This window comes from Triturus cristatus, chromosome 7, assembly GCF_964204655.1.
Source record: "Triturus cristatus chromosome 7, aTriCri1.1, whole genome shotgun sequence".
In the NCBI taxonomy this organism is placed as follows: domain Eukaryota; kingdom Metazoa; phylum Chordata; class Amphibia; order Caudata; family Salamandridae; genus Triturus; species Triturus cristatus.
In genome coordinates, this window is record NC_140590.1 from 1,696,492,337 (window position 1) to 1,696,564,425 (window position 72,089).

Sequence of the window (72,089 nt, forward strand, 5' to 3'; positions counted from 1 at the left end):
CGCTCACTGCGTTCGGAATCCCTTTTCACTGCCGTGGTCCCACGCGTGAGGAAGGCCCGCATTGGGGGACGCTCTTTTAGCCTCAAGGCCTCCCACCTGTGGAACTCGCTTCCACTAGCACTCCGCAGCACTCCCAACTTGCTTCAATTCAGGAAGAATTTGAAGACTTGGCTTTTTAATTATTCTGTTTAGGTGGGCTTCTTTCTTTCTCTTTTGGGTTCTGTTCTTCTTGCTATGTTGTTATACTCTGTAGCTGCCTGTGGAAAGCGCCGGGACACTCTTTTAGAGTAGCCGAGCGCTATAAAAATGCACTGTAACATAACATAACATAACATCTGTTACTGGAGGCAGGGTCCAGTGGCCTGTTACTGGAGTCAGTGTCCAGTGGTCTGTTACTGGAGTCAGGGTCCAGTAGTCTGTTACTGAAGCCAGGGTCCAGTGGTCTGTTACTGGAGTCAGTGTTCAGTGGTCTGTCACTGGAGCCAGTGTCCAGTGGTCTGTTACTGGAGCCAGTGTCCAGTGGTCTGTCACTGGAGCCAGTGTCCAGTGGTCTGTTACTGGAGTCAGTGTCCAGAGGTCTGTTACTGGAGCCAGTGTGCAGTGTTTTGTTACTGGAGTCAGTGTCCAGTGGTCTGTCACTGGAGCCAGTGTCCAGTTGTCTGTTACTGGTGCCAGTGTCCAGTGGTCTGTCACTGGAGCCAGTGCCCAGTGGTCTGTTAATGGAGTCAGTGCCCAGTGGTCTGTTACTGGAGCCAGTGCCCAGTGGTCTGTTAATGGAGTCAGTGCCCAGTGGTCTTTCACTGGAGTCAGGGTCCAGTGGTCTGTTACTGGAGTCAGTGTCCAGTGGTCTGGTATTGGAGTCAGTGTCCAGTGGTCTGTTACTGGAGTCAGTGTCCAGTGGCCTGTTACTGGAGTCAGTGTCCAGTGGTCTGTTACTGGAGTCAGTGTCTAGTGGTCTGTTACTGGAGCGAGTGCCCAGTGGTCTGTTACTGGAGCCAGTGTCCAGTGTTCTTTTAATGGAGTCAGTGTCCACTGGTCTGTCACAGGAGCCAGTGTCCAGTCATCTGTTACTGGTGCCAATGTCCAGTGGTCTGTCACTGGAGCCAGTGCCCAGTGGTCTGTTAATGGAGTCAATATCCAGTGGTCTGTTAATGGAGCCAGTGTCCAGTGGTCTGTTACTGGAGCCAGTGTCCAGTGTTTTGTTACTGGAGTCAGTGCCCAGTGGTCTGTCACTGGAGCCAGGGTCCAGTGGTCTGTTACTGGAGCCAGTGCCCAGTGGTCTGTTAATGGAACCAGTGCCCAGCGGTCTGTTACTGGAGTCAGGGTCCAGTGGTCTGGTATTGGAGTCAGTGCCCATTGATCTTTTACTTGAGTCAGGGTCCAGTGGTCTGTTACTGGAGTCAGTGTCCAGTGGTCTGGTATTGGAGTCAGTGTCCAGTGGTCTGTTACTGGAGTCGGTGTCCAGTGGTCTGTTACTGGAGTCAGTGTCCAGTGGTCTGTTACTGGAGTCAGTGTCTAGTGGTCTGTTACTGGAGCCAGTGCCCAGTGATCTGTTACTGGAGCCAGTGTCCAGTGTTCTTTTAATGGAGTCAGTGTCCACTGGTCTGTCACAGGAGCCAGTGTCCAGTCATCTGTTACTGGTGCCAATGTCCAGTGGTCTGTCACTGGAGCCAGTGCCCAGTGGTCTGTTAATGGAGTCAATATCCAGTGGTCTGTTAATGGAGCCAGTGTCCAGTGGTCTGTTACTGGAGCCAGTGTCCAGTGTTTTGTTACTGGAGTCAGTGCCCAGTGGTCTGTCACTGGAGCCAGGGTCCAGTGGTCTGTTACTGGAGCCAGTGCCCAGTGGTCTGTTAATGGAACCAGTGCCCAGCGGTCTGTTACTGGAGTCAGGGTCCAGTGGTCTGGTATTGGAGTCAGTGCCCATTGATCTTTTACTTGAGTCAGGGTCCAGTGGTCTGTTACTGGAGTCAGTGTCCAGTGGTCTGGTATTGGAGTCAGTGTCCAGTGGTCTGTTACTGGAGTCGGTGTCCAGTGGTCTGTTACTGGAGTCAGTGTCCAGTGGTCTGTTACTGGAGTCAGTGTCTAGTGGTCTGTTACTGGAGCCAGTGCCCAGTGATCTGTTACTGGAGCCAGTGTCCAGTGTTCTTTTAATGGTGTCAGTGTCCACTGGTCTGTCACTGGAGCCAGTGTCCAGTTGTCTGTTACTGGTGCCAGTGTCCAGTGGTCTGTCACTGGAGCCAGTGCCCAGTGGTCTGTTAATGGAGTCAGTGTCCAGTGGTCTGTTAAAGGAGCCAGTGTCCAGTGGTCTGTTACTGGAGTCAGTGCCCAGTGGTCTGTTAATGGAGTCAATGTCCAGTGGTCTGTTAATGGAGCCAGTGTCCAGTGGTCTGTTAATGGAGTCAATGTCCAGTGGTCTGTTAATGGAGCCAGTGTCCAGTGGTCTGTTACTGGAGCCAGTGTCCAGTGTTTTGTTACTGAAGTCAGTGCCCAGTGGTCTGTCACTGGAGCCAGGGTCCAGTGGTCTGTTACTGGAGCCAGTGCCCAGTGGTCTGGTATTGGAGTCAGTGCCCATTGATCTGTTACTTGAGTCAGGGTCCAGTGGTCTGTTACTGGAGTCAGTGTCCAGTGGTCTGGTATTGGAGTCAGTGTCCAGTGGTCTGTTACTGGAGTCGGTGTCCAGTGGTCTGTTACTGGAGTCAGTGTCCAGTGGTCTGTTACTGGAGTCAGTGTCTAGTGGTCTGTTACTGGAGCCAGTGCCCAGTGATCTGTTACTGGAGCCAGTGTCCAGTGTTCTTTTAATGGTGTCAGTGTCCACTGGTCTGTCACTGGAGCCAGTGTCCAGTTGTCTGTTACTGGTGCCAGTGTCCAGTGGTCTGTCACTGGAGCCAGTGCCCAGTGGTCTGTTAATGGAGTCAGTGTCCAGTGGTCTGTTGAAGGAGCCAGTGTCCAGTGGTCTGTTACTGGAGTCAGTGCCCAGTGGTCTGTTAATGGAGTCAGTGCCCAGTGGTCTGTTACTGGGGTCAGGGTCCAGTGGTCTGTTACTGGAGCCAGTGCCCAGTGGTCTTTTAATGGAATCAGTGCCCAGCGGTCTGTTACTGGAGTCAGGGTCCAGCGGTCTGTTACTTGAGTCAGTGGTCTGGTATTGGAGTCAGTGCCCAGTGGTCTGTTACTGGAGTCAGGGTCCAGCGGTCTGTTACTGGAGTCAGTGTCCAGTGGTCTGGTATTGGAGTCAGTGTCCAGTGGTGAATGCAGTGTTCTCTGGCTGCAACCAAATGTAGCTTGTGCTCCCTCAGGGGCTTATTTACAAGTCCCTTGCACCGCCGGTGTGTCACTTTTTATGTAATGTGATAAAAAGTGACATACCGGTGGCACAAGTGGTTTGTAAACAAACCCCTCAGTCTGTCAGAGCAACTAAATGCAACTCCTGTCTTGTGTGTGCTGATAGGCACAAATAGTGCTTTTGGGTGTAAATGGGTGCAGCCAGTGCTCTCTAAGCAGTCAGGGCTTTGTGGGTACTGGCTGACTCCCATTGGTGTGCTTTATACGCCTTTGGGTCTAGTTTCTGCTCAGTGCATGCTGATGTATGAAGCGTATGCTCTCTTCATGTGGCAGATTACACATTTTGCTCTGTGTATGCTGCTAAGCTCATCCAGTGGTCTGTTACTGGAGCAAGTGTCCAGCAGTCTGTTACTGGAGCCAGTGTCCAGCAGTCTGTTACTATAGTCAGTGTCCAGCGGTTTGTTACTGGAGCCAAGGTCCAGTGGTTTGTTACTGGAGTCAGGGTCCAGTGGTTTGTTACTGGAGTCAGGGTCCAGTGGTCTGTTACTGGATCCAGTGTCCAGTAGTCTATTACTGGAGCCAGTGTCCAGTGGTATGTTACTGGAGTCAGTGTCCAGTGGTCTGTTACTGGAGTCAGTATCCAGTGGTCTGTTACTGGAGTCTGTGTCCAGTGGTCTGTTACTGGAGTCAGTGTCCAGTGGTCCGTTACTGGAGTCAGTGTCCAGTGGTCTGTTACTGGAGTCAGGGTCCAGTGGTCTGTGACTGGAGTCAGTCTCCAGTGGTCTGTTACTGGGGCCAGGGTCCAGTGGTCGGTAACTGGAGCCAGTGTCCAGTGGTCTGTTACTGGAGTCAGTGTCCAGTGGTCTGTTACTGGAGCCAGTGTCCAGTGGTCTGTTACTGGAGCCAGTGTCCAGTGGTCGGTTTCTGGAGCCAGTATCCAGTCATCTGTTACTGGAGGCAGGGTCCAGTGGCCTGTTACTGGAGTCAGTGTCCAGTGGTCTGTTACTGGAGTCAGGGTCCAGTGGTCTGTTACTGAAGCCAGTGTCCAGTGGTCTGTTACTGGATCCAGGGTCCAGTTGTCTTTTACTGGAGCCAGGGTCCAGTGGTCTGTTAATGGAGCCAGTGTCCAGTGGTCTGTTAATGGAGTCAATGTCCAGTGGTCTGTTAATGGAGCCAGTGTCCAGTGGTCTGTTACTGGAGCCAGTGTCCAGTGTTTTGTTACTGAAGTCAGTGCCCAGTGGTCTGTCACTGGAGCCAGGGTCCAGTGGTCTGTTACTGGAGCCAGTGCCCAGTGGTCTGTGAATGGAATCAGTGCCCAGCGGTCTGTTACTGGAGTCAGGGTCCAGTGGTCTGGTATTGGAGTCAGTACCCATTGATCTGTTACTTGAGTCAGGGTCCAGTGGTCTGTTACTGGAGTCAGTGTCCAGTGGTCTGGTATTGGAGTCAGTGTCCAGTGGTCTGTTACTGGAGTCGGTGTCCAGTGGTCTGTTACTGGAGTCAGTGTCCAGTGGTCTGTTACTGGAGTCAGTGTCTAGTGGTCTGTTACTGGAGCCAGTGCCCAGTGATCTATTACTGGAGCCAGTGTCCAGTGTTCTTTTAATGGTGTCAGTGTCCACTGGTCTGTCACTGGAGCCAGTGTCCAGTTGTCTGTTACTGGTGCCAGTGTCCAGTGGTCTGTCACTGGAGCCAGTGCCCAGTGGTCTGTTAATGGAGTCAGTGTCCAGTGGTCTGTTGAAGGAGCCAGTGTCCAGTGGTCTGTTACTGGAGTCAGTGCCCAGTGGTCTGTTAATGGAGTCAGTGCCCAGTGGTCTGTTACTGGGGTCAGGGTCCAGTGGTCTGTTACTGGAGCCAGTGCCCAGTGGTCTTTTAATGGAATCAGTGCCCAGCGGTCTGTTACTGGAGTCAGGGTCCAGCGGTCTGTTACTGGAGTCAGTGGTCTGGTATTGGAGTCAGTGCCCAGTGGTCTGTTACTGGAGTCAGTGTCCAGCGGTCTGTTACTGGAGTCAGTGTCCAGTGGTCTGGTATTGGAGTCAGTGTCCAGTGGTCTGTTACTGGAGTCAGCATCCAGTGGTCTGTTACTGGAGTCAGCGCCCAGTGGTCTGTTACTGGAGTCAGGGTCCAGTGGTCTGTTACTGGAGTCAGGGTCCAGTGGTCTGTTACTGGAGCCAGTGTCCAATGGTCTGTTACTGGAGCCAGTGTCCAGTGGTCTGTTATTGGAGAAAGTGTCTAGTGGTTTGTTACTGGAGTCTGTGCCCAGTGGTCAGTTACTGGAGTCAGTGTCCAGTGGTTTGTTACTGGAGTCAGTGCCCAGTGGTCTGGTACTGGAGTCAGTGTCCAGTGGTCTGTTAATGGAGTCAGTGTTTAGCTGGTCCTTGCTTAGCTCCATATGTGTGTTTTAGGTGCTTTTCAATGCTGCTTGTACCAGATGAGTGCTGCTGCGTCCAGCGGGTGTTCTTTAAATGCAGCTGGTGAAATTGTTCGTCTATGGGTGGAGCTGGGTGCAGCATGTGTGTGTCAGCGCTGCCTGTGCTTTGGGTGTTTGCTCTGTGCTGGGAGGGATATATGGATGGTACTGTGTGGGTGTAATCTCTGATCCCAGTTCGCAGTTTATGAACTGTATGCAGCTAATTGAAGTGCATGCTCACTGAGTGAGCATACTTGCCTTTTTTGCTCTATGGGCGCATATGAGTGCAGTGTACGCTTTGTGGGTTCAGCTGTGTGTGGGTGTCTTCAGCACTTTGCATTGTGGCCTGCAGCAGATATGCGACATTGGTGTACAGTTGCAAAATAATACCCCATCTGGGCGCAGCAACCACAGACCACATCCTCCCCCACCCAGCCTCTGCAGTTCAGGCCTGTGGTGTATTCAAATGCACTGTATCACAAAAAACAGACACTGACACAGCACCTTCATATACTGCTACCACAAAGTGTTTTTCTCACACTGATGCACATTACACTTTAGTACAGTGGTTCTTCACCTATTGACTTCTGTGTACCCCCACTAAATCCAAAATAGCAAAACATGGAGAAACAAGTGTATATCAAACAAATACACACATTCTAAAATATTTTATTTCATTCACAAACAAAAAATATGTAAGAAACGAAATATTAATAGGAAGTTTGGAACTTTTCAAAATGTGTTTTTACAAGACAATGCGACATACTATCATATTTCTCCTCATTTCACTTCTGAACTGACTCTTTAAATCACTCAATTAGCTACCTGCATACAGTCCTTGCCATGACTGCTCCAATGTCCCTCCTGGGACGACCTTATACTACACTTATGATGGCTGCCAGTAACCATGGCCACTAGAATTATGCAATTGAGCGTCCGCAAAAGTTTTCGGTGTAAATATAGATTTGCCGCATTTACCACATAAACCATCATCTGCTACATACTCTGCAGATTTTATTAGAACAAATTGTGTTTCTAGCTCAAACAGTTCATACGTTACTAAATATACAGTGACAAGTGTTGCTACGAAGTGGAAGGCCCTTCAAAGGCTAACTGGTCACCTTTCTATTGCCTATTAGTATATTTGGATGTTAAACTGGTACTAATGAGCTGAAACCAATGCCAGACAGTGTTAACAAGTGTAAAATTGACAAATTAATGAAGTAACACTATCACAAAATGTGCTGCATTATGCTGCATAATTTGCCTTTTCGTGCCGCATAATTTACTCAACCCTGCTGCATAATTTGGCCCTCCCATGCACAGAGGTCTAGTGGCCCTGTCAGTAAGCAATCAATGCCATGTGTTACGCTTCTGGATGGACTTGATATAGTATTTCCTGGCTGTCTGTGTCCTGTCTGTGACTATGGAGCACTCTCGGCTCACTACTTGGTGGACCCTATAAAGCTTTTACTCTGCATGCCTAAAAATAGCGCACTCCTGTAGAAATTCCTCTGCTGCTCCTCGATAGTCTCTACATGACATTTATCACTGCTGGATGGGATCTGAAGATCATTTACTATTCCTTACTCCATACATTGCATGCCTGTGGGCATCTCGACTGTCACTAGTCTAGGGATTATATAGAGCTTCGGCCATGACTGCCTCTATAAAGTGCATGCTGCAGGCTGCTCTCATGCTGCTTTTATGACAAAAAATACTCCAGATGACCAGTCAGTGGTCAGAGTTGTTACTATATTATCCGTGTCAAAAAACAGGGAAGAAGAAAAAGAGTGGGGCCTCTCTAGTGGAAGGTTGTGCTAAACACATTCTTGTGTCAGGGAGAGAACGCTTCTTGTTTTAGTTACCCTCATACACCCTAGTGGTGTCATGCTTCATCACCGGGTCACCCCAACCCCTACAAGTCGGGGTGGGCTCGAACACAGTGTTGGGAGCTCTTTGGATAGATGAAGGTAGGGGGGTTAAAGATAAAATACCTTAGGCAGACCCCCCGTTTCCCTTTATTCTTGGGTCTGTCTGGGTCAGTAAAAAATCTAAAAACGGGTCTTGTTGGGGTATTATGGTCCTAAGACCCTAGTGCCGACATGTTTCAGTCCTGTGCGGCCATCGAAATGGCTCATATACAGGCAGGTAATGCTAGGAGCAAATGTGCTGCCCATAGAAGTACCATGGACTTGAAGGTACAGTTGGTCCTCAAATTTGAAATAATTCTCAGTGAGCGCTATTCGTATCAAGGTGATGATCCACGCAACAGGGGCTGTCTATTGCCAGTCTTCTTTCTTGAGCAGTTCTTCTATGAGATACCTTTGGAGTTCAGTAACTGAATCAATTAGCTGAACCCACACTTACGGTTCACTTTGAACAAAGATAGAGAAAAGATCTCCTTCTTAGACATCAATATTATTGCTTCTAATGGCACATTGAGTAGAACTATTACTCCTGAGGCGGAAGCCGGGAGCAGACTTGCTTTTTAATATTTGAGTGTCACTTGTGTTGATTGTGTTTTTTAAACCTACCTTTGCTTGGGCACTCCCTAGGATTAGAATCCCATCCTGACATCCCGCACAGCGGATCTCATCGCTGACTGCGGTCTCTGTCTAGTTCAAAGTTGGACTAACGCCATTGGCGGCGTGCACCGAGGCCTCGCCCCTTCGAGGCCACGGCCCCCCATACACGCTTAAAAGCGCCGAGAACCAGCGCGCGGTCAGAACTATTACTCCTGAGGCGGAAGCCGGGAGCAGACTTGCTTTTTAATATTTGAGTGTCACTTGTGTTGATTGTGTTTTTAAACCTACCTTTGCTTGGGCACTCCCTAGGATTAGAACCCCATCCTGACATCCCGCACAGCGGATCTCATCGCTGACTGCGGTCTCTGTCTATTTCAAAGTTGGACTAACACCATTGGCGGCGTGCACCGAGGCCACGCCCCCCATACACGCTTAAAAGCACCGAGAACCAGCACGCAGTCAGAACTATTACTCCTGAGGCGGAAGCCGGGAGCAGACTTGCTTTTTAATATTTGAGTGTCACTTGTGTTGATTGTGTTTTTTAAACCTACCTTTGCTTGGGCACTCCCTAGGATTAGAATCCCATCCTGACATCCCGCACAGCGGATCTCATCGCTGACTGCGGTCTCTGTCTAGTTCAAAGTTGGACTAACGCCATTGGCGGCGTGCACCGAGGCCTCGCCCCTTCGAGGCCACGGCCCCCCATACACGCTTAAAAGCGCCGAGAACCAGCGCGCGGTCAGAACTATTACTCCTGAGGCGGAAGCCGGGAGCAGACTTGCTTTTTAATATTTGAGTGTCACTTGTGTTGATTGTGTTTTTTAAACCTACCTTTGCTTGGGCACTCCCTAGGATTAGAATCCCATCCTGACATCCCGCACAGCGGATCTCATCGCTGACTGCGGTCTCTGTCTAGTTCAAAGTTGGACTAACGCCATTGGCGGCGTGCACCGAGGCCTCGCCCCTTCGAGGCCACGGCCCCCCATACACGCTTAAAAGCGCCGAGAACCAGCGCGCGGTCAGAACTATTACTCCTGAGGCGGAAGCCGGGAGCAGACTTGCTTTTTAATATTTGAGTGTCACTTGTGTTGATTGTGTTTTTAAACCTACCTTTGCTTGGGCACTCCCTAGGATTAGAACCCCATCCTGACATCCCGCACAGCGGATCTCATCGCTGACTGCGGTCTCTGTCTATTTCAAAGTTGGACTAACACCATTGGCGGCGTGCACCGAGGCCACGCCCCCCATACACGCTTAAAAGCACCGAGAACCAGCACGCAGTCAGAACTATTACTCCTGAGGCGGAAGCCGGGAGCAGACTTGCTTTTTAATATTTGAGTGTCACTTGTGTTGATTGTGTTTTTTAAACCTACTTTTGCTTGGGCACTCCCTAGGATTAGAACCCCATCCTGACATCCCGCACAGCGGATCTCATCGCTGACTGCGGTCTCTGTCTATTTCAAAGTTGGACTAACGCCAATGGCGGCGTGCACCGTGGCCACGCCCCTTCGAGGCCACGCCCCTCATACACGCTTAAAAGCGCCGAGAACCAGCGCGCGGTCAGAACTATTACTCCTGAGGCGGAAGCCGGGAGCAGACTGGCTTTTTAATATTTGAGTGTCACTTGTGTTGATTGTGTTTTTTAAACCTACCTCTGCTTGGACACTCCATAGGATTAGAACCCCATCCTGACATCACGCACAGTGGATCTCATCGCTGACTGCGGTCTCTGTCTATTTCAAAGTTGGACTAACGCCATTGGCGGCGTGCACCGAGGCCACGCCCCTTCGAGGCCATACCCCCCTATTGGTGCCCTCCCTCTACCTACAAATATGTGCCTTTGGCGGAAGCGCAGTGGACGAGCGCATCGGGCGCGCCGTCAGCGCACCGAAGGCGCGCCTAAGGCAAGCCCGTCTGCGCCCGTCCTCGCCAGAACGGGCCAAGGGCCAGCATCCTTGGACCTTTCTAACCATTCAAGTCTGTCATACATCAGGGACTCGCTGCTCCGACTTAATCAGCCTTTACAGCCGTCCTGCACCAACTCTCTTACAGGGGACAATCAGTGTACTCACTGTTCAAACTGTCCTTTTAAGTTCACCCCTGCTCTGAAGAGCCAACTCCCCCCAACAATCATTAAAATGGGTTTGTTAAATTGCCGATCCTTACCCAAGCACACCCAGGAAATATACTTGCTACTAGAAGAAGAGAAACTTGAGATCTTATTTCTCACAGAAACGTGGCTCTAACCAGAATCGGACTTCGACATTGTCCAGGCCCTACCTCAGGGCCTCTCACTACAACATCTAGATCGAGTGAAGGGTAAGGGAGGAGGCATCGCGATCATTTATAACAACCAATTCAAATGTCGTCTGCACGACAGCCCTCTATCAAACTGTGAAAATGTTCATTTTCACATCCAGCTGTCCCCTCGCAACTCCCTTTCAGGAGTTTTCATATACCGCCCACCAGGGCCCTTAGGCCAATTTTGTAGCTCCCTATTAGAATTTTCAACTGCTCTTCTGAGCACTTCGTCCAACATGATTATCCTAGGGGACCTCAACATTCATTTTGATAAGGACGATGACGACACTGCAGCAGAACTGCTGGCAGATTTAGCAACTCTTCAGCTCCAACTCCAGAATAACCATCCGACTCATAGGCATGGACACCTTCTTGACCCTATCATATGTAACATCGCTGATCTTAAAACCAACGCCCCGATCCCTTTGCCTTGGTCTGACCACCTACTTATCCCTTTCAGATGGGAAGTACCTAATATCACCCCCTCCAACAAGCCCTTTGCCGCTTCTATGCGTCCTTGGGCCAAATTAGATATCGTAAAATGGAAACAAGCTTTAGAACACCGTAAACCTATCCACGAATTAGACCCTACAAGAGCAGACATAAAGTTCTCCTCTTGGATCGAAAACTCCCTTAATACCATCCTCCCTAATAAACCGCACCTTACCCTGCGTAAAAAAAACCCGGCCCCATGGTTTACACAGGAGACCCGCCACCTAAAAAAACTCTGTAAAAAAGCTGAAAGGGTGGGGCGGAAAGACTTTGATCCTGAACGCAAGAAAGACCACAGACTGTCGATTCTTGCGTACAAAAAAGCCTTGAAAAATGCACAAACCGTCTTTTTCCAAGAGAAAATTAGTGCGGCATCCTGCTCATCAAGGGAGACTTTCCAAATTGTTAAACAACTCTTAAAAACCCCAGATCCACCAGGATCTACTGACCCCTCAGATAACCAATGTGACAAATTGGCCGCATTTTTTGATAAAAAAATTCAAAATATCTTACAAAAACTTCCCCCCCCTTCTCAATATTGATCATTCTCCGGTAGCTACAGAACAGACCAATTCGCTTAACACGAGATTTGATTCGTTCACCCTCATAACCCCCGACACTCTGGCGCCTATTCTCCAGTCACTCAAACGTGGCTCACCCTCAGACCCAGCCCCAGTAAAAATTCTAAAACTCGCAACTCCGACTATCCTGGAACCACTGACAAATGTAATCAACGCCTCTCTGATGAACGGAACGGTTCCCTCCAGCTGGAAGAAGGCGAAGGTTAGGGCGTTACTAAAAAAAACGAACCTGAACCCTCTCAACCTTTCCAATTTCAGGCCAATTTCCCTCCTTCCATGCACTAGCAAGATAACAGAAAAATTCTTAAACTCGCAGTTATCTAATTATCTTGAGAACAACGAACTTCTCAAATCTTCACAGACAGGCTTCCGCCCGGGCCAGGGCACGGAAACCACGATGTTGACGGTGGTCGAGGAGGCTAGGAAGATCATGGATACAGGTGGATCAGTGGCAGTGATCCTCCTGGACCTCAGCGCGGCCTTTGACACGGTCAACCATCAGATCCTGGCCCAGCGACTTAGCGATCTTGGGATTTCAGGCCTCGCCTTATCCTGGCTGAAATCATTCATACAAGACCGCTCATTCCAGGTCATAGAGGGTAACCATTCATCCAAAGAGACCCCTGTACGTTGTGGAGTGCCCCAGGGCTCTTCTTTGAGCCCTACGCTCTTCAACGTATATATGTCCCGCCTGGAACAAATGGTTACCCCATACGGGATAAAACTCCTAACATACGCAGACGATACGCAGCTGGTGGTTTCCCTCACCCAGCAAAAAAATCCCAACATAGACCTCTACTCCTGTCTGACTGACATTGTCAGCTGGATGGACAGATCCCACTTAAAGCTTAACGGCGATAAGACAGAGATCTTGGTGCTGGGGAATCAAGCCCACTTCCGTACGGACTCCCTCTGGCCCCCATGCATGGGTAAACCTCCTACCACCAATCCCGAGATTAAAAGCCTTGGGCTATGGCTGGACAAAAATCCTTTGATCACTATCAAACAAGCAGACAAGGGGGGAGCAACGGTAATCATGTCAACTACAGATTACCGCACGGAATGTGAACGCCAACTCAGTGACAGGAAATACTACATACCGATCACAGAGGACCCTACTACTCGACTCAGAACAGTGATTAACAGTATGGTCTTTCATGCTGAGACCCATGGCTGGATCACTACTAAGGAGGCGACCGTTTTGGTCACTACTGAACCAAGAACTCCATACTTCTACTGTCTTCCAAAAATACACAAGGGGATCAGTCCGATTCCTGGGAGACCTATTGTCTCCGGGATTGGATCCCTTCTCGAACCCCTCTCTCAGTTTGTTGATCACTTTCTTAAACCGGTGGTCCAGAAGACTCCCTCTTTCCTTAGAGATACTACGGATATTCTCAGACTTCTAGAGGGGTCTCAACACCAGGGGCAAGTGGATTATCTCATTACCCTGGATGTTGAGGCACTTTACACTAACATTCCACAAAGGGCTACCCTTGAGGTGATAGAGGATGTTTTTAGTGGACTGGATTGGGTATCAGCTACACCCCGCCCCTTTATCCTAGAATGTGCATCTCTGGCTTTAACAGAGAATTTTTTCGAATACGAGGGCCAATTATTCCATCAGATACAGGGCACTTCGATGGGGAGCACCTTCGCCCCGAGTGTGGCCTGTATCTATATGGCAGCTTTTGAGGACAGAGCCATTCACCACGAGTCGAATCCCTACAGATCCAACATCCTACTGTGGAAGAGATTCATTGATGGTATTCTGATTCTCTGGAAAGGTGACCTAGTCCACTGTAAGGAGTTTTGTAAATGGGTCAACACCTTAAACCCCTACCTGAGGTTTACCAGTACTATTTCTGACCAACAAATTCCTTTTCTGGACCTCTTGATCCTACTAAACGACCATACGATGAGCAATACACTCCATCGGAAGTCCACCGATAGGAACAGTTTGTTATATTTTGACAGCTACCACCCTGTAGCTCTTAAGCAAAATCTTCCTTTTGGACAGTTCCTCCGGATCAGGAGGAACTGTAGTTCTATACCTGACTTTATAAAGGAATCTACGATCCTGACTACTAATCTCCTGCAATGGGGATATCAGAGCCATGATGTTAAAAAGTCATTTAAACGTGCCCGCAATAACAACAGGGAAGGGCTACTAGAACCAAGGGAACGCATTACTGATGACTGCCTCACATGTGTATCCACTTACACGCCGAATTCGGCCCAACTCAAAAGGATCATTAAGAAACATTGGAACATTCTCCATACCGGGGTACTTTCATTGACTACCCCACGGTTTGCTTTTAAACGTACCACCAATTTGAAGGACAGGCTCATACACACGAGACCAAAACCATCTAACAATATCAGGCAGGCCACTCTATGGAACCTTCCTCCTGTAACGGGCCATTACCCTTGCGGCTCATGTGTAGTATGCCCTCTAACTAAAGTTACGAAAAACATCGAATTTTCTAATGGGTTCACCTGGCAATGCAGAACACACACTAATTGCAACACCCAAAATTGCATCTATCTGATCTCATGCCCTTGCAATCTCTCCTACATAGGGATGACCACGAGACCAGTAAAAACCAGAATCATTGAACACCGGAGCAATTTTCGGTGTAACAAAGTGAACACAAAAATGACAACACATTTCTTTGAAAAGAAACATTCTCCTGACTCTTTACATTGGACAGTTCTCCAATCCTTTAAGAACATTAGCAAAGCTAAATTGTTTTCTGTTGAACAGAGGTGGGTTATGAGATTATCCTCCCACCTTGAAGGGTTGAATGAAGACATCCCTTGGGCAAGTTTGCTGAATACCTAAACCAGATGATTGACTAAACAATGGGTCATACAGCATAAACCATTGATTGGTAATGAAGACCCGGAGCAGGGCACGCATCACTGATTGATCACACAGGTAATGAAGACCCGGAGCAGGGCACGCATCACTGATTAATCACACAGGTAATGAAGACCCGGAGCAGGGCACGCATCACTGATTGATCACACAGGTAGAATCTGGCTTTTCTCCTCTCCTATTCTGTACCTTAATTACCCGCGACTCCATCGTCATTGACTGACTGTGAGCAGTGCTCTTACTACCTCGGCTGACTTTTTACATAACAGGAATCTATATGTTTTTTACATACTTTCTTTATCTGTATTGCCCATGACTTTATCGATATTTTTTTAACCTTGTTGAATAACAACGCTACCTAGATTCCACGAGAATAATCTAATTCCCGAATGCTGAGACTACCTAATCACGTCACCGCGTTACCAGATTACTGTTGCTATGCAGGTGACGCTTGTTTTTTCCCCGTATCCCTGAACCCGTGTAACTAGCTCTATCGATATTTGTGGACCCAGCAGGATTACAACGCTCTTTAGATTACCTAAGAATAGCTGGTTTCTTGAATGTTGGTGTTTTAGTCACGTCACCCTGTTGCCAGGTGACAGTTGCTACGAGACGGGACCAAGAAAACCATTACCCATTGGTTTACACTCGCGTCCCCAAGCGTTGGTAGGACGTGACGTCATATTCTCTATGACTCACTATTACTTCTACGGATATACTCGAGCCTACCATAGCGGAAGTTCACCCCGCACACTACTCCTCCTGGGCGTTTGCAGATTAGCTCACATCGCTGATTGGCTCCCGGCCCTTATGTATTCCCCCCGCCAGTGACCACTGTTGTCCACCGAGCTGGCGCGGACGAAGGGTAGGAGTTGAGGCATTCCACATCGCGGACTGTCGTGAGTAATACCACTATCTTTTGGGTCACCTTGGACTCCGTCTACTTACATACTATCTTTTACTGAGGACAGGGTAATAGCCCGGTTTGTATGACAACCCAGTCTTGATAAACGATTATTTCGATCGATATCTCACTACCTTTAAGATATCCATATGAGACTTAGATTCCCCCTTGGGCGGGATTTGAATATTATTGTGCAGTTAAATAATCTCGGGATAACTGCTATTTCAGGACAACAATGTGTAAGTCAACGATACACACATTAGATCCATGCGAATGCATTCCTTATCCTGCGTTTTGTGTCAACAGGACACTGCACTATTCAGTGTCATTGCTCAGAGCCTCCTCGCTGGAACCTGACGCCTTTCACATCAGGGTGAGTTGTACTTACTGATCAGGTTTCTCTCTATTTTTACATCCATAATGTATTAATATCTAAACATACACCATTTCTGCAGTAGCGCATACCAGACAAAAGTAACTTTTTACTTTAGCCACTAATAAGTTTGTTTGCCACTCTGTGTTATACTATGTACCCTCACATCATAAACACTGCATGACACCTTGTGCAGTAAATAAGGCGATTTGACTTAAGATTGTTCTTAGTAAATATGTTTATGTGACTTGTATGTTTGTCCCCCTGTTTTCTTTTCTTTATACAGGCGTAATTATCATAGATTTTAAAGTAACCACTTATTAGGGTGCTGTATCAGTGGTAAGTATTAGTTGCTACCACTACCAATAAGTGTGTGAACTTTTTGGTCCTGAAGAATTGCGGTCAAATTGACCGATGCAAGAAACATGTTGACCACTATTCACTAGAGCGTAATTCAGACACCTTCACTGGAAGATTACGCACGTTATTGTTTTTAATTAAGAGTGGGACCTCCGACATTAAAATTTGGTATTTAGGATCTCCACTACTTACTTTTAACACACTTAGTCTCACACACACTTCACTGTAGGGCCCTCACCTGCATTCACCAACCGGCAATGAATGGAATAAAGATCTCCACTAAAAGGCGCCATTAAGGTCGCCGATCGGGGATTGCAGCGCCGCCCCGATTCGGAGCAGACCTTAAGATGAAACATGACATCTGGGCCACATGCTGACGATATATGACAGCTAGTCTGCCGGATGTGTGAGGGTCTCTTTCCTGAAGGAGGAATCTCCTCCTGACTCATACATCTCCATAATCATTGACAGCCTTTTTAGGAAAAGCATACCTTTGTATTTTTAGATTGATGCCTGGGCCACGTATGCTGGACCTGTCTTAAATAGCCGCCTGTTCCTCCTCGTTATATATTGTATCTAGCACGGGGTTTTCCTCGTAGGAACTTATTAGGATACCAAGGACATTCAAATTTATGAAGCCTTGGCCCAACTATATTATCAGAGGACTGAGATTTATCCTGCCCTCTGTCTATCTGTTTTATCCTTTCCTTCATCTTAACCATGGACGACTGCCAGGGTTTAAGTTTTGGTGACGACGCCGCAGCAGAAATTTTACGAACACCATCTTTATTGGGGTTAGATACCAGCTCCACCTCTGGAGCCCAATCTGACGAGCTTATGACCCTCACTACCCTGAAACGGGAGTGGTTGAAAATCACATTACATGGGGCCATGATGACGGAGTATCTGAGGGCTAACATCGCCCCCAATGGATTAATTGTGAAGAACTTTCCCCGCCTTTTTCTTGAAGACATGATCTTCAAGAAGGAATGGTCCCTGGTGTCCTGGAAGTGCACCTGGGATTGGTTGATACTCATTATCAACACAGCCAAGAGATTAGCGGATGCACTCCTAATCAGAATCCAGAATATAGAGGGTATTGTTAAAGTCTCCCTAACCACCGTAGTCTTTAAAACCAAATTGTCTGAAATTAACAATGAGATAGCGGAAAACAAAGAATTTTTGATGAAACAAAAAATAACTAAGTTACAAAAAGACATCAAGAAATTCGACAAGGAGAAGGTTTACCCATATCTCAAGGCAGACTACACATCAGTGTTGAACAGTTACTCCTCGGATGAGGAGTGCAATAGCTCTCGACACAACTCAAATACAAGCAGCGATTCTAGCAGCGGAGGATACTCGAATAATAGGAATAGACAAGGGCAACAGAATTACCCCTCATACCCGATGATCCCATATCAGGGACAATATCAACCGACCCCCACCGTTCTGGCATTTTCCCAATTTCCAAACAGGTCCTCCTCCTCCCCCTTTTTTCCAACAGGGCCCCCCTTTTTTAGGCAGAGGCTGGGGCAGAGGAAGAGGGCGGAGAAGAGGAGACGAAAAAAGAGTACACTGGCAGGACCAGCCCTCAACATCAACTGAAACCAGGAGCCAAACAAAGAACAAGAGACGTTAATTGTTAACCTCTCACCTAGCATATTGAACGAGACAGAGAAAAGAGTACTCCAAAAAGGTTTGGGGTTTGTACCAACACCCAGGATCGACTCGTTCAAAGAAATGTGTGAAATACAGGCCTTTTTTCGCAAAATACGTCTGAAGGCCTATTTCCATGAAGAACCAGGGGATTCCATTGAAGACTCTGGGCTACATAAACCTTCCACTTTCACACCACATAGCGGGATGGTCCCTAATGAGGTCTTAACCTTTGAACAGGCAGTCCTCAAGGACTGGAAACAAAAAAAACCCGTTAATGCCTTCCATAACATCACCAATGGGGAAGAATCAGCATTACGGTCACTTAGTGACGATCCTTTGATCACTATCAAACAAGCAGACAAGGGGGGAGCAACGGTAATCATGTCAACTACAGATTACCGCACGGAATGTGAACGCCAACTCAGTGACAGGAAATGCTACATACCGATCACAGAGGACCCTACTACTCGACTCAGAACAGTGATTAACACTATGGTCTTTCATGCTGAGACCCATGGCTGGATCACTACTAAGGAGGCGACCTTTTTGGTCACTACTGAACCAAGAACTCCATACTTCTACTGTCTTCCAAAAATACACAAGGGGATCAGTCCGATTCCTGGGAGACCTATTGTCTCCGGAATTGGATCCCTTCTCGAACCCCTCTCTCAGTTTGTTGATCACTTTCTTAAACCGGTGGTCCAGAAGACTCCCTCTTTCCTTAGAGATACTACGGATATTCTCAGACTTCTAGAGGGGTCTCAACACCAGGGGCAAGTGGATTATCTCATTACCCTGGATGTTGAGGCCCTTTACACTAACATTCCACAAAGGGCTACCCTTGAGGTGATAGAGGATGTTTTTAGTGGACTGGATTGGGTATCAGCTACACCCCGCCCCTTTATCCTAGAATGTGCATCTCTGGCTTTAACAGAGAATTTTTTCGAATACGAGGGCCAATTATTCCATCAGATACAGGGCACTTCGATGGGGAGCACCTTCCCCCCGAGTGTGGCCTGTATCTATATGGCAGCTTTTGAGGACAGAGCCATTCACCACGAGTCGAATCCCTACAGATCCAACATCCTACTGTGGAAGAGATTCATTGATGATATTCTGATTCTCTGGAAAGGTGACCTAGTCCACTGTGAGGAGTTTTGTAAATGGGTCAACACCTTAAACCCCTACCTGAGGTTTACCAGTACTATTTCTGACCAACAAATTCCTTTTCTGGACCTCTTGATTCTACTAAACGACCATACGATGAGCACCACACTCCATCGGAAGTCCACCGATAGGAACAGTTTGTTACATTTTGACAGCTACCACCCTGTAGCTCTTAAGCAAAATCTCCCTTTTGGACAGTTCCTCCGGATCAGGAGGAACTGTAGTTCTATACCTGACTTTATAAAGGAATCTACGATCCTGACTACTAATCTCCTGCAACGGGGATATCAGAGCCATGATCTTAATAAGTCATTTAAACGTGCCCGCAATAACAACAGGGAAGGGCTACTAGAACCAAGGGAACGCATTACTGATGACTGCCTCACATGTGTATCCACTTACACGCCGAATTCGGCCCAACTCAAAAGGATCATTAAGAAACATTGGAACATCCTCCATACCGGGGTACTTTCATTGACTACCCCACGGTTTGCTTTTAAACGTACCACCAATTTGAAGGACAGGCTCATACACACGAGACCAAAACCATCTAACAATATCAGGCAGGCCACTCTATGGAACCTTCCTCCTGTAACGGGCCATTACCCTTGCGGCTCATGTGTAGTATGCCCTCTAACTAAAGTTACGAAAAACATCGAATTTTCTAATGGGTTCACCTGGCAATGCAGAACACACACTAATTGCAACACCCAAAATTGCATCTATCTGATCTCATGCCCTTGCAATCTCTCCTACATAGGGATGACCACGAGACCAGTAAAAACCAGAATCATTGAACACCGGAGCAATTTTCGGTGTAACAAAGTGAACACAAAAATGACAACACATTTCTTTGAAAAGAAACATTCCCCTGACTCTTTACATTGGACAGTTCTCCAATCCTTTAAGAACATTAGCAAAGCTAAATTGTTTTCTGTTGAACAGAGGTGGGTTATGAGATTATCCTCCCACCTTGAAGGGTTGAATGAAGACATCCCTTGGGCAAGTTTGCTGAATACCTAAACCAGATGATTGACTAAACAATGGGTCATACAGCATAAACCATTGATTGGTAATGAAGACCCGGAGCAGGGCACGCATCACTGATTGATCACACAGGTAGAATCTGGCCTTTCTCCTCTCCTATTCTGTACCTTAATTACCCGCGACTCCATCGTCATTGACTGACCGTGAGCAGGGCTCTTACTACCTCGGCTGACTTTTTAAATAACAGGAATCTATATGTTTTTTACATACTATCTTTATCTGTATTGCCCATGACTTTATCGATATTTTTTTAACCTTGTTGAATAACAACGCTACCTAGATTCCACGAGAATAATCTAATTCCCGAATGCTGAGACTGCCTAATCACGTCACCGCGTTACCAGATTACTGTTGCTATGCAGGTGACGCTTGGTTTTTTCCCGTATCCCTGAACCCGTGTAACTAGCTCTATCGATATTTGTGGACCCAGCAGGATTACAACGCTCTTTAGATTACCTAAGAATAGCTGGTTTCTTGAATGTTGGTTTTTTAGTCACGTCACCCTGTTGCCAGGTGACTGTTGCTACGAGACGGGACCAAGAAAACCATTACCCATTGGTTTACACTCGCGTCCCCGAGCGTTGGTAGGACGTGACGTCATATTCTCTATGACTCACTATTACTTCTCCGGATATACTCGAGCCTACCATAGCGGAAGTTCACCCCGCACACTACTCCTCCTGGGCGTTTGCAGATTAGCTCACATCGCTGATTGGCTCCCGGTCCATATGTATTCCCCCCGCCAGTGACCACTGTTGTCCACCGAGCTGGCGCGGACGAAGGGTAGGAGTTGAGGCATTCCACATCGCGGACTGTCGTGAGTAATACCACTATCTTTGGGTCACCTTGGACTCCGTCTACTTACATACTATCTTTTACTGAGGACAGGGTAATAGCCCGGTTTGTATGACAACCCAGTCTTGATAAACGATTATTTCGATCGATATCTCACTACCTTTAAGATATCCATATGAGACTTAGATTCCCCCTTGGGCGGGATTTGAATATTATTGTGCAGTTAAATAATCTCGGGATAACTGCTATTTCAGGACAACAATGTGTAAGTCAACGATACACACATTAGATCCATGCGAATGCATTCCTTATCCTGCGTTTTGTGTCAACAGGACACTGCACTATTCAGTGTCATTGCTCAGAGCCTCCTCGCTGGAACCTGACGCCTTTCACATCAGGGTGAGTTGTATTTACTGATCAGGTTTCTCTCTATTTTTACATCCATAATGTATTAATATCTAAACATACACCATTTCTGCAGTAGCGCATACCAGACAAAAGTAACTTTTTACTTTAGCCACTAATAAGTTTGTTTGCCACTCTGTGTTATACTATGTACCCTCACATCACAAACACTGCATGACACCTTGTTGGTGCAGTAAATAAGGCGATTTGACTTAAGATTGTTCTTAGTAAATATGTTTATGTGACTTGTATGTTTGTCCCCCTGTTTTCTTTTCTTTATACAGGCGTAATTATCATAGATTTTAAAGTAACCACTTATTAGGGTGCTGTATCAGTGGTAAGTATTAGTTGCTACCACTACCAATAAGTGTGTGAACTTTTTGGTCCTGAAGAATTGCGGTCAAATTGACCGATGCAAGAAACATGTTGACCACTATTCACTAGAGCGTAATTCAGACACCTTCACTGGAAGATTACGCACGTTATTGTTTTTAATTAAGAGTGGGACCTCCCTCATTAAAATTTGTTATTTAGGATCTCCACTACTTACTTTTAACACACTTAGGGGCATATGCATCAACAATGCCATTTGCGATTCCTTATTAGCGAAAAATAAGGAATCGCTAATAAGGAATAGCAAAAGGCTATGCATGTAGGAATCGCTATTCAAATAGCGATTCCTTAACTTTCCTTAATTGCTACTAGCAAATTGCGAGTAGCAATTAAGGAATGCCATCCCAATCATTCCTATGGGCCTCCAGGCCCATAGGAATGAAATGGAGATTGCATGAGCAAATAGCGAGTACCAGTAGGTTCTCGCAAATTGCTCATGCAATTTCAAGGGTGCAAGGGTGTCAAAATGACACCCTATTGCACCCCTGAAATTGATATGTGCACATATGTTGCACACACACATGCTCTAAGGGCATGTGTGTGCGCAACATGAAACTTTGAAAAATGCACAAAAGTGCATTTTTCAAACTTTTAGCAAATTACCATGCAGTTCATCTTCATGGTAATTTGCTCCCCCTATTAGCGAATTCACTAATTTTTTAACTTTCATGCATTGCATTTAAGGAATCCCAAATTGAGATTCCTTAAATTAAGGAATCTCAATTTGGGATTCCTTAAATGCTATCGCTATTTAAGGAATCGCTATTTAAGGATTCCTTAAATAGCGATTTTTGCTTTTGGGTTGATGCATTGGGATTGGGTATTTTTAACTCAATACCGGGAGCTATAAGCGAATCGGTATTTTACCGACTGGATTTTGGTTTGATGCATGAGGCTGTTAGTCTCACACACACTTCACTGTAGGGCCCTCACCTGCACTCACCAACCGGCAATGAATGGAATAAAGATCTCCACTAAAAGGCGCCATTAAGGTCGCCGATCGGGGATTGCAGCGCCGCCCCGATTCGGAGCAGACCTTATGATGAAACATGACATCTGGGCCACATGCTGACGATATATGACAGCTAGTCTGCCGGATGTGTGAGGGCCTCTTTCCTGAAGGAGGAATCTCCTCCTGACTCATACATCTCCATAATCATTGACAGCCTTTTTAGGAACAGCATACCTTTGTATTTTTGGACAAAAATCTCACCATGCAAACCCAAGCAAGGAAAACGGCCGGAGTCTGCTTTGGCCTTCTGCGATCCACCCGAAAAATCCTACCGTTACTCCCTTTCCAATCAAGGAAACTTCTGATACAGGGTCTTATTCTATCAAGACTGGACTACGGCAATGCCCTCTACCTTGGTGTACCTCTAAAAGTCACCACCAAACTTCAGGTAGTTCAAAATGCCGCCGCCAGGATTCTGACCAACACTAGGAACCGTTGTTCAGCCAAACCAGCCATGCGAGCACTGCACTGGCTACCCATCATGGAGAGAGTGCAGTTCAAATCACTCTGCCTCACTCACAAAATTCTGAATGGCAAAGCCCCCCCCATACTCAGAGATTTAGTTTCCCCTATAATACTTCCAGACACCTTCGATCATCCAATCTAGCTAATCTCACTAAAATACCTAAGATTTCTCGAGCACGATCAGGAGGTCGGCGCTTCTCTTACATTGCGTCCAAGATGTGGAATTCCCTCCCTCCCGATCTCCGTGCCCAACCTAATGTTTTAACATTTCGTAAATCCTTAAAAACTTGGCTGTTCCCATGAGCTTCTCTCCCTCTCTTTCCAACAGTATCTGTTCAGCGCTGGGACGCTCACGGGCAGCTATGCGCTTTAGAACTCCGATAACATTTAACATTTAACATCCCTTTACACAAGACCAAATGACGTATATGCAATATATATCACGAGGACTCCAGATACCACCACTCATCAGGCTCATCCTGAACTCCTGCGGCAGCACCGGAACTTTAGAACTCGCTGCATTATTAACTCCCGGTGTTCGTATGTCTCATTTAAATCTTTGAATCTGCATAGTCTGTTTTAAACCACTTTAACTCTTCATGAATAATTTCTACACATTGAGACCTCTGTTCTATCACGTCCTTTCTCTTTATTCTTCAAACTTTTTAACCCTCTTAAATCCACCTCATGGGTACCGAATCAAACGTATTTTGGTGTTTTCCCATTTTCGTTAATATTTTAAATGATCGCATGGGCACTGAAACTACCTCTCTCAAACCGAATACTGAGCGTTAACTACATTTCCCATCATTCCTTAGCACGCTCCCCACGCATACGTTACGGCATGGCAGTGTCACTTCCGGTGATCACGGGGGTAGCGTACTTCGTCCCCGGTTCCTACCGCGCCAGTAATATGTTTAAAAACCCGCCTCGTGTCTCGCTAATGCACGAGCCGAGGACCGGAACCGCAACAGGTTGAGATGCCGGGTGAGTACCTTAATTGAAGTAAGTGCATTAGCAGTCCTGTGGCACACTCTGTGTCTGCGTACCTAAGCATACGCTATCTACGATACCCGGGGAATCCACCCCTTGTTTTTCCCACCCACTCCCCTTACTACTGCCATCATCTTTTCTAATACCAATTATAGGACCACCCACATTATCGCTCCGGTCCTATGTGTAACGCGCAGCCCTCCCGCAATTGGTAAGTTATGATTATGATACGAAGAAATGATGGGCGCAAGTGAATGAATGTGTATATATGTGCATGGTTTTTATCAAGTCAATACAATTTTACGAGGCGGTGCATTAACTGCTGCAATCTGAGACTGTTTTTCATTGGTGCGATCTTGTCATTGATAATGAGACTAACACGCAGATAGTGTTGGAATGCGAGTAAAATCGCCACTTCACCAGGTCTGTCACATATAACTAGTATGTCACAGAGCTACATAGGATGAGTGGCACAATGGGGGGACTTCTCCTCCAACGGAGGCATGCACACAAATGCAAGCATGTTATCACCGTACACCTATTGGGTATGACACACTGATTGAACGTTCTTTAATGTGTTTTTTACGGCGTATCTGTCCCCAATTTAATCTTTCAGATGGAGACTGGCAGTACACAGATACACATACATTGAACACACCGCGAGGAGTAGCTACTCTGCCCTCGCTTTACAGAAAGTATAGGGAAGTCCCATCCTGTAATAGCCCATAGGGGTTGGGGTGACCCGGTGATGAAGCATGACACCACTAGGGTGTATGAGGGTAACTAAAACAAGAAGCGTTCTCTCCCTGACACAAGATTGTGTTTAGCACAACCTTCCACTAGAGAGGCCCCACTCTTTTTCTTCTTCCCTGTCCTTTGACACGGATAATATAGTAACAACTCTGACCACTGACCGGTCAACTGGAGTATTTTTTGTGATAAATGTTTTGAAGGGAGGATATACTCCAAGTAAGATTTCCTCTTTAACCCCCCAGATACTGGGATTGTTCCCGGTATCTTTGTGTTAATAATGCTCTCATGCTGCGCCTGGGTGAATTCTATGAAGAACCACAGTATAGTGTAAAATACTTGCGTTCTGTCTCTCATACCTCTTCCCACCATTACATGCGCAGGCGCTAGGGTCCAAGACAGGATAAGAGGTTGGTCACTCATGCATGACACAAAAATGCTTCCCACATAGGCCACAGTGCAATTCAACAGGTTTTTAAACAGACTCCCCCCAGGATATAGCATACTACCTTCCTGTTAATGCACTTCGGAGCCTTGTCATGGGTATAAACAGGTCCACTGGAATTATGCAGCAGGAGAGGCCCGAATTATTTGGCAGGGTTGTGTAAATTATGCAGCTAGAAAGGCCAAATTATGCAGCATAATGCGGCACATTTTGTAATCGTATTACTTCATAATTTCGTCATTTTCAAACTTGTTAACAGTGTCTGGGCATTGGTTGCAGCTCATTGGTACCAGTTTAATACACAAATATAGCACTAAGCTACAGAAAGGTGATCAGTCAAGCTTTGCAAAGGGCCTTTCACTGTGCTGCAACATGTTGCTGCATTTTTAGTAACTTTTGAACCACTAGAGCTAGCAACAGCATTTTTTTTAGTTACATTCTGCAGATTGTGTGGCAGAGGATGGATTATGTGGCAAATGCGGCAAATCTATAATAATGCGAAAATCGCTGCTGCTGAACAATCACATAAATCCAGTGGCCCTGGGTCTAAAGCAGTCTATAAACACAACTACACTTAAAATTGTACTGTACAAAGGATGGATTAGGACCAATCTCAAACCTTGCAGCAAACACACACAAAAAAACGCATTAGAAAAACATTGAGGAATATCTTTGCAAATTGCCAGTGTCGTAGCTAGACCTTTTGCCGCCTGTATCGGTATCTGCTTTTGCTGCCTGTAAGACGGACACAGGTAAGATCGGGGTGGGAGGCCGTTGCCCCACCCTGCTACACCACAGCATATTGCGATCAATATCTTGTGGCCAGTCAATAGTCCATTTGGGGGTGGGATATATGGCTAGGCACTTAAGAAGTTGGCTGCCATTCATTAATGCTCTGTAACAGTCCAGGACTATCTGGAAAGAACAAATTATGACATTTCGCCTGAAGTATAGATGGCTTAAGGTCCCTGACTGCATAGCAGGGAGGCATCCAATCAACAAATGACTCCTGAGAGTTTCATTTTCTAAAATACAGCAACAGCTCCCACTCTGAATTCAAGTAATCAGGGCCTGATTTATATTACGTTCGACTGAATACTCGTTCAAAAATGTGATGGATATCCCATCCGCGTGTATTACAAGTGCCAAAGGATATAATGCAATTGTAATAGGGTGGACTATTAGTCACCTTTGTGATGGAGTATCCGCCAAAATATGAATTAGGCCCCTCAGTGTCAAAACGTTTCTTCTAGCAATATTTATGGCTATGCTGACACTTTTTGACCTTTAAGTCTTTTTCCAAAGAAATGTATTATTTTTGAGTGCCTGCTCCAGTCTGAAATTAATTAATCCAATGTCAAGAGTTTCTTCTGATACTTATGTCTATGCTGCCACCTTTTGACCTTTATTTATTTTCTGAAGTATTTTATTTCCTGGAAGCATTGCCTCTTTAAACATTGTGCATATGGTGCTTTTCTTCTATTCACAGGCATTCTCGTTGAAAATAATTGTTTTCGCCATGCATATTGCTTATTTGTTCTATAAAATTAATTATTTCTTCCTGACGTGTTTATTTAAGCGCTCCTTGTGACTTCTTCATTTTCTGCAATATTGACTTCTGAGAAGCATTTTTCAAAAGATTTAATTTACATTTGTGTATTTTTTTAAAACATGCAAGACAAGACTATATTACTTAATTCAAAGTGGTAGAAGTCCCTTTTCTGTTATATTGTACTTTGCTCCTGCAAGCAATTCCTCTTCAACTGACACTCTCAGAAAGGTGGATTAGATAGGCATGATCTTTACCGAATCGAACAAACCTGGTCAATGTTTTCCACAAATCTAGTTGCTGCTCTCGGTATTTTTCTATCATATGGGCAAAACTAGGAGGCTAACGGTCAGAGACACAAAGCATTTTCATGGCCACAAATAGCCCGATTCACAGAATCTAGCCATTTGCGACCACCCTGAAGCTTTTTAAAATGAAAAAAAGTCAAATTGCGATTCCGTAACTTGTTACCGAATCGCAATTTGTATTTGCTGCCAAATACCAATTAGGTATTTGGAAGGGGCGTCCCTTCCAAATACCGAATCAGAGTGGCATGTATTAATGTTGTGCAACCAAATTCCAGTCGCAAAACAGAAATACTTTACCACCAGTTTAAAACTGGTGGTAACCCATTGACAAAATGGGGAAGGGGTCCCTTGGAGATCCCTTCCCCTTTAAGAATGTTAACATTTTTTAATCAACAGCAGCCAGTGGTCACTGCCTATACTTGAAGAATGTAACTGGAAAGTTTATATATATATATTTTTAATGCATTCAGTATTCCTTTAAGGAAAATGAGCTGCATTAAAAAAAAAAGATTGCTTTATTAAAAAGCAAACACAAGCATGGTGGTCTTCTGACCTCAGCAGGCCACCTTTTCTGTGATGGCTATGATTCCTAATGGGTCGCAAATTGTGAACCTAACTCATTAATAGGCATGCAGGAGGTCTGGATCGCTATCCACTAGGAATCGTTAATGAAACTCAAAAGAGTTTCATACATTAGGAATATTGAGTTCCTAATTGTGATTCTGAGAGAATCGCAATTAGGAAATTGGTACTCCTAATGTTTGTACATCTGGCCCTATATCTTACTGACTCCTCTAAGTCTGTTTGCTTTACTTTTCAGGATAGTACAACTATACAATCTATTTCTGAATTTGATACCATGCATGACCCTTCAACTCCTAAATATGACCCTGCAATCTCATGGATTCCTGGGCCATCCTCACTAAGGGCCAGATGTACAAATATTAGTAATGCCTTCCTAATTGCGATTATCTCCTGAATCGTAATTTGGAAATCAGTATTCCATATGTATGAATTATTTTTATCCCCACATAGCGATTTATAGTAGGTCACAAACTGACCAAACTCATGAATATTAATGAGGAAGGTAGCATTTTGTGACGCATTAGGAAACGCAGCAATCACAGGGATAGTGGCCTTCTGGGGTCAGTGTACAACCACGTCTGTGATTGCTTTTTAATAAAGCATTCTTGTTTTTTTTAAATGCAGCCCATTTTCCCTAAAGGAAAATCGGATGTGTTTAAAAAGAAAAAAGAAAACTTTGAAGTTCATTATCAATATGGAAGGGTAGCCCTCTCCATTTGAAAATGGGCTACCACGACTTTTATCTGGCGATAAAGTATTATTGTTTCTCCACCGGAATTTGGTTGTAAAATAATAATCCATACCATACCGATTCGGCATTTGGAAGGAATGCCCAAAACACCCCTCTTCTAAAAATCAAATTGCAAATGCAAATTGTGACTCAGTAAGAAGTTACTGAATCACATTATGTATTTTGTACATTATAAAAAGCATTTTTGCAGTTGTAAATGGCCCGAATCAGATAAACTGCCTGTTTGTGACAGCAAAAATACATAGTAAATCGGGCCTTAAATCTGGTATTTCCTCAAATGTTAATACAAAACAAGACCTACGAAAGATCCTCCTTCTACCATTAACTCTTCTGCCTTTATTTCCCTTGATCTGTTGCTTGAAAAAATTAGAACCTTAAAACCATATATGTAATAGACTATTAAGAAAGTGCAATCTTTTGATAGTAAATGGCTTCATATGGAGAAGAGAGTAGCTGAAGTAGAACAACATGTAAGTGATCTACAGGATTGTACTCAAAAAGTTAATCTCATGCAACAAGAATGTTATCTTTTTAAAAAACAGACAGACGACCTGGAAAATAGAAACAGAAGAAATAATCTTAGGATTTATGGTTTACCAGAGGGAATAGAGGGAAATGACCCATCACATTCTCCCACACACTCATTCCAAAGGTCTTGGAAATGCCTCGATCCACTTCACTGAATATGAAGAGAGTGCATAGACTAGGTCCATGCCATTGCCTGTCAAACCCAAAGGAGCCATACTTTTATTCTTGGAATACACAGATCTTCTCAATGTCAACTTGTCTGCTAAATGTAAGAAGACAATCTCATGGTTCAGTCACAAACGATTCTTTTCCCAATATGTTGCTAAATTTACTGCTGATTGTCAAAATAAATCTTTGGACATGTGGCCTGCACTTGCTCTCTCACTGCTAGATTTGGCTTATTTCATCTATGCCTTTTTAATGTTACCTACAACAATAAAAACACAACTTAACATGATCCCTCGAAAATGAATCAATTAATTGACGATTGTAAAGAAGAAGCTATGGAAAATTCACAATTCTCATATGCTTAATGTTGAAGTTATAAAACAAAGCAGACTCCAGACAGGTTAGATGCAAGAGTCTTAAATCTGATCATCCACTCTCCACAACCAGGTTCTGAACATTCTATCGTAAGCTCTAGGGGGAAGGTTCTATGGGAGTAGGAGGGGAGGGGGAGGCGGAATGTACAAAGAGGAAATATACCAACTACTCTGAGATTACAACACATCTCCTTATATAGGGGAACACAAGGTCAGGGTGAAAGCGACATTCTAAGAAATGTCCACAATTCTATCATTACTCCATGTCTATCCATTTTCGAGGCGAACAACGTTCTTGCCAGCCTTTTCCACTCATAGGGGAGCATGGTACTTGCTCGCCTCAGGTTGCACTTGAGTGGGTTTCTTGACAACCACCGGGGTACCCACCTTGAACTCGTGGACCTTGACTCCCAGTCTTTTGTCATACAAACTCTTATATGTTTGTTGGTGTCAATAGACTTTCTCCATACTCTGCTCAAGGTCAGGCACTACTCTTCTCCCCCCCTCCAACCACCTGGGGTTCATTTTAGTGCTGGGTTCCCTCCCTCTCAGGGACACAATAGGCGACACTCCAGTGACAAGGTTGGGCGTGGTGTGGTATGCCCAAATACACTCTCTTAGGGAATCTTCGACATTGAATCCACTGGTGATGGCTAATTGAATGTGTTCTTTCACCATACGATTAGCCCTCTCCACTAGCCCATTCGCTTTAGGACAATAGAGTGCAGTTTTCTCATGTTTTATGTTCAAATCGTCCACAAATTCTCTCATTGTGTTCAAAGTGAATTGCACCCCATTGTCTGTTACGAGAGTTGCTGGTATGCCTTCATAGACAAAAATATTTTTTAAGAAAGAGATGAGATTGTTTGTCGTGGTGGACGGTGTATACTTGAAATTTACCCAATGGGAGGTGTAATCAACAAGAATAAACATGAACTTTCCCTGGGGGCCCAAAGCGTCCATTGGACCAATTATGTCCATAGCCGGTTTGGTCCATGGTTCCAGCACAATGACAGGAGAAAGAGGAGCTTTATGAAGAACTTTGCTTTTGTCGCTTTTAACACAGCTAGTGCATTCTTTGACCTTGAGTTTGACCATTGAATCCAATTTAGGAAACCAAAAACAACTTCTGACTTTGTTTTTTGTGAGGCACCTGCCTAAGTGCCCTTCATGGGCTAAGTCGATTATTTGGTTCCTCAAATCCGTGGGTGGAATCATTTTTTCAACTTGATGTATCCTGTCGGACGTGAGAGATAATTCATACCTGACCTCCCAATAGTCTTTGACAGTATCTGGAACTTCAGATCAACTTTTAGGCCATCCATTGATGATGAAGTCTTTAAGAACATCCATGTCTTTGTCTTTCTTCGTACTCTCATCCTGTTCATCTTTTGTAAGTGAGGGGAGATGCATGGACAAAATGGGAACATCTAACGGTTCCTCGCTATGACTGACCACAAGAGGAGCCCTGGATAGGTAGTCCACAACCACATTCTCAGGTCCTGGAAGGTATTCTACCTTAAAGCAGTAACTTTCTAGGCCCAGGACCCATTTGTTTATCCGTGGAGAATTGTTTAGGGTATTTTTAGATGAGAACATGAAGGTTAATGGATTATGGTCAGTGCGTATAGCAAACTTTATGCCCCACAATAAAAATGTAAATGATGAACTGCCCAGAAGCATGCCAACGCTTCCAAGAAATGATTTGAGTTCATCTTTGTTCGATGGGTAAGGAGCCTCCTTGACTGCTTGGATTAAACTGTTCTTGGGCCTAAAACCATCTTTGGAAATCGTGTGCCCCAAATAGTCAACTGACGTGACTTTGATCTTGCATTTGTCCAGTTTCACTGTTAACCCTGCATCAGAGAGTCTTTGGCAAACTGTGTTGAGGGTGACGTCATGCACTGCCTCCGTTGACCCATACATCAATATATCATCTTGGAAGCAGAGGGTATTATTGACACCATCCAGAATGTGTTGCATTACTTTTTGGAAAATGGAAGCCGCTGAGGCAAGGCCGAATGGCATTCTAACAAACATGTAAGACCCGAAAGGTGAGGAGAATGCTGTCAACGGCCTTGACTCAGGGTGTAGTTCTACTTGATGATAGGCCATCGACAGATCGATGACTAAAAAAAAACATGCCTTCCCCATGGTGCTTAGCATTTCGTTTATGTTGGGGAGAGGAAATCTCTCTACCCAGATACTTTCGTTGAGACTACGGAGGTCCACACATAGGCGGATACCTTGACCATTGGCCTTAGAAGCTAAAACCAAGGGCGTTAGCCATTCTGAAGCTTCTATGGGTTGGATGACACCCATCCCACATAATTTATCTAATTCAGCCTTAAGAGTTTCTCTAAGGCGGAGAGGTACTGGACGTGCTCTGTGCACTACAGGTTTTGCGCCTTGCCTAACCTTGATTTTGTGTTGGAAGTCCTTTAATTTACCAAGCTCATCCGTGAACAGTTTGGGAAACGCTTCCTGCAAGAGCCTGTTGTTATTGGGAATGTCAACTAAAATGACTTGGTTCTTGTCGTTAGGGTCTAATATGATTCCCAACTCTTTCTGATGTTGCCATCCCAGAAGATTTGCTCCGCTCTCAACCACATACACCCTACCCACCGTGGTTCTTCCTGTAAACTCTATGTGGCTATTAACCATGCCCACAAGTGGTATGGGGTCTCTGGTGTATCCTTCTGGTGATATATCCGGAGGGTTTAACATGGCCTTGCTAAGACCCAAAGACTTCACGAAGTCCTTAAGGTTTACTAACGTGAACGGGGAACAAGCGTCAGCATACATTTCTAAGGGTTTGTTGTCTAAGAATACTATACACTTCGGGTAATTAGGTTTGGAGCACCCATCACTGTATTTTAATTGGAAAATACATTTTACACTGACTATATTGACAGTGCTACTTACTCCGTCTCTACACACCCTAGCTAAGTGCCCTCTTCTGTTGCATTTTTTACACAAGACACCTTGAGCTGTACAAAAGGGGCTGTTGGCTAAATGGTTGCTGCTACCACATCTAAAACATTTTAATCCATGACCCTCCTTGGTAGACTTATAGGTAGAAACTTCTTTAGTGCCTTCTTTGTTGGATACTTTGAGTACTTCACTGTTAGCTGCTTCAACTTGTACAGATGCTACTATTTCTTCTTTATTTTTCATTTCTTTAACACACTTAGCTGTATGTTCGATCGACTGTGCTATAGAAATTGCATCCTTGAGTGTGGGGTTTTTAGCAAGAAGTTTTTCCTGCACTCTGCTGCTGTTCGTGTTCCTGACGAGTTGGTCTCTTATAAGGGAGTCATTGAGATCCCCAAACTCCCATAATTGTGTGAGTCCTCTTAACCCCTTCCCTGCTCATGACGGAACCGTTCCGTCATGAGCCACGGTTGCCGTGTGCTCATGACGGAACGGTTCCGTCATGACACGCCCGTTGGCGGCCGCTCCGCCTGCGCGGCGCTGTTTCCCCGCCTGTGCGGGGGGACAACGCAAATGGGCGGAGTCATGACGGAACCGTTCCGTCATGAGCACAGCCCAACTGTGGCTCATGACGGAGCGGCTCCGTCATGAGCACAGCGCCACCGCGCTGCCCCCCCGCATCCCCCAGCACCGCGGCGGAATTCCCGCCATGGTGAAAGGGTTAAAGCTGCGATATAATTGTTAATGGATTCGTTCTTCCCTTGTACTCTGCTAAAGAATTTGTGGCGTTCAAGTACCACGTTGACTTTGTCCCCAAAATGTTTCTCTAACTTCATAAGTGGAGAAGTGTGGCTCAATGGTTAGAGCGGCAGACCCTGATGTAGAGGTCTGGCCCGGACCAGGGTTCAATTCCTGCCTCGGCGGGTCTTGGGCTCAATTTCCCCGGACCCGCTAATTCTCGCCTTGGTGCCTATTCTAATCATGGGTCCCAATCTGCAACTCTGGGCAATAGCTTGCTTAATCTCCACAACGGCCCCAACAGCGCTAGGATGCCTGGCTTCACCTTGGGGGTGCCCAGGAGTGTGCACTTCACAGGGAAAGGCCAGGAAGGGTTCCACAGCGGTATGTGCACAGCACCTGAGAGACCCTTTCGGGGGTGAGCGGAGCACTATATAAATGCACTACATTTACATAAGTGTAATATCATAAGCATCTAGATCGTCATCATCATCCAAATCTGGTTCCGGTAACGTTTCGTAAACTTTGCGTCCATGAACGCCTAATTTATGCAGTAAAATATGTTGTTTACTCAAAGCTGAGAATTTCTCTCCCCACATTGCAATCAGGTAAGACTCAAACAATTTCGTCCAATCCTTCCAGTGAATTTCAGGGTCTCCACACTCATTCAAGAAGGACGGTGGTTGGCTAATACCTGGGGTGCCCATGTTGGAGCTAGAGGGAGGGCACGTAAGGTAGGTAATGAGAGAGTCTCAGGGGGAAAAAAAATGCCCACAAAAAAAGTTTAATAATATTCTGTCCAGCAAGGACCAGGAGGAAAGACTGTAAGGGCAGGAAACTAAATGTCATTCCATGGTGCAGAAAGTACAGTGAGAGGTGTGTGTGTGACACAAAACGGTGAGTATAACCACAAACACACCAAAATCTAACTGAAGATCTCATGCAATCATGAAAACCACAAGTGACACGCAGGTGTGAGCGTGTCACAATGTAGGCTGAACCCGACAAGGCACCCAGGTGAGCCCACAAGGCAACAGTATATACACCTTACTTGGAGATGAGGACACACAGGATCGCCAGGCACAGTCCTCTAGCAGCGCTTGAGAAATGCAAAATAAGCCGAAAAACTGGCCCCTCTGCGGTTGGTGCGCCGGAGACGCACGGGAGGAAGTTGCCGTAAGGACCGGCCCTCTGGAGGTTGGTGCGCCGAGAAACACTGGGATTCAAGGCAGGAAGTCCGTTGGCAGATCCAGGGTGCTCCGCTGACTGGAAGGCTCAGCATTAACGGCCGCCGCAGATCACTGCGGGACCGTAGAGGAAGCTGACGCCCCAGCCCACACCCAACGCTGAGCCTGAGGTGCTCCAGAAAGCAGGAGGATAAACGCTCCGTTTCCGCGGGAATCGCTGAGAGGAGACTCCTTTGAAAACACCTATAATCCTTGGTCAGACGACATGAGGAACTTGCAACGCTGCCCTTGCACAACCAGACAAATGTGAGGCAGAAATGTTCATCAACGACCACTCCCAACAAGGTCATAGCGGAACACCAAGCTGGGAAGGAACCTCTCGCCAGACTCGAACAGCTGGAACAGAAGACCATCAGCACCTCCCTCATGCAGTTGTCTCAAGGGTCTGGAACGTTTACTCACGAGGAAGCTCCCAGTCCAGGACGAAGGATGGAAAGCAAAAGTCCGGGTGAAAACAGGCTAGTCAGCCCTGACCTGGCTGAACACAAGGCGGGGAAGCACAGGAACACCATCACTGAGAGGAATGTACAGGACACCAGAAGACGTTCTAGTCCACAGAATGAGGAGACAGGAACAGGAGAGAATAATCAAAGGGGAGATGATCAGCTGCCCCCTTCGCAGGTCGTCGCCAGTGTTGAAGTTATAAAACAAAGCAGACTCCATACAGGTAATATGCAAGAGTCTTTAATCTGATCATCCACTCTCCACAACCAGGTTCTGAACATTCTATCGTAAGCTCTAGGGGGAAGGTTCTATGGGAGTAGGAGGGGAGGGGGAGGCGGAATGTACCAAGAGGAAATATACCAACTACTCTGAGATTACAACACTCAATTTGCTTGTCTTATAATATGCCCTAATCAATAATCTCGATCTTCTAGGAACTGCTACTGACAAGTTTTATCAATTGTCTTCACAATCTTAATTGTTTGTTTCTTCTCCTTTGATGTACATTCCCTACTATGCTGTTCTTGTCTCACATATGTCTTTCATGTTATCCTCTCCCAGACGCCCAATGGCATTCAGATGCATCGTTTTTGATGTATGACTCCTTTAGATAAATTATTCGGTTTATTCCTTATTATTCAATGCTATGTCTGTTTTTTATTTTCCCTTCTCTTCTCCCTTTCTCTCTTTTTTACATCAATATTCTTTCCCTCTTCTTCTCAATCTCATCTTGTATCTCTTTTTTTACTCTTTCATTTAGTCTTTTCAGAAACTATTATTCATCTGTTCCCATGACTCAAACTGTTTAGTACATACGTTTTACCTATGATTTGATATTCTATTAATACAGTACATCAAATATTCTCTCGGAATATCAAAGGGCTTGACTCTCACTTTAAAAGAAAGAGAGTACAAGATCATTTGTCTGAACTAAAAATTGATATTGCACTTCTACAAGAAACCCATGAATATGAATTAAGAAATTAAAAAGAAGCTGGGTTGGCAGTGTTTTGTCTTCACCTGTCCCTAAGAAGAAAAATGGTGAAGTTATTCTTTGTTAAATAAAAATACAGGTAGTTTAATTAGCTCAATACAATGATACTAAAGGCAGAAAAGCTGATTGCTAAATTGTAAATTGATAATATCTCCATTACACTTGTTAATATACATGGTCCCACTCAAGCTTAATTAATGGAATATGCAGATGACAACTTGCTCCTTGGTAGTGATTATAATCAAGAAATAGATCCCTTTTAGACTGACAGTCTGAAGTTAAATACATTCCTGATTCTATGCAGAAATGATTTTTAAATGTAATTACTCAATGATCCCTTACTGATTCCTGGAGAATTCATCCTGATAAAAGAGAATATACCCTTTATTCTTTGGTTCATGGCTCCAAGTCTTGAATTGATTACAGTAGAAAACAAGGAATTTTAATTCCACATCAAGCTGTACTTATTATTGATTTCGATCTTGCTCATCTTTCAAAAGGCTTCAGAAGATGGAGATTTAATATACTCTGTTTTCTGACTGATCCTTTACACAATCTTTTCATTCTTTTGTTAAAGATATTTTTTACATTCATTACCTGATGAAACATTTCACATGATTTGTGATTCTTTTAAGCCAGCATCCAGGGATTTTATCATTTAGTTTGTCTGTCGCAAAAAGACAACATGGAAACTAAATTTAAGGATTTTTTATTGAATATTAAATGTCAGGAGCACATTAACTATAGTTCAAAATCTCCAAAATGTCTAGAAAAGGTAATAAAAGCCAAATCTCAACTCAATAAATTTTCCACTGAAAATAGCTCTTCATATCTTCTTGAATCAAGCGCTCATTATAATAGAGGTCACAACAGAATTAGTAAGCTGTTAGCTAAATATTTGAAAATTAAAAAAGAACACACGATAATTGAAAGTATTTACACCTCCAATAACATCTTAACATGTAATAAATCAGAACTATCTCAATTTATTTTTGATTATCATACATTTCTCTGTACTCCTGAAACACCTTCACAAGTTTAAACAAATTCTGATGACCTCTTCTCAATTATGAAAGAATTCAAGACTAATATTGATTTCAATACCAGAAGGAGATATTTCATTTGGCGAAATCCATAAAACGCTTCACTTGATTAAAAAAAGTAAAGTACCTAGTCCAGATGGTTTTACAACTGAATGTTATGTATATTTTTCAAATCTTTAATCAGCTACACTTTTGGAACTGTTTACTCACTTTTCTAATTCCAAACTTCTAATGCCACTTCCCAGGATACACTTATTTATTTAATTCCTAGATTGCCGAGATCCTAGACATTTGAAAAATTACAGACCTATCTCCTTAGTGAACACCGATTATAAGGTTTTCGCAAAAATGATTACTCTTCAAATAGATCCTTTCTCATTGAAATTAATTGGCATAGAGCAATCTAGTTTTGTTAAACTGGGCAAATCTTCCATGTTTACGCACCCTTTAGCTGCCATTTTACTTGAGGCTGAAAAAGACTTAGATGGAATAAACTGCAATTTTATGTTTGCTTATTTTAAATGGTTTGGCTTTGAAGATTCAGCAATTTATATAATTATTATACCCAGCTCCCAAAGGATCCATCTTTATTAACAGATCAGCTCCCTTTCAGTTGCATAGAGGTGTTAGACTAGGCTGTACATGATCACCTCTTTCATTCAGTGTAGCCATTGAACCTTTTTTGACAAAAATATGACAAAATATAAAAATACAAGCATTCCCTCACAGAGATAAAAAAAAAAAATTGTCAGTTTACATGGGTGATATAGCTATGTTTATTTCAACCCCTGAATCCTCAATCCCCCCATTTCACAGTGAAGTTAACTCATTCTCTAATGTTCCAGGTTATAAACTGATTTTTTCCATTAAAATAAATTGTTTTAAACACATGTTTGATTTTTCAAATTCTTCTTGGAATCATAACGAAATCAAATATTTTAGCGGTTTTCCATTTCTATTAAAGACCTCTTCTAAAACTAGAGCTTATTACGTTCAATAGAAATGGTCTTGAGCTACTAATATTTGTATTATTGTGATCACATCAAACAATATTACGTTAGTGGACACTCCATGCAAAATTATTAGCAGTGATAACCTCAGTGCAACATGCAGAGTTGCCAGCCCTAATGTAAAAAGCTTTTTTCAATTTGGAATGCCTCTACATGGGTAATACATGGCAATCATAGTTGCAATTCCCCAGGCTAGTGGTAAGATTAGTAGTATTGCATGATTTATCACTCAAATATTAGCTTCAAATATATTTTGCAAATCCATTTTTCTCCAAACATCAGCTTATGAGTTCTGGGAACATACACATTTTCATCTGAATACACACCTTTCAATTTTGGGATACATATATTAATTCTACCAAACAGAAGCTTCTAATTTGATATGCTGTGCTGCACATAGGAGAGCTACTTCCAGATAACTGGAGAGCCGCCAGTAGCTCACGAGCTACTCATTGGAGAAGCCTGCTCTGGACTGAAACTTTCCAAAGATAAAGGAGGTGTTAATATTCCAAATTTTAAATTATATCATCAAGCCTTTCACTTTAAACAATCATAATTTTGTCTCTCAGCTGCCAATATTAATTTGTATTCTCTATGGGTGAATATTGAACAATCATTTTTAATCACTCGCACCTTTATGGATTTTTGCAATTTACTAGGCCACCACATAACTTATTTATCTTCATCTATTTTAAAACACAATTCTTCTTTACTCCAACCCTTGTTTTCATCCACCCACTGGAGACGTAAAGATCTTACATGGGTTAGTCAACTAGTTTCAGATGATAACATAATACTTTTTTTTCGGATGCTCAGGCATTATTTGCTTTTGCTTTTCCTTCCCATTATAAAACCAAATATAATGTGTTATGCCAAGCTTTATTGGATACTTTACACAAATATATAATTTTAAATGACTCTTCTCCACCCAATAATACGCTCCTACAAATTATCCCCATCTTTGTAAAAGCTTCTTTAATCTACGAAGTATTAAATCCTCTTCTCTTGTGGTAAGACCAAAATCTAATATAGAGCTCCTGTGGGAAGAAGGCTTAAATATATCTTGACCTACCCTGTGGTGGAATGAAATCTGGAGGAAACTACATAAATCACCTCATTCTGCTAATGCTACACAAACCTTATTTTTTATACTAGATCATTATTGACACCTGATTGATTATATAAAATGAATTCTAATTATCTTACCAATTGTTGGTCTTGTAATGCACCCCATGCAAACTTGCTTTTAAGAATGTTTTTAAATTCTTGGCATGAACTTTGGTGGCAGATTAACTGTATCTTTCAAACTGACATAACATTTAATATCATTGATCTGTTTCTAGGAGGTTTATCAGACAAATTGAGTTGTTGTTTGTTTAATGTTCTCACTATTGATATTCTTATAGCTCTAGCCTTTCAACAGAAAACAAAACTTTGGAAAGAATTATAATGTTTTTTTCAAGCACGTTAGTATGGAGTTTGTTTTAACCATAGATTACCTTTTGTCACACCCATGACTTTGTTATCTAAACGAGAATTAGTTTGGTCCCCAAGCGCTTATTTTTTATCCAAGGCTTCAACTGAATCAAATATGCATTCACTGTGTATTCTGAAAGTGTTGAAGCCACCTTGATCGGTTATACTTTAAATAATTTTTATGAAATTGTATTGTCTCTTCTACTTATTAATTATTGCGTAAAGTTTCATTTAATATATTTGCTTATATATTATGTATTTTCTGAAATAAGTTAGAATTTTGGATTTTGTTTTATAATTTCTCCCAGTTCATTCCCTCTTTTCCAAATGCCGTGCATTGTACCTATGTTTTCCCCAGTCAGTATTTTTCATGATTGTATTCATAACAACATTTATATTGTACTTTATTGTTCTTCTCAGTATTTATTGTCGTATAACATAATATCAATAAATTTTCTTTAATCTAAACAAAATAGTACATCTGACCCTAAATTAGCATAGGAGACTATTAGGAGACACCACTTTAATAATCATCTTTTAAATGTCATGCTCCTAAGCCCAAGTTCCAACCTAATTGCTCCTTGATTCCTTCTTGCTTCTCAAATTCCTTTCAAGTAAATACCACAAAGCCAATACTTGCACATTTAATGCAGAGCGAGACCTTCAGCTCATAGGATGTCTCCAGGGAACATACACCATTGTACTTTATGCAGCTCTGAAGACTATAGACTACATTGTTTTCTTGTATCAAAAATGTCTTCAGATGGATCTTCCAATTAACTTTTGCCATAAACTAAGGGGCTTATTTACAAGGCCATTGCGCCCCTGGTGCGCAATGGGTTTGCCCATATTTACAAAGCCATGTAAAGTCACCCTGCAGGACTTCTCATGGCCTTGTAAATGTGGGCACCTTTCACTCATTACTCTGCGTGAAAGGGGCGTTCCATAGGTGTTGCTGTGGGTGTTCACACACAGTATCCATGCAGTGGCGGCTCGCAAAGGGAGTGCTGCGGGCGGTGACGCGGGGCGGGTTGGGGCAGGGTGGGGTGGTAGTGGACTCGGACATACGATGGACAGGAGTAAGGTAAGTAATTAAATAAATAAAATTATTTACCTTGCACTTGCTGCATCGCCAACTGCCGCCACTGCATCCATGGAACTTGACGCATTCCCAGATTTACAAAGTTTTGTAAAACTGGGAATGTGTCAGAATTCTATGCCTCCCCAGAGGAGGAGAAGGAATGGCACAACGAGGAGAAATACTTTTATGTTTCTTTTTATCCTCTTTTTATACATGCTGCATTTTTCAGCACGCATAGAAAGAGGAAAATGCCATTAGTGATTGGTTTTGTGCAGGAACGTATATATGGTTTTTCTATTGTGCAGACCTTGTCAAAAGGCATCAAAGCGCTGTACAGGCTCAACGACAAGAATAAAGTCAACGTGTGAAAGGAGTGGTGGTTGATTTGTGAATGCTTAATGCATTTTCAAATAATGTTCTTAAAGAGGTGTGTCTTCCACCCTTTCCTGGATTGGAGCAGTGTTGTGGCGGTCCTGATGTATACAGGATGTTGTCCTAGAGTTTGGGTGCTTAAAAGGTGCCTTGTTTTTTCTCGTTTACACTTCTTGATCTACGGACTGATTTTGCCCTGGCTGCAGGTCAGTCAAGAACCACCACAGCTGGGGAGTTTGTCCACAAGATAAGTAGGGATGCTGGGGATGATTGCCTTGTATATGATGCCGCTGGCTTTGAAGATGGTGCCAGCAGGCAAGGGAAGCCAAAAGCGGTCGATCTGGATGGGGGTGATGTGATCACATTTCTTCAAGCCCTGGATAAGATGTATTGAAGCATGCAGAATGCCCTAAGGGGTGCCACTGTGGAATATGGGAGACCATGGAACAGTGTCTTACCCCCCTCCATATCAAGAGCACAAGTTCTTGAGCAGCAGTTCTGAAGTTCTTTTCTTGAATAAATGGTACACTTTTTTAGAGGAGGGAGTTGGTGCCAAGCCATCTTTGTTTTATGGCAATGTGCTCCTTGAAGATGGTAAAGCCTAGTAACTTGACCCTGGGCGAAAGTTGGGGCTCAATGTTATTAATGATTTTACCATTAACTTAGGTTTGGACTACTTGTTGCTTGTTATTATTAGTGAAAAACAGGAATTATGTGTTGGTGGGATTGAACTTCAGGTTGGGGCTGGACATGAATGTCTTGATGAGGTGCCAGCAGCGTTTGAAATCCTGTATGTCTGTAGTGGAGAAGACTTTCATGTAAAACGTCTGTACTGTGCGCATATTGGTGAATTTTGATGCTGTTGTTAGTGAGTAGACCCGAAATGATGTGTTTTCCTGCAGAGGACAAAATGTTCCCTCTGGCTCTCACAAAGTTTTAATTCACTAAACTTTCATCAATGTAGTTGATATATTCTTCAAAAGCGTATGGATTAAAATGTAGACAAATAGCTCATACAGACTTCCTACTATTTTTGTCATTGGTATAAGCTTCATCAATGGTATAATGTTAGGAGATCACACTACATAGCTATCGTAGTCAGCAATTACCCTTGAATACACAACACCCAATGCATTTCGCGACTCGCCCTTCATCAGGGGTGAGTTTCTAGAAGGTGAGATTTCAAATTAATCGAATGATACAAGATACTACTAGACAAGCACATTTTATCTGGGTGACTCAGACATAGGAACTTCATAAGGGATGTGAGTTTGGGAAAAAAGTGCTTGTGAAGATCCTGAAGGAAGTGAATGAAAATAAATGAGAGTTGTGTTTGCGGCCAATCTGTGTATTCTTCACTTCAGTTAACTCCAAAAGGTGAAAAGAGAAACGTGTCCTAGGTGCCACTGTGAACGAATCGTAAACAGAACTTTAAATTCAGTATAGTAGGTAAAGACGCCTGTAATACCAAATGCTAGTTGTAACATCACTACCTTCACAGTTTATATGTTTTTTTGCGCTGCGTCCTCTACTCAACCTGATATCTTTCTTCTCATTGCAGGATTTAGTATATCCTAAAAATTAGGAATAAAACACCCCTTAGTTCCTCCCTCTCAGAGAGGGGGTTGTAGCCCGTGGCGGGACTAGGTTTTCCCTTCACAAGGAGAATCCCAATGATGAAGCATGCCACTTACGGTGGGTGAGGGATTTCGTCTTAACAAAAGGATCTCCCCACAAGCTGCATGAGATAATCTCTGGTTCTTCTCTATTTGGCAATTTAGACCTAACGGGTTTTCAGTGTTTATCATACCAAACTGTGCCAGAGACAGCACTTTTGGTGCCATTATTGCACTTTCTAGAAACCTTGCACACCCAGGACAGTCATCTGGCATTTCAAGGCTGATAAATTAAGTACCATTTCACTAAGTGGTAGCAAGAAGTTTACTTTGCACTTCCTATAAGTGGCAAAATAAACCAAATGTGCCATCATTTAAAGGAAATCTAAAAACAAGTCTCGTGAGAGAGGTTTAAACCCTACTCAGAAAGCACAAGGACCATCTCTCCCTCCAGGGCGGCACCACTTATACAAATTGTTAGAAAAACCCCACTCCCACACCGGAAAGGGTGGTGGTAACGGGGTCTTTCCAGACATACACAGTGGTAGCTTGGCTCGAGTGGTCAGGGGTCAGGCACCATGTTAAGCATACGCAATACCCATACAATAACCATGCGTGCATCCGTTCCAAAAACGACACTACACCTTAAAAATTATGAAAATATCTCTGTGTTTATCTTCTTTTCTCTTAGTTGCTGATTAAATAAATAATAATACAATCACAGAACACAAGGCTTCTCCTTAAAAAGTGCAGGTAAAATAAATAGTAACACTTTACCGGTGCAATAAATAGGTTCAGGTCAAATAAATACTGTGAGGGAATAAATACTGTGCAGGAATAAGTTAGCTCAGGACAATAAATACATTACAGGAATAATTTAGATAAATACAATAAATACAGTACCCTCAATAAATAATACCAGCCAACAATGACATTTGTAAAATCAGATCACCTTTAAAATACTATGGGCTGATTTGGCCCAGTCACAGCTTGTGGTTAGGTGGATGGCCTGAGGGTGTCTCACCTAGCTTGGGTAAGGCTGAGGCTAAAACTGAGGTAGATCAAGGGTAATCTAGGAATCTGGCTCTCCCAAACTACACCACCCCTCACACAGGTCACTGTATCAGTCTCAGTCCACCCCTGGCACTTCCAGGCTGGTTCTAACACCTCTTTATCCCTTAGGATGGTCTCTTAGAGCTCCACAGGGCCTTAGGCGCCCTCTATTCCACTTACTGCCCTTTGTATGAAGCTCCGACGCCGCTGGAGTCATGTCGACGCCGTGAGGCGGTTCCGGTTCGATGTCGGCGGCCTCGGCACAATGTCAGTTCTTGACGACGTCGATAGGTGGCTCCGGTTCGATGTCGGCGGCCTCGGCTCGATGTCGATCTCCGATTCGATGACGTCGGGCAGTCTTGGCTCGATGTCGACTTCGGGCAGCTCCGGTTCGATGTCGGCAGCCTCGGCTCGATGTCGACCTCCGATTCGATGACGTCGGGCTGTCTTGGCTCGATGTCGACTTCCGCCGGCTCCGGAGTGCGACCTCCACTCCCGACCTCCGGCACGATTCTCTTCAGGTTCCGGCGACTCCGGAGTGCGACCTCTACTCCCGACCTCCGGCACGCTTCACCTCGGTCTCCGGCGACTCCGGAGGGCGGACTTCACTCCTCCGTCGGCGCCCTCTCTCGACCTCTGGCGGCTCCGGGTACGACGTCTGCTTTCCAGTCAGCGCCGCTTCTCCACCTCGGGCTCCAGGTCTCAGGCTTCTCGACGTCGGACTCCAGGGAAACCAATAAACAGGTCAGATTCTTGCTTTTCTTTACTTCTAAGGCCTGTTCCTGCTGTCCAGGTCCTTAAGATGGTTTTTCTTGCTTTGTCCCACACAGGGCTCCAGGCTGGGCTCAGTCAGTAGGGACTAGTATCAAGGGTGGGTTTATGGACCCCACTCCAGGCACAAGTTTCCACCCCTGCTGCCTCACTCCTTCCTCCTTCAGGTTTCTACTGCTCTCTCTTCACCAGTCAGGTGCCAACTGCCAGCTCCAACTGTCAACTCTGGCTTTTGCTTCCCAACATTCTAAACCGCCTCCAACTGTCACAGGGTTCCAGAATGTTGCAGAAGGTTCTAGTAGGTTCCAGTGGGTTCTGCTGATGTCACAGGTGGCCACCATTTTGTGCTCCAGGCCCTCAGACAGAAGTTCCAGGGGTAGATAAAATGGCTCCCTGAATCTGCATCAATACGAAAAAGTCTGGTGGTTCCCAAAAAGGAAAAATACTAACAGGGTTTGAGGCAAAAGTGGGACAAAATAAATAATGATGAGGAGGGACTATCCAAAGGGCTGACAGGTCTAACACGCGTCCCCCCCAGCTGAAAGTGGGGAGAGCTACCCAACCCCTTGGGAGTTCTCGTCACTAAGGAGGAAATACCTTGAGAGACCGTCTGCATTGGCGTGGTCCACTCCAGGCCGATGTTCCACCTGAAAGTCCATTCCCTGTAGGGAAATAGACCACCTCAACAACTTGGGATTCTCCCCCTTCATCTGCATCAGCCAACGAAGGGGTCTGTGGTCGGTCTGAACCAGGAAGTGCGAGCCAAACAGGTATGGCCGCAACTTCTTCAGAGCCCATACCACTGCAAAGGCTTCACGCTCTATTGCACTCCACTTCTGTTCCCTGGGAAGTAGTCTCCGGGATAGGAAGACCACGGGTTGATCCAGACCCTCTTCATTGAGTTGCGATAACACTGCCCCAATGCCATGTTCTGATGCATCTGTCTGGACAATGAACTCCTTGGAAAAGTCTGGGGCCCTTAAGACCGGGGCCTCGCACATGGCTTGCTTCAGCTTCACAAAGGCCTGCTGACAAGCCTCCGTCCAGACTACCCGTCGAGGTTGTTTCTTGGACGTGAGCTCCGTGAGGGGGGCTACGATGGTACCGTACCCCTTCACGAAGCGGCGGTAGTATCCCGTGAGGCCCAGAAAAGCTCGGACCTCAGTCTGTGTCTTGGGGGGTTCCCAGGCCATGATGGCCTCGATCTTCGCCTGGAGGGGTTGCACCGCTCCCCTGCCCACCAAGTGTCCAAGGTACACTACCGACCCCTGCCCGATCTGGCACTTGCTGGCCTTGATCGTTAACCCAGCTTGTCTCAGGGCCTGGAGAACAGATTGCAGGTGACGCAAGTGATCCTCCCAGCTGTTACTGAAGACGGCTATGTCATCCAGATAAGCAGCAGAGAAACTCTCCATTCCGGTGAGGATCTGGTTTACCAGGCGCTGAAACGTGGCAGGTGCGTTCTTGAGCCCAAAGGGCATCACACAGAACTGGTAGTGGCCATTGGGCGTGGAGAAGGCTGACCTTTCCCTTGCTCCATCAGTCAAAGAGATCTGCCAGTACCCAGAAGTAAGGTCAAAGGTACTTAGATATTGGGCAGCTCCCAGCCGGTCAATCAATTCATCCGCCCTAGGGATCGGATGAGCATCAGTTTTGGTTACTGAATTCAGTCCCCGGTAGTCCACACAGAACCTCAGTTCCGGTTGGGCACCCGGTGGTGCAGCTTTTGGTACTAGTACCACCGGACTGGACCAGGGGCTGCTAGAAGGTTTGATCACTCCTAGCTCCAGCATCTTAGTGACTTCACTGTTAATGCTGGCCTTCACCTTGTCTGACATCCGGTAGATCTTGGATTTCACAGGTGGGCTGTCTCCTGTGTCCACGTCATGGACGCACAGGTGAGTCCTACCCGGAACAAGGGATAACAACGAAGAGTACTGCCCGAGGACCTGGCGGCAGTCCTCCTGCTGTTCAGGAGTTAGAGATGGGGAGAGAATCACTCCCTCCACCGACCCATCCTTTTCTTGAGACGCAAACAAATCAGGGAGAGGCTCGCTTTCCGTGTCCTCTGTTCCGTCAGTCACCATCATCAAGATGACTTCGGGCCTCTCGTGGTGGGGTTTGAGGCGGTTGGCGTGCAGCACCCGTAGGGGCTGACGAGGGGTCTTAAGATCCACCAAGTGGGTAGCCTTACCCTTCTTCTCCAACACCTCAAAGGGTCCTGACCAGCGATCCTGGAGGGCGCTAAGCTCTCCTGGTTCGATCACCCACACCTTCTGGCCAGGCTCCAACTCCACCGGGTGAGCGTTGTGGTCATACCACGCCTTCATTACTGCTTGGCTGGCTTCCAAGTTGTCAGAAGCTTGCTTCCACAACTTAGCCATTTGGCTCCGGAAGGCCAGCATGTAGCTCACCACATCCTGGGGAAGCTTTCTGGGAGTTCTTTCCCATCCGTCTCTCACCAGGTTGAGAGGTCCACGTACAGGGTGCCCATACAAAAGCTCGAAGGGGCTGAAGCCCACTCCCTTCTGTGGCACTTCCCTGTAAGAAAAGAGTAGACAGGGTAGGAGGACGTCCCATTTCCTCCGCAGGCTTTCAGGCAGACTTCTGATCATGCCTTTCAGGGTTTTGTTAAACCTCTCCACCAGACCATTGGTCTGGGGGTGGTAAGGAGTTGTGAACCGGTAGGTCACTCCACACTCCTTCCACATGGCCCGCATGTACGCTGACATGAAGTTGGTCCCCCTGTCGGACACAACTTCCTTGGGAAAACCCACTCGGGTAAAGATTCCCATCAGGGCCCTAGCCACAACAGGTGCTGTAATGGTCCTCAGAGGTATTGCCTCTGGGTACCGTGTGGCATGATCCACCAGAACCAGGATAAACCTGTGACCAGCTGTAGTAGGTGGATCTAACGGACCCACAATGTCGATGCCCACCCTTTCAAAGGGGGTGCTAATGACAGGAAGTGGTTCCAGGGGAGCTTTCAGCTTCACCCCTGTTTTCCCACTGGCTTGGCAAGACACACATGTCCGGTAGTAGGTATCGGACGACACTTTCATTTGAGGCCAATAAAAGTGTGGGACAAGACGGGCGAAGGTCTTGTCTTGCCCCAGGTGTCCTGCCAATGGGATCTCGTGAGCCAACTCCAGAAGGAAGGCTCGATAACGTTGAGGGACTACCAAGGCTCGTGACGATCCATGTAGGGGTGCCTTGGGTTCACTGTAGAGGAGGCCATCCTCCCAGTAAACACTGTAGTTCCCTTCAACGTTCCCTGCTGCCTGGGCTTTGGCCTGACGCCTCAGCCCCTCAAGGGTAGGGCACTCCCTCTGGCCCTGGCAGAATTCCTCCCTGGTCGGGCCTCCCTCCACGTGCCACTCGGCCGGGAGGGGTAGGTCCTCCAGTTTGGTAACATCCCCCACCGCAGACTCCTGGTCCACCACCTCCGGTGGCCTATCCGTCCTACGGGGTGTGGACGCCGAGGCAGGCTCCTCCTGTCCTCGGTTCTTCCCTTGACTGGCAGCTGGCTGGGCCTTTGTTCCAGGCTCCAGCCGAAACGAACTCCCTCTCCGGGTAGTCACGGACCTTGTGCTCACACAGGCCCAGTCAGGTGTACCCAGCATCTCAGTATGAGTCCGGTATTCCACCTCCTTCCAAGCATTGTGCTCCATGTCATTCCCCAGTAGACAATCGACTGGCACGGCAGGGCTTACGGCAACTCGAAGTGAACCTGCAACCCCCCCCCATTCAAAGGGAACCTCGGCCACTGGATAGTGGCCTGTTCTGCCGTCAGCCATCGCGGCTGGGTGGAGTACATCGGGAATTACCTGCTCTGGTGACACCAGTTGGCTACGTACCATAGTCATACTGGCTCCTGTGTCTCTCAGAGCCTCCCCTCTTTGGCCATTGATGGTGACCCACTGCCCATACTTTACGGTATTTGCGGGCACCTGGATCTTAGGAACCATCTCCCGTTCTCCCAGGGACACTAAAGGGACACCCGCCCACTCCCTTCCCTTAGTTAAGGGCATCTCCTCCCCGAGCACTGCACTAGCTACTCCGGGGGTCTTTCCTCCAATGGGAGGGGGTGGTCGTTTCGGGCACTTCGCGTCTCCCTTGTAGTGTCCAACGCCACCGCACTCGTAGCAATGGACAACCCTTGGCTGCTGACTCTGGCCAGGATTAGGGTTTCGGGGTGGGTTAGCCCTATGGGTGAATCCTGTTCCCTTCCCTTGGAAGTTATTTTGGGGGCCTTTGGAGAACTCCTTTTTCTTTTCCCCTCCCTCTTTCTTCTGGGGGGCGCCCTGTCCGGCCTTTTGAGTATCCCCTCCAGTCCCCCTTGTGGACACCCGGGTACTAGCCCAAATGTCCGCCTCCTCAGCAAGCTTCCGGGGATTGGTCAGCTTGCTATCCACCAGGTGTTGACGCAGTTCAGGGAAACATTTTTCGAGCAGGTGTTCCTTCAGTACTAAATCAAACAACCCCTCGTAGTTCCTCACTTCACTGCCCTGAATCCAACCCTCTAGTGCCTTCTTTGCATAGTCCAGGAAGTCCACCCAATTCTGTGTGCCCAGTTTGTGACTACCCCGGAACTTCTGTCTGTACTTTTCGGGTGTTAGTCCAAACTTTCTTATGAGCGCCACCTTCATGGTGGGGTAGTGGGTCTGCTCATCCTCCTCTAGGGCCAATAAAGCATCCCTACCAGCTGGAGGCATGTACTTGTACAATCCCGCTCCCCAGTACTTCTCTGGAACCCCATGGGCCCTTAACGAGACCTCATAGGCCGCTAGCCACTTGGCAATATCGTCGCCCACTCCATAGCTAGCTACTATGTCCTTTGGCAGGTAGGGTTTGGGTTCCCTAGTGAACTCTCTTTCTTGGTCTTTGCTGCCACCATTAGGAACAGTGTGTGCCCCGACTCTTAGGATCTGAAGATCTATCTCTTTCAGCCTTAGCTCATGAGCCATCCTCTGTTCCTCCTTCTCTTTCTCCAGCCTTGCTAAGTCCCATGTGAGCTGTCTTTTCTCCCTCCGGTCTGTTAATTCCACTTCAGACAAGCCACCGCTAGAGGCACTGCTGCCCTTCCTGGAAATGGTTCTGGGCCCCGCTACTAGGTTCCCCACCTCAGGTTGGTACAAACCAGCTCCCTCACTGTCGGGCTCTCTATCCCTGTCCTCCTCCTCAGCCTTGCTTTCTCGTCGTGCTTCCCCCCAAGCCCTTAAGCTGGTTTGGAGTGCACCCTTCTTTGCTCCTGGGGGATAATACACCCCCTCCCGCTGACAAAACTCCCTGAGTTGGGCCACAGTATAGGTTTCCAGGTCTTCTTGCACACACTCCATTTTGCCCACTCAGAACAGAAGACAGGTTTTTACAGAAGCAATGCAGGGGGGTACCTTTAATAATACCTCCTCCCACCACCAGAGTAAATTTGGAAAAACAAAAACTCACAATTAGGAAGGCCGCTTTGAGAAAACTCCAGGTGTAGGCCTATGGACTACCCACAGTTATTGTCGAGTATGCGTAGGCACAGCTCAATCCCGCCGCTGAATACCAATTATGTTAGAAAAACCCCACTCCCACACCGGAAAGGGTGGTGGTAACGGGGTCTTTCCAGACATACACAGTGGTAGCTTGGCTCGAGTGGTCAGGGGTCAGGCACCGTGTTAAGCATACGCAATACCCATACAATAACCATGCATGCATCCGTTCCAAAAACGACACTACACCTTAAAAATTATGAAAATATCTCTGTGTTTATCTTCTTTTCTCTTAGTTGCTGATTAAATAAATAATAATACAATCACAGAACACAAGGCTTCTCCTTAAAAAGTGCAGGTCAAATAAATAGTAACACTTTACCGGTGCAATAAATAGGTTCAGGTCAAATAAATACTGTGAGGGAATAAATACTGTGCAGGAATAAGTTAGCTCAGGACAATGAATACATTACAGGAATAATTTAGATAAATACAATAAATACAGTACCCTCAATAAATAATACCAGCCAACAATGACATTTGTAAAATCAGATCACCTTTAAAATACTATGGGCTAATTTGGCCCAGTCACAGCTTGTGGTTAGGTGGATGGCCTGAGGGTGTCTCACCTAGCTTGGGTAAGGCTGAGGCTAAAACTGAGGTAGATCAAGGGTAATCTAGGAATCTGGCTCTCCCAAACTACACCACCCCTCACACAGGTCACTGTATCAGTCTGAGTCCACCCCTGGCACTTCCAGGCTGGTTCTAACACCTCTTTATCCCTTAGGATGGTCTCTTAGAGCTCCACAGGGCCTTAGGCGCCCTCTATTCCACTTACTGCCCTTTTTATGAAGCTCCGACGCCGCTGGAGTCGTGTCGACGCCGTGAGGCGGTTCCGGTTCGATGTCGGCGGCCTCGGCACAATGTCAGTTCTTGACGACGTCGATAGGCGGCTCCGGTTCGATGTCGGCGGCCTCGGCTCGATGCCGATCTCCGATTCGATGACGTCGTGCAGTCTTGGCTCGATGTCGACTTCGGGCAGCTCCGGTTCGATGTCGGCGGCCTCGGCTCGATGTCGACCTCCGATTCGATGATGTCGGGCTGTCTTGGCTCGATGTCGACTTCCGCCGGCTCCGGAGTGCGACCTCCACTCCCGATCTCCGGCACGATTCTCTTCAGGTTCCGGCGACTCCGGAGTGCGACCTCCACTCCCGACCTCCGGCACGCTTCACCTCGGTCTCCGGCGACTCCGGAGGGCGGACTTCACTCCCCCGTCGACGCGGCTCACTCGACCTCGGGTGACTTCCTCCTCGACCTCTGGTACTCCTCACGACCTCCGTCGGCGCCCTCTCTCGACCTCTGGCGGCTCCGGGTACGACGTCTGCTTTCCAGTCAGCGCCGCTTCTCCACCTCGGGCTCCAGGTCTCAGGCTTCTCGACGTCGGACTCCAGGGAAACCAATAAACAGGTCAGATTCTTGCTTTTCTTTACTTCTAAGGCCTGTTCCTGCTGTCCAGGTCCTTAAGATGTTTTTTCTTGCTTTGTCCCACACAGGGCTCCAGGCTGGGATCAGTCAGTAGGGACTAGCATCAAGGGTGGGTTTATGGACCACACTCCAGGCACAAGTTTCCACCCCTGTTGCCTCACTCCTTCCTCCTTCAGGTTTCTACTGCTCTCTCTTCACCAGTCAGGTGCCAACTGCCAGCTCCAACTGTCAACTCTGGCTTTTGCTTCCCAACATTCTAAACCGCCTCCAACTGTCACAGGGTTCCAGAATGTTGCAGAAGGTTCTAGTAGGTTCCAGTGGGTTCTGCTGATGTCACAGGTGGCCACCATTTTGTGCTCCAGGCCCTCAGACAGAAGTTCCAGGGGTAGATAAAATGGCTCCCTGAATCTGCATCAATACGAAAAAGTCTGGTGGTTCCCAAAAAGGAAAAATACTAACAGGGTTTGAGGCAAAAGTGGGACAAAATAAATAATGATGAGGAGGGACTATCCAAAGGGCTGACAGGTCTAACACAAATACACACTTGTTTGAAGCTTCTCTGTTATATAAATATGTGGATCACCCTCCCATGCTGAAACCACACATGATGAAAGCTGAAAACTATTTAGGAAATAATAAGGGTTACACAGTGGCTCACTGTCAGAAGTCAGTGCTGTACATGTCAAATAAAAAAATACATAAATAAAGGACTTGGGGTCTCAATTCGAGTTTGGCAGACAGAAGTACTCCACCACAAAGATGGCAGAGCACCCTGTCCACTACACTGACCTTCTGCCATCCGCTCTATTTAGAGTTGAAAGAAGGGTCATGTTTCTGCTAGTGGCAGAGACGTTTTAAGGCATAGGCAAAGTGGGCTCTGGCCCAGGGCCCCAGCCTTTCAGGGGGCCCCCTGTTAGAGCCAGCTCTGTTCTGCAGAGTCTTCTCCTGAGTGCCTTGAATAATTCTTAAGATGACTGTTTTAAATACAGCTTTCCTTCAATTTATTTTTAATGTGGGTGATGTGTGAGAATCTATTACAGACAGTTTGCAGAGAAATATTGTGTTTATGTCTCATGCAACATCCTTAAAAAAGTTTCTTTTAGATCAAAAGAGGACATCACATATGAGAAATGGGAGGGTGTTACAGAGATTATTTGCAGTCATATTGGTGAGCTGCTGCTGTGTTACACGATTTAAACACTAACCACTGTCCCTGAATATTAGATGCAAACACATTTAGAATTTGGCCAGAGTGCTTGTGCACTGTCAATGACCTAACTAAGAGGGCATGTAAGTGCTGGAATTGGAGCCCCCAAAATCCTTAAGCTCTCCCTGGCTGGTGGTGCTCCCACCGTCTCCACCTGTGTAAACCTTACACTGACAGGCATAGGGCTGTCTTTGTAAAGTACCTCAGACCAACTGTCCTATTTAAGGAGGTCATTCTGAGGAATGTTTTTCCTGTTCAGAACCACGATAAAAATAAAACAACTAGCTGCCCCAACAACAACAAAAACAAGCACTGGAAAAGCCAATACGTCTGATATTGGCTGCCAGGCTTTTGGCTTTGTCAATGCTTTTTGTCAAGGTTTTTGTAAAACTTTAATGTTGGAGGAGCTACCGGACCCTCACTGCTTAAAAAAAACATAAACCAATGCCTAGAGGAAACATCTATTTTGGTGTCGAAAAGCACACATTGCCATCGCAGTCCATGTCACTGAAGGGAACTACTTTGGCTGCGGTTGTGCTCATTGTGAAAGAGTCGAATGACATCACTCACAGTGAAGTTAGCAAATGGCTGAAGTGGGCTGACCCTTTGCCCCTTGCTGTAGCCTGTAGTGAGAAAAAGAATAACATGGATGAAGAGGGCTATCTGAAAGGTCCTATTAATATATTATACATGTAATTTTAGTGAAATCAAAAAGTCTTGGCTTCTGACAGACCTATACAATGACTCCTATGGTCGGAGTTTTTTTAATTTATTTTTATTTTACAGAGTCAAACTCCTTTGTGAGTTTGTTTTTATAAAAGAAAAGAATCAGCCAAAGGCCTCTTAGATATCCTTCAGTGCCTCCAGAGGTGCCACCATTGGGTGGCTCCCCTGAAGGCACAGAGATCTCCACCAGAGAGGCACAGGAAGGCATAAATGTCTAATATAGTGGCTGTAGTCTGTTGGGCAGTGGAGAACATCTCTCTGCTATCCTGGCGGAGCAGAGTACGGCCTGCCAGGGTCTAAGTGACCCCAAAACTATTACATTTGCCAGACTGTGCTAGGGTGCCAGACTAATAAATGACAAGTATGTAATGTGAGGGTGAGAGGCATGAAAACTGTGTTCTTCTCTGCAGGGACCTGGCCCTCCCACAGGCCATCTAATAATGAAAAATGCTTACCTTAAATGATTTTTGGTAGTTGTGCCCAAATCCAAGATGCCAAATTTGATCCACAGATATCCACAGGTATACTCAAACCTTGGGTTATCACCCTCACATATTTAAAGTTCAATTTTAAAAGTTGTAATCGGTCTTCAATCTACCACAATAAGGTTCCAGTTTCACTGCCTCTGTTTCCATTGCTTTAAAATACTGTGTCCAATTGATGTGCCCAGTATGTCTGCGGGTGCTACGCCTCACACAGGCAGTCCATATGGAGAAGTAATGTATTCCTCTGGAGATATAAGAAATGTTTTAATACTTCAGAACATGAGAGCAGGGAATGCACGTCCCGCTACCTAGCACTTGGGCAAAGAGCATTATTGTCCCAATATTTAAAAAGGGGGATCGGTCTCAGCCTAGCAATTATAGGCCGAGCTCATTGATTGATAATACCCTTAAAATTTTGGGCAGAGTTTTATACAAAGAGATCCTAGAATGGTCAGAGGAGTGTAGTATTCTAGAGCTTTGCCAGTTAGGTTTCCGTAGCAAGGTTGGTACTAATGAACAATGCCTTAATCTCAACCTTGTAATTGGGAAGTATACTATCGCTCAGAACTCCCCGGTCTATTTGGCCTTTATGGATTTGTCCTCAGCATTTGACCTTGTGAACAGGTCAAGGCTGTGGGCTATTCTACTGGCCTATGGGCTGGATGAGCCACTGGTTCATTTTCTGGCATATCTCCATAAAGACCTCGAGGCTCAGGTGAGGATAGGTAGTGGGGGAGAGGTCTCGGGAGTCATTAAGGTCGGAAGGGGGGTCAGGCAGGGATGTGTCCTAGCCCCCCTCCTTTTTACTATTTATATTAATGGTCTAAATAAGTCTTTGGTACCTATGACCCAAGATGTCCCCATGATTCTCGGGAGACCTCTTCCTGTACTACTTTACGCAGATGATGCGGTTCTTAGAGGCCGCACTCCTAATTCTTTACGTATCCTAGTACAGTCCTTTGTTAAATTCATGGATAGTTTGGACTTGTGCGTTAATTTAAAAAAATCATTTTTAATGTCCGGTGGCCCTAGAAAACGCCAGCTTAGTTCTATTGTTGCCGGCAATCAAAAATTGACAAGTACCTGTAAATTTCCATATCTCGAAGTAGTCTTTGCTGCGAACGGCTCCCGGACTGAGTATCTTACACACTCCAGGAGCAAGTTCTCAAAGACTATTAATTCTATTTTTAGTTTTCGCCGTCCAAAGAACACAGGTGCTATTTTAGCTATTTTAAATTTTTTTAAATTACAATGTGTCCCTGTGGCCACGTACGGAGCTGAGATTTGGGGCACCGCAGATAGTTCCTGCATTCAGCAGGAAGAAAACCGGTTTTGTAGAAAGCTGTTGAGTATCCCAATCTCGACCCCACAATACATTTGCCACAAGGAATTGCATTTAAATTATATATCTGATTTTATACGCGCTCGCCCAGCTCTTTTCTGGCTATCAGTCTGCAAGAATCAGGCAGCTACCTTAACTAAAAACATCATAACAGACTGTTTGAAGTGTGAGAAGGGGATGGATATTCCTTGGCTATCTGGAGTGTATCAAAGCTTATGCAGCGTCAATAAGGGCTGCATTTTCTTAAATCCTAGTGAATCAGAAACTGTAAATAAAAGAGAACTTAGAAGCGCTCTTTATTCATTATGTAACACCGTAAGAACTGTGTCGGAATCAAATAAACCTACTGTTTCCAGTTATATGCCTACGAACGACACTGAAACCCCCTACCAAATTATCTCACCTTACCTATGAGTCGGTGGGAAAGGAGCCTCTTAATCTGCCTGAGGGTTGGGACAGTTAAATTTGCTTTGTGTTTCCCATAGGGTTATCATCCGAAACTCGATTCACTACCCTGCCCATGTGATGGGGTGAGTGGCCAATCAATCCCACACTTTCTGTTTCTCTGCAAATATTACATGAAATATATCAAGTGGCTTCTTTTCCCATTTTTTAATAAGAGCAGGCCTATTAGTTTGGTTTCTGCATATTCATGTATGCTTGCCTTGGCTGATGAAGACCTGGTTTTTCGTCTAAGCACATTTTTGAGAATTGCCACCAGGGCGCATAAGACAATATCTAATCACTGAGTTTTATTCACGTACGGACAGTTCTTAGCCATCGATTGGATTGGTTTTATATATTAGTGATTTATTTATTATTGAGGACTCTTGTTTTATTCTGTCATCCGAATTTTATGATATTCTGTTTATACAACTGTAATTCTAACTATTATGTATTGTTACTTTTTTCCCTGTCATTTTTAACCATTGTCGTACTTTTATGGATACTATGTTTATCCGAATAAAGTTTTGTGAACTGAACTGAACTGAGAGCAGGGAACACCCAAAAGGGAGAGGCACTGGGTTCAAGAAACAAAAAAACGGCATAGAAACAATGACACTCTCATTTCTTGGCTGTGAGTCTCATGTCTTGAAGCACAGTGTTGAAGTTAGAGGGCAGGGTCTTCATACAAGAACCTGGAGCCATTTAGGTAGCAAGTAAGTTCTTTATTTAATGTTAGGCACCTAGGCTACATCAACAGTAGGTGGGAACTCTCAGGACTTGACCCTCCCTCCAACCTTGTCTCTCCCCTAGCTTCCTCTCCACACCACACAACAACATTATGTCCATCATTCACTGTCAACATTCCAGATACCAGCTCAGACATACCGGGAAAAGGGACATACATGGGCTCAATTATTTGGTGTCAGTGAGTCCACAGAGACCATCATACACAATGATCAAAGGGAGCTGAGGGACAGCAGATATGGCGGCCTGGCAGAGTGCGGCATTACAGGGCCGACGAAAGGGTGATGAAGGCCCAGAAAAACACGAACATGACCACCAGCACAACACGGCAGCTTTGATAATCAGGAAAGGGGAAGGACAGCCTACCTCTGTGGTTAATCTTAATGTTGAGTGTTTTATAGAGCTCACTGTTACCCTGGGGTGTCCTGGTTCTAGCACCAAAGAACAGACACAGAGTCTGGCAGGCCCAGTTGCTAAAAAGCCATGTTTTTAATTCTTTGCTGCTGAATGCAGACAGGCCCCAGGGGCTGCATGGATGAAAGTGGGTAGCTCATTCCAGGCCTTAGCAGTGTGAATGACGAAACTTCTTCCAACCCAGTTGACTTTTTTGAATCTAGGAAAAACCAAGGTTCTTACACCTGAGGACCGAAGGGTTCTGTTCGGTACATACCATGGAAACTTCCGTCTGAGATGAACAGGGCCAATGTTGGAAAGAGCCTTGTAGGCAATACCCATGGATTTAAACTTAAATCTACTTCTGACTGGTAGCCAATGAAGTTGCTGAATTACTGCCTTAACAGAACAGAACAGAATTTGGGAGTGCCAGAAAGAATTCTGGCCACAGCATTCTGCAGCACCTGCAGCTTCTTTAAGTGTTGCTGCTGCATGTTAGTATGCAGACTGCTGCAGTAATCCAGCCTTGACAGAATAAAGAAGGACACAACAGTTTTTTGAAATTTAGAGGAATGAATCGTAAGATCTTTTTGATCATCCTTAGAATGAAGAAAATCGAAGTCGTCAAATAATTGACCTGGTTACCGAAGGAAAGCTTACTGTCTATAATGACTCCTATGTTCTTAGCTTTACTTACAGGAGTAGGTACTGACCCCAATTCCTCTGGCCATCAAGACAGGGGCCAAAATGGTGGTGGTGGATAACAGATGAGCAGGGACCCAGGATAGGGTAAAACTAAAAAGAAATAACCGTCACCTACAACTCAACATGGGGATCTGGACGATCACTGCACGGTGTTTGTGGGGTAGTTGTGGACAGAAGAGGAGAAATGAAGACAACAGAGAGGGGTGGTGGGAAAAACAGCCTTGAATCATTGTGACAATATTGTGGCCACAGTGTTAAGGAATGGGCAGGTGTAGTTTATGCAGTGGGTTTCAGGTGGTGAAGGACAGCAGGACAACAAAGGGCCAAAACAGGAAACAACCAGTAACCACCTAAGCAACATAGCAAAGTGCATTGTGCTGTAAGAGGTAGTGACGGTCTATGCCATGGGGAATTGTCACAGGAAATACAAACCTCAGAGCAGTGACCCATCATAGCCAGCCAGGTCTGAGAAACTAAAGGTGGCCTTTATTGAATTCTCCCATGCTTCCATTAAGTTCTCTCTTTGTAGCTTTGAGAAATAAAGCTCAGGTGGCAAGGTAAGCTTCATTAAAGATCTTCTATCATTTCTATGCTGTAGAAAGAAACGAAGGACAATACGGTAGGGCCCCTTATCTGTAAGCTTAATTTTACAACGAGCAAACATAAGACTGTAATGAAGGCAAGGGATCTTTCAATACAGAGCACATCTTGTTTCTATGAGAAGCAAGCACCGTCAGAACATGTTGCCAGCTTGCTCTTCTCTGCTTGTGGCGATGGGACTGTGAGCTCTGGAAGGGCGCAGGAGGTCGAGGGGGGGGAGAACGAGTGGAGAGGCAGAAGAGATTGTGAGGAGACAAGAGCGAGCATTATGAAGGAGAAGCAATGGCATGGAAAAGAAAGGGCAGGCAGGTGGAAGCAATGGTGTGGGCAAGAAGGAGACACGTCGAAAAGCAACATAGGCAGAGGACACACGGGAGGGAAGGGTGGCCAGGAATGCAGAGTAATACATAAGGGAATAGCAACTAGGACCAGGAGACATATGTGGCAAAAAGCAACTCATAGACAGAGGACACACGGGAGGGAAGGGTGGCCAGGAATGCAGAGTAATACATAAGGGAATAGAAACTAGGACCAGGAGACATATGCGGCAAAAAGCAACACATAGGCAGAGGACACACGGGAGGGAAGGGTGGCCAGGAATGCAGAGTAATACATAAGGGAATAGCAACTAGGACCAGGAGACATTTGCGGCAAAAAGCAACACATAGGCAGAGGACACACGGGAGGGAAGGGTGGCCAGGAATGCAGAGTAATACATAGGGGAATAAAAACTAGGACCAGGAGACATATGCGGCAAAAAGCAACACATAGGCAGAGGACACACAGGAGGGAAGGGTGGCCAGGAATGCAGAGTAATACATAAGGGAATAGAAACTAGGACCAGGAGACATATGCGGCAAAAAGCAACACATAGGCAGAGGACACACGGGAGGGAAGGGTGGCCAGGAATGCAGAGTAATACATAGGGGAATAAAAACTAGGACCAGGAGACATATGCGGCAAAAAGCAACACATAGGCAGAGGACACACGGGAGGGAAGGGTGGCCAGGAATGCAGAGTAATACATAAGGGAATAGAAACTAGGACCAGGAGACATATGCGGCAAAAAGCAACACATAGGCAGAGGACACACGGGAGGGAAGGGTGGCCAGGAATGCAGAGTAATACATAAGGGAATAGAAACTAGGACCAGGAGACATATGCAGCAAAAAGCAACACATAGGCAGAGGACACACGGGAGGGAAGGGTGGCCAGGAATGCAGAGTAATACATAGGGGAATAAAAACTAGGACCAGGAGACATATGCGGCAAAAAGCAACTCATAGGCAGAGGACACACGGGAGGGAAGGGTCGCCAGGAATGCAGAGTAATACATAAGGGAATAGAAACTAGGACCAGGAGACATATGCGGCAAAAAGCAACACATAGGCAGAGGGCACACAGGAGGGAAGGGTGGCCAGGAATGCAGAGTAATACATAAGGGAATAGAAACTAGGACCAGGAGACATATGCAGCAAAAAGCAACACATAGGCAGAGGACACACGGGAAGGAAGGGTGGCCAGGAATGCAGAGTAATACATAGGGGAATAAAAACTAGGACCAGGAGACATATGCGGCAAAAAGCAACACATAGGCAGAGGACACACGGGAGGGAAGGGTGGCCAGGAATGCAGAGTAATACATAAGGGAATAGAAACTAGGACCAGGAGACATATGCGGCAAAAAGCAACACATAGGCAGAGGACACACAGGAGGGAAGGGTGGCCAGGAATGCAGAGTAATACATAAGGGAATAGAAACTAGGACCAGGAGACATATGCGGCAAAAAGCAACACATAGGCAGAGGACACACGGGAGGGAAGGGTGGCCAGGAATGCAGAGTAATACATAGGGGAATAAAAACTAGGACCAGGAGACATATGCAGCAAAAAGCAACAAATAGGCAGAGGACACACGGGAGGGAAGGGTGGCCAGGAATGCAGAGTAATACATAAGGGAATAGAAACTAGGACCAGGAGACATATGCAGTGATAGAGATCAGGGTGTATATAATATTCCCACTACCACGGATAGAGTAATCTCACAGTTACACGCACATGCATACATCATACGCTAGGGCCCATTTCACTAACATACGCTCAAATACTCTACCAGCAATAAACCTGTGGAAAGAAAACACTCCTAAACACCCTGCATCTATATCGAGGCCGATAAGACCTGGTTTTTGTGATTGTCCCTAAGCATAGTCTATACAATATATACAACAATAATCAATAACGCAAACCCAATAATTGACAAAAATGAATATCCAATACCATGTTTAAAATTATATTGCTTTATCTAAAATTAGTCAAAGAAATTCAATCAGAGTAAATCATTTCTCATAGTTACCTATTCTAGCTAAATGTCAGAACAGGTCAGGACAAGTCTCTCGGTAAATGTCTCTCAAGACGAAGTCCCTTCAGCATCAATCCTCAGCAACGCAAGTTCAACACGCAGCAAAGGCAAAATGGCAAGTGGCAAATGGGGTGGGGAGAACCCTCTCTAAGCTAACAGTTTTTATAATAAATTGAACAAAGGAAAGATACATTGGAACATAGGAAAAATCATAATGTCCGCCGGACTTGCTGAGCAGAGCGAGAAGGAAAGGATGTAACATTGCTACATTTATGAATCTCCGCTCAGGAAAAATACACATAGCGAAAACTACGGAACAGGAACCAAGAAAATAAAACATGTATCACATTAATCCGGCTTCTCCTCGGCTATCGAGCCACAGTTCAGAGTTTCCCTCTAAGGCTCCTTTGTTTTTCAAGACTGCCAAGGACACTTTCACTTCTCTTGGAGAACTCCCAAAAACTGCTGCTGTCTTCATGGAAAGTTTCTCGACAAGGACCATGGTCAGTTAGCTTCAAAACCATTTCCAGCAGGGGTCTCCCTCGTCTCAGTTTTCAAATTATAATCACAGTCAGGCTCACTTATTCAGCCTTCTTTCTTTAGCCAACATAGGCCTTAATAGACCATCTTAATTAAAAGAGACAAAAACAACGTTACTACAGCATAGTGATTAAACAGTGTTAACCCCACTAATACCCTTATGTGTATGCATTTATCTAGCACTTGCAACATGGAAAAGCATTAATTCAAAAAGCGTTTTGTGCTCAAAAATAAACAGCACATAGCAACGTTTAAACATGAAAACGCATTTAACACACACGTTATTATCAGTCAGCACATTTAAGCACATTCACGTGTAACTCTTTCTTGTTAAAACAAACGGATTGATTAATATAAACGCACTTGCACAAGACAAATAATGAATTATTAATTATTATTACTTTAGTACAACGAATAGACATGCCAGAGCTTCAAAAGCCCCAGAATTTTCAAACTGAAAACTCTGCTCCAGCAATCCCCCCTTTGGTGATTTTATCACCAAATAAACCCCAAAAAAAAAAAAAATAGTGAAAAAATAGTGAAAATTTAGTCCCATTTTAGGAGAAATCAGAAATGTCTTTTCCCCTTTACACAACATTAAACACCAGTCACTCTTTCATCATCCCTTTTTGTCTCTAAGTAAACACTCTCCCTCAATTCTTCTAGTTCAATTTCTTGAGGTTCTCTCTTCAACCTCTTGTTTTTCTTTTCTTTATTCAATTTCTTCCTCCCTCCCCTGTTTTTACAACACACACACACCAATCTTATTATTAATAAAGCCACAATTATACAAGACAAGGGAAACAATATTCTACCTATAATAGTACTACCTATCTTTGCAATAAAATCCTTAACAGCTATCATTTTATTAGCTATTTTAGTCCACAAACTCTCAGCTTCAAGTGGTACTAATTCTTCATGCAAATCAGTAATATTTTTGATATAGACCTTTAGGTCTCTGCTTTCGTCTGGAATGTAAGTGCAACAATGTTGAACTTTCAGCATTCCACAGACTCCACCCTCCTTGGCCAATAGAATATCAAGGGCAAGTCGATTTTGCATAGACATGGCACGTACGGCACTTAATTCCGTATTTACCAAAAGAAACCCTCCAGCGGTATTTGTCGATAAGCGATCAACCACTGTAGACAGTTTCCGAATTCCATAAGCATTCAAGGAAATTCCCACTGCTGGAATCAAAACCCCAAAAATATCACCCACTATTTCAGACCAAGTTTCTCTCTTAAAACGCATTAGTAAGTTAACATCTTCTACATCTGTTACTTTATCTATATGAAAAATCTTTGGAAAAACTAGGCCCACATAACACGTGCCATACCAATGGTCAGGCAACTTGTAATAAGCCTTATTCCCACAAACATAATATACTCCTGGAAAAATCGTATCTTCTCCACCTCTGAAACCCCAACCTGCTGCAATGAAGTATGTATCATGGCACTCACTAGTCCCAACAAAATACGTATCATATTGGGATTTCCTTCTGGTAATACAAAGTTTACCCTTCTGTGGTGCATCTAGAGCTAAAGTTGGACTAGCCCCATTCTTCAACTCTTTTCCCATCTCAATGTCCCAAATTGTCTCACTCACTTCATATTTCCCTGCTTTCTCATGCATATTCAATCTCCTTTCTTCTACCATATCCAGGAAAGCTTTCTCCTCTCCTTTCAAACTGCAAGTTAAATTATTCTTAAAAATGTAATCTAATGTTAATCCTTTTTCTTCAATAAAAATCTCACCAAAAGTGTTAGCTTCTTTAGCTGGATTCAGCTCTTTGTTCATTGGCAAGTGCCCAAAAATACTATCTCTGTTAGACATCTTATAATCTACTTTCCCTAACAAATAAAAAACACTACTTAAAATACTACAGGAAATACCATATGTAGCTGGTAAATGATGATAAGTAACACCCTCTGAGACGGATGCAGGTAATTGCATACAGACGTAGCAATCCCTTACTTCCATTGTCTTCACATATTCATATAACAGTTTCGAAAAAACATTACTAGAAAAGTTATTAATTGACCTATCTTTGTGTATGTAAGCATTACTAATTCTAATTGGAACTACTTTTTGTGAATTCTTCTCTACATTTGTCACATTTTCTATATGCATTCCAAACTCTACTTTAAAAGTAACTAATAAAACTAAAACACCCCATAGAAGCATTAATAATCCAGTACAACAGCAGCACATCCTACACCACCTCTTAAAGAAGGCACATCTATTTCTATTATCCTCTATGTTAGCCATTTTAGTTTAGCCTCTACTACTCCACTACTGTTTGAACTTCTTCAATTCTTCAGCAATTCTTCAGCTTTCAGTTTATCCAAATGATCTCTTCGTTCACTTGCTCCAAGTGAATCCTTCTTTCACTCAGTTTGGATACTTGTCATTCTTCACTTCAATTTCTTCAACATCAAATTGTATCAGATCTTCAACATCAAAATCCTCAGTACTCGACTCTTCTCCAATGTCAGTCAAGAGTACTTTCAGAATTTCACCAGTATCTTCCTCAACCACTTCTCTCAAGATCTCTTCCGGATTATCTCGAGTCACTGCTTCTTCTTTTCCTCCTTCAGACAGTGCCACATAAGACCATTCCGGTGATCTGTACTTTTGGTTGGGTCTTCTTACTCTTTTTATTTCTACTGGTTCGTTTGACTCCTTTGATTCTTCTCCTTCAGCTTTTGAACTTTGACTCGAAACTTCATTCACTTGTTCAGCTTTCGATGTATTTGCTCTTATCACTTTGTATCTCAGCCTCTTAACTCTGTTGTTAGGCCAACGGTCTCCTCTTAACACCTTTTTCGGCTTTATTTCTTTATTACTTCTTTCTCCAATCCAAGTTCTCTTTCTCAGAACTCGACCCTCTGTTTGTTCATCCTCATCATCTGTTTCAAGTGCCTCTTGTTTCCGTTTTCCAGCAGCTCTCTTCTTCTCCACAGATTTTTTCACCACTGTTTGAGACTTCCCTACTCCTGTCCCTCCTCGGGTCTCCGACACGCAATCTTCTTGCTGTCTACTTGTCCCTTCACCTGACTCATCAAGAATGTTCCCTACACCTCCTCGGGGGTCTTCCGCAATCTGTCCCTCTCTATCTTTTTCTGACCCTACTTCTTCAAGTATAATCTCAAGTGGTTCTTCAATCTCCTCCTCTTCTGATTCAGGAGTAATCTCTGTGTGATTTCTCTTTTCTTTTCTTTTTCCTTCACTGCTGTTTGAAACTTCAGGCTCTCTTACAGAATCAGGCTCTCTTACAGAATTTGATCTCCTCTCTGATACTCGCAGTGGTTCATTCGAAGCTCTTCCTACTTCTTTCCCCACTGATTCTGTATCTTCATCATCGCTGGAATCTGACTCTTCAAAATACTCTTTACCAGTCCCTTCTTTCGGGTTTGGAACTCTCAGAGTATGACTTGCATGTACCCAGTGCTTCACTCCAGCACACTTTACTGCAGTCGTCGTAGTCAGAATAACTTGTCTTGGCCTTCCCCACCTTGGAATCAAGCAATTTCTTCTTCTGTGAACTTTTATCCTCACCCAGTCTCCTGGACTCAGATCATGGGCTTGCTTCTTCTCAAGTGTGGTAGCTTCTTCTCCAACCTGGTGAAACACAGAATGAACTGCGTCAGCCAGGCCTTTACAGTAATCCAAAATCATGTCATCAGTTATTGTCACCAACTTATTGACAGGCACGAATGCATGGCGCATAGCACGTCCCATGATTATCTCGTGCGGACTCAAACCAGTAGTTCTATCTGGAGTAGATCTCATTGTCATCAGAACTAGAGGCAAAACATCTGGCCATTTCATGCCAGTGGCTAAGCACATCTTTCCAATCCTATTCTTGATTGTGCCATTAATCTGCTCAACCACACCAGAAGCCTCTGGTCGGTATGCACAATGTAGCTTCTGCTGTATTTTCAATGCTTCACAAATCAAACCCATGAGCTCATTTTGAAAATGTCTACCTCTATCAGACTCAACTGTTACTGGAAACCCGTACCTAGGAATCAACTCCCTTAACAGTAACTTTGCCACTGTTAATCCATCATTTCTTCTAGTCGGGTAAGCTTCCACCCACCTTGAAAACAAACAGACTACCACTAGAACATATCTCAGTCTGTTTACTTGGGGCATTTCAATGAAATCGATCTGCATTCTTGTAAAAGGACCTCCTTCTCTGCCTATTGTTCCCAGACTCACCACTGTCTTTTTCCCAGTGTTAAATTGCTGACAAACCAAACACCTCTGACAGATGCTTTCTGCAATTGTCCTGAACTTTGCATTGTACCAGGTCTGCTTGAACGACCTAACCATCGCGTCCCTTCCCAAATGTCCCTGGCCATGATACATCCTTGCCATTGACGACAAGATGGAATTAGGCATCACTGGTCTGCCATCTCTGTAGACCCAAACATGGTCTGTTTCTCTTGGAGCACATCCTGCCTTAATCCAATCTTTTTTCTCTTCCTCTCCTGCCTCATCTTGCAACTGTTTCACTTCATCCCAGGTCTCTAGGACATTAGTAAACATCACAGATAGAAAAGACATTTCCCTTTCTCTGTCCCTGTTGATGGACTGATTCGTTTTGGCACAGTATTGCGCAACATCGTTGGCATATCTGTTTCCAACCGTTATAAAATCCTCCCCTGGACCATGGGCAGCACATTTTACAACTGCTAACTCCTTAGGCAGCTGTATCGCCTCAAGCAATTTACCAATCATTTCAGCATTCTTTATTGGAGTTCCGCTCGATGTCAAGAAACCTCTTTGTAGCCAAAGTTGGCCAAAATCATGCACCACTCCAAATCCATACTGACTATCAGTCAACACAGTCGTCCTCAAATCTTTCCCAATTTCGCAAGCCTTTGTCAATGCTATCAATTCAGCAACTTGCGCAGATTTCACTCCTTTCAATGGTGATGCTTCCATGACCTCTGAAACTTTGCATACCGCATATGCTGCACATAGCACACCATCATCATTTCTCAGACATGATCCATCCACAAACAACACATGATCACTCTCATTCAAGGGTAAATCCCTTATGTCTGGTCTCGGTTTTGTACAGTACTCAAGCACATCCAAACAATCATGATCATCTTCCATTTTCACACCCACATTTTCAATGTCTGGCAAAAGCGTCGCTGGATTCACATTCACACATCTCTCGAGAGTCACATTTGATGCTCCCAGAATCACTTTTTCGTACTTAGTCAATCGACTATGTGACATGTACTGAGTTCTGCTTCTTGTCAAAAGAATTGCCACATTGTGAGGTACAAATACCCTTACAGGATATCCCATTATGATTCCTTCACTCTGTTCCAGACTTCTGCATGTTGCAGCCACAGATTTCAGACAACCTGGTAAACCCACAGCTACAGGGTCAAGTGTCGATGAGAAGTACGCAATAGGCCTTCTCAGTAATCCATGTTTCTGAATTAACACTGAAAGTGCACATCCATTTCTTTCACTGCAGTACAGCTCAAATTCTTTCTCATAGTCAGGCATACCCAAAGCTGGAGCCTCACACATTTTACTTTTGAGCTCTTCAAATGCTGCCATTTGTTCTGCATCCAGATCCAATGGATCCGTCATTTCACTTTTTGTCAGTTTAATCAGTGGCTTTGCTATCAGGGAAAAATTAATTATCCACTGACGACAATAACCCACCATACCCAGGAACATTCTCACTTCTCTCTGGGTCTTTGGAGCTTTCATTTCTCTGATTAATCTGATCCTGTCAGTAGTCACTTTTCTCAGACCTTTTTCAATATTGTGTCCAAGATAATGCACCTCTTTCTTGCAAAATTGCAATTTGGCTGGAGATACCTTTAACCCTCCATCTGCCAAATGATTCAGTAAAGCTATGGTATCTACTTCACAAGCTTCACGTGTTTTTGATGCCACCAATAGCTCATCAATGTACTGCACTAGCACTGAACTTTCGGGCATGATCAAACTTTCCAACGATTTCTTCAATAACTGATTGAATATCGAAGGACTCTCCGTATACCCCTGTGGGATTCGACACCATGCTAAGTTACGCTGGCCAAACCTAAATGCAAAAATCGGCTGGCTATCATGATGCAATGGAATTGAAAAGAACGCATGACACAAATCAATCACTGTATACCACTCAGCATCATGTGGAATTTGATACAGGATCACTGATGGATTTGGCACAATAGGACAACATGCCACAACAATTTGATTAACTTTTCTCAAATCCTGTACAATCCTAAATTTCCCATTGGGCTTTTTTAGTCCCATTATCGGTGAATTACACGGACTACTCAGTAGTTCTCTCAGGACTCCTTGCTGAATCATTTTCTCAATTATAGGAGTTATTCCTTCAATTATTTCTGGTGTCATTTTGTATTGAGGAATGTTAGGATATGTGATTCCCTCCTTTACTGCAATTTTCACTGGATCTACATTATTCATCAATCCCACATCCTCTCCAGTAAAATCCCAAACTGTCCTTTTCACTGTGTCTCTCAGCTCTTGAGGCAAATCCTCCGGATTAAACATAGCAAATGCACCAATTAACTCACTCTCACTATTTTCTAGAGTCACTCGGTACAAAGCATCTTCATCTGGTGTCTCAAAGGCTATTCCATCCGGTGTACAAAAAATTGTGCAGTTCATCTTACACAACAAGTCCCTACCCAATAGGTTCACTGGACTCGTGTCACAGACAATGAATCTATGCATGTCTGAAAATTTCCCTATCTGTACTCTTACAGGTTCAGTAAGACGTGTTTTGATTTGTGTATTGGCTACACCAACTACTTGGATTGCTTCATCCGAGAGAGGAAGATTTCTAACATCTGTTGACCTGACAGTTGATCTTGTCGCACCTGTGTCTACCAAAAAAGTAACACTCTCCTCATTTATTTTCCCATCCACAAATGGTCCTGCCTGGTCTATTTCTAGAGTTGCACCAAGTATGCACTCTTCTTCCTCTCCTCGGCACCGTCAATAATCACCCTCAGACTCACTCCCTTCACTCTTTAACAAGTACTGCTGTACTTTGTTAGAACGTCTTGGTTTGTTTACCTGCTCATCATTGTAGAATCCTGAATCCTGATTATACTTTTGTAACCCTCTATTCTGCGGCAAGGGCGGTTTTGGCTCTTGACTCTGCTGTCTCACAACTTTCTGTTGTTGCTGTTGTTGATTATTTCCTTCGTTCTGGTTCTGCACCTGTTGATTTAAAGGTTTACTCTCATTACTCACTAATGGTGGATTAGAACACTCTGATCTCCAATGCCCCAATTGGCCACAGTTGTGACAAGGGAACTTTTTCTTCGCTTCCTCAAGACTTCCTTTTCCTTTCCCTGCATATCTTGGTCTATTTCCTGCATTATTTCCTGGATTATTCGCCAGTTCCACTAACTGTGCTTCCTGTCTCTCTGCAACTTTCACTTGTGCCCACATTGCTTTCTCTTTCAGCTTTCTTTGTTTTGCTTCAATTTCATCACTGAAGTATTTTGCATGTCTCAGGATCTCATCTACTTTCTTACTCTGCCAATCCACTGTGTGCTCACGAATTCTCTCACCAATTTCAGGTCTAAGGCCATATACAAATCTGTATACAAAGTGACTCAAATCTTTGTCACCCAGGTGTTCATCTCCACTGAATTGTTTAAATGCCAGTATCAGCCTCTCGTAAAAAGCATGAACTGATTCTTTCGCTTCCTGTTGTGTTCGATCTATCTTTACCCAGTCTGTCTCTTTTGCAGGTACTTTACTCTTCAGGTATACCATCACCTGATCATACTTTCTCATTACTTCTGGATCTGGTGCTCCTGTTCTTGGGTCTCTTGGATATTCCTCAGTAGGCCAACTCACAACTATTTTACACTCAGTCCACAAGTCTGCTGGAACAATTATATCAAACAGACTATTCAGGTCAACCCACAGCACTTTTGACAATTTCACAAACCTATCTACCTGCCTATACCACTCGACGGGCTTTTCTCTCAATCGAGGGAAATCATTCGTAAATGATAAAATATCCTGTCTGGTCCATGGAACATGTACATATCCTCCTCCAGGTATTTCTCTCATAGGATAATTATCCACTGGTTTCTCCTTTTCTCTCACTGGAAATGCTGAATAAGTTGTTCTATCTTCAGTCTCATCTCTTTTCTTATACCACCTATCCTTCCACTTTTCAACATCACCCCATCTTCGCAATAATGCTACCATTTCCTTAATCTGTCCTGTTCTACCAGTAGAATTCAAATTTTCAATGTCCTTCTCTGTAAAATCCATCCTGTAAGTTCTCTGTAAAGCTTTCACTTTATCAATGTCAACTCCTTGTTCATTTGCTATTGCTCTTAGCCTGTCATGTGTATTTCTTGCTCTCCAGGTAACACTCTTGCACATAAACATTAGTTCACCATCATGATGACTCTTCAGAATCTCTGTTGGAACTGTTCCTGTGACAAGCTCTTCTAGTTCTACACGTAACTTAGCTACATCAATTACTTGTGAATCTTTATCTTTTTTCTGTAGAACCTTCATCCAATCATTCAAATCATCAACTGTTATTTCAGCAGTTTTTCTCACTGGAACCACTCTCTTTTGCGGTTCTAAAATCGGCATCCCTGAACAACTAGCTTCACTAGCATCCAATATTTCACTACATGTGTCATGTCTTGATTGTCTCAGGTCATTTCTTTCTGCTCTTTTGCCAGAATCTCCTGAAGGACCAACTGAATTTGTCAGATTATTCCCAACATATGGAATCACCAGTTCATTCTCACCTGTTCTCTGTTTGTCAAACACAGGCATAACTGGACCTATTGTTACAGGCACCGTAACAGCTTCTAGATTTTTCGTTAACTCCCTAATCTTCTCAGTCAACTCTGTTGTAGTTCTGGCTAATTGTCTGGCATTCTTATCAAGGTAATGATCACTCCTTACCTCAGGTGTCTCATTTTCTGTCTCACTAACACAAACTGTATCTCTTATCGGAGAAACAACTGGTGTACTTTTGTCCGGTTCTGGTCTATATGGAGGTGGTCTTTTGTAAATCATGTCATTCAAGACCTCATCCTCATACTCATTAACTCCATATCTTCTTATTTCTGACTCAGGAACCCTTTCTGCTCCTCCTTCAACTGTTCTCATCGGATATAATCCTTCTGACATACTAACATCTCGCCACCTTTTCATTCGATCATGATGAGTTTCACGATCATGTCTCCTCCCAAACATGTACCTATAGTACCCTCCTGATCTTTGTTTCTCTCTCTCATGTACTTCTTCTTCCCATTCCACTAAAGCCTCGAACTGTGTAGGTCTCGGCTTCGGGTCAAGACATAACATCTTTTCCCGTAAATTTCTCAACACGGCCAGATTAAATGAACCATGTTCTGGAAATGCTAGAACACCATCTTCTTTAGTATACCTAACCCAATTCTCCAACCATATACAGGTATGAAACCCATGTCTCGCAGCCATGAAGGATGCAGGTGTTTTCGGTGGAGGTAACAACTCGCCCTCTCTTGTTTTAACATCTTTATCTTTGCTAAACCACTTTTTAACTCTACCAAAAAATGTTTTTTTCTTCTTCTCTTCTTGATAATACATTTTATCGTTTACAAAGAACTCTCTACTCTTTCCGTATTATAAATATACAATACGAATTTTCAACCAATTGCAGCGCGACTCACACTAACGCACCAATCCTGGAACGTCTACGTCACTAAATAGCTCTTCCAATCCTTGCGCAGCTCACACTAACGCACCAATCCTAGCGCGAGCACTATTCTGATCTACTATCCAATCAGAGCGCGGTCTTTCTGACGTCAACAGTCGCTGCAGTTTGTCTCTTGTCTTCTGTCACTCGTCTACCCCTCCTTTACAACATCTTTTCAGTAGACTTCGTGTCAAAATTTCTACAAAATCTATTAGTTACAACATAAAAACATCTCCATTGTCTGCTTCGCTAACCACAGAATAGTAAAAGAGTCTATTTCATAAGAAACCTTTCATTGACACAGTAGCACTTCTTCTACTCTGCCCTACTAACATACATTCATTAACTGTTTCCTCTAGGACTTGTCCAAAGAGTCTTACAATCAACTAAATGTACAAACACTCACGCACATTCATACAAAGGAAATATAGTACATACGCACAGAATCCTGCTTCCCGGGAACAGACAATCTGCTCCACTACAGAATTATAACATACATTAACTAAGCAAGCTTTTTTTTGCCCAGTTCTTCAAATAAGCTCAGAGAATACCTATTACTCCTCCCGCGATAAGCTTTAACGGAAATCCTTACGGATCCCTGGGACTTAAGACCAGAGTTTCACAGATAACCTTCACTATCATTCACACTCCTTATATACCAGAAATATCTAATAGTAACATACGACGATGTCACTGATTCCGAACCCAGACAATGTGACGCGCAACTTCAATTGTCACACGTTATTCCTTACAATTCCGTCTTTCCCGAGAGCAGCATTTACTTCCCTCTGCCCTACTACGGAACTGCTACAGCTTCCAAGTTCCAGAAGCACTACATATAACTCAACATTACGACTCCAACATATAGTATTAGTACATATACCAACATGAACCAATAATCAATAATCAATAAACAATCTTATCTAATCAAGACAATCATCAAAACCATCAATCTCTGCTACCAGGAAATTGATAGAGATCAGGGTGTATATAATATTCCCACTACCACGGATAGAGTAATCTCACAGTTACACGCACATGCATACATCATACGCTAGGGCCCATTTCACTAACATACGCTCAAATACTCTACCAGCAATAAACCTGTGGAAAGAAAACACTCCTAAACACCCTGCATCTATATCGAGGCCGATAAGACCTGGTTTTTGTGATTGTCCCTAAGCATAGTCTATACAATATATACAACAATAATCAATAACGCAAACCCAATAATTGACAAAAATGAATATCCAATACCATGTTTAAAATTATATTGCTTTATCTAAAATTCAATCAGAGTAAATCATTTCTCATAGTTACCTATTCTAGCTAAATGTCAGAACAGGTCAGGACAAGTCTCTCGGTAAATGTCTCTCAAGACGAAGTCCCTTCAGCATCAATCCTCAGCAACGCAAGTTCAACACGCAGCAAAGGCAAAATGGCAAGTGGCAAATGGGGTGGGGAGAACCCTCTCTAAGCTAACAGTTTTTATAATAAATTGAACAAAGGAAAGATACATTGGAACATAGGAAAAATCATAATGTCCGCCGGACTTGCT